A 72,089-nucleotide genomic window follows, 5' to 3' on the forward strand; every position below is an offset into this window, starting at 1 on the left:
GACCTTATTTTATTTTGTAAGTTTGGTGCCATCATCTTTGGGTCCTGCCTTCCATTTATCGGCATTGCCATCTCCCTCTTGGTCTCCGTGTCATCTATTCTGAAGCACATCAACAACGTCAGCCAGACTGGTTTCAATGTTCAGGTCCATGTCACCCTCATAAAAGCAATGGCCATGCTTCTTTTTCTCTCAGTCTTGTTCTTCTTCTGTTACACAAGTAATCTCATAAAAGTGCACAAGTCTAACGATCCTTTGTATTTTATCATCCAGATACTAATGCTGATGGTCCCAACAATGGAATCCATAGTCATTATCAAGGCTAGTCCCAAACTGGGGAAGAACTTTCTGAACTGGCTCTGTTTCAGGGGAACTGGTGGCGGTTAAGCTGAATCATCTTGGGGTAATCAAAAATAAAAAAAATTAGGGTGGGGAGGTCCTTGAGTCAGCTGAGCTAGCTAGGAACTTTCATGGATGTATACATGTGTGTACTGAAGAACTTCTGTTGTTTATCAGGTAGCAAGGCTTACATGTTCCATGTCTGGACATACCAGCTTGTCTCCTTGAGCACACACAGCTTCAAAGCCATGGGGGTATGTACAAAGGGTGCCTATCATTTTTTTTCTACCCATATATTACACTTTTTTTAAAGCATTCAAAAAGGATATGCTATATCACCGATGTCCGCAACAAGCATTGGTTTGGTTTGTACTATGGTTGTGTCACTCTTTGGATCTGTGGAGTTTAGCCAACCTTTTGGAGCCAGTTGGCAGAAGTCTTGACCATTTCTATTCTAAACTAAAGAGTTGTGTCTGGATTTTGGGCTTTAATCTTTAAAGACAAGGCGAGGGAAAATGATTGTACACATTTCAGATTTATTTCCAAGTCCTCCAAGAAGAGAATAATGAGGTTTACTGTAAGTTCTGAACATCGAGCTTGATCTGCCCAGGACCCATATTCATTCAAACTGAGACCAGTCAGTTAATCTTCTGAGTGTGAAGACAATTTCTATCAAAGACCTGATAAATGACTCGGACACAAACCCGTGTGACCTCATCGATCTCATGATGACAATAACGAATACCATTCCTCAATGCTGTAGGCTGCATTGACTTTAGGACCAGGTCTGAGAGGATCACTCTGCTTAAAACATGTCATGTATGTAATTACAACAATATGAAGGGAGGATTGAACCGATGGTGCATGCCAATGTTTCATTCATCCTTCATGCTTGTATATGAAAACAAAAAACTGATACATCAGTGGAAAGAAAAGAGCTTAACTTGTCTATCTCATGAGGGAATTGGTGAACAATGGTACTAGATGTGTGATAGCTGTGGATGGCATTATTATGTTTTGAAGTGAATAAATAGTGATGCGCTATATAACTGTCCCCTAACTCACTGTGCAAAAAAAATATAAAAAACATAAAAGTACAACAAAATTCAATATGGTAAATAAGTAAACACCCAACACAGCCTCAATCAAACTCTAAGATGAATGCCCAATCAGGGCATCAATGAGTGATGTGAACTCCATATCCTACTATAAAAAGATGACCTAATAACCACAGTATAAAGTAACGCGAAAAAAAATATTTTATTATAATAAACACCCGGCTGACCCCCTATCATGGGCCATAGAAAGACTGGGAAAAAATGGGATAATAGGTAATACATGAGTAAATGTTAATATAAAATATAAAAACATAAATAGAGACTAAAAAGTGAATTGGCAACAATGAAGTTCATAAAAAGTGACAGTCCCTGATATCGGTACATCCATAATCTGTAATTCCGTGAATCTTCCCCCTTTGGTGCACTGTGATATCCACCACCACCAGGCATGCACGCTCACCTCCACAAACTGACCCGCATCACATAGGTCATCTAGGCATGACTCCAACTCCTCATTGGTCTGCGTGTCCTGGGCGCTGGGAACCCCACATCACCGGAACCCACAGGATATCGTAATCAAAGAGAGGGGCTCCTCACAGTGCAGTACGGTCACAATCACTAAAAAATCTCAAATAATGCAAAGAGTGCGCTCACATAAAATATAATATTCACCCTCAAACAGAATGGATAAAGGCAAACAAAGATGGCGGCAATTGTTGCCGTACTGGACATGACGTCACCACACTTTCGCCCAACGCGTTGCGTCACGCATCACGTGACTTCATCATTTTATTTCATTTAATTCCATGTGTTGTGGTGGAACACGTCATGGTGCTTGCTGCTGTCTAGTTTAGTTTTCATTCACCTTTTTGGCAGCGGATAAGTTCCTTCCTATTATTATTATTATTATTATTATGTTTTGGCTTTTTAATTCAGAGTGTTTCAATATTTGGTTCAGGGCAAATTCTTCTGGGTTTAGGCAAATTCTTCGAAGTTAGGTCAGTCGGGGGTTTTATTGGCACTGTAGTTATCTATGTTATACGGCGGTCCCCAGTAAGGACATTACCTGCTTCTTGGGACAAACCAGGACATGATGGTCTTAATGCTCCCTGTCTCAGGTCTATGGTGCCCCCCCTGCGGTCAGGTGTATTGCTTTGACCAATAACAATGCACTGTCAGGGTGCAGTGCATTATGGGGTGCAGTGCATGGTGGGGTGCAGTGCATTGTGGGGTGCAGTGCATAGTGGGGTGCAGTGCATGGTGGGGGACAGTGCATTGTGGGGTGCAGTGCTTGGTGGGGTGCAGTGCATTGTGGGGTGCAGCGCATGGTGGGGTGCAGTGCATGGTGGGGTGCAATGCATGGTGGGGGACAGTGCATGGTGGGGTGCAGTGCATTGTGGGGTGCAGTGCATTGTGGGGTGCAGTGCTTGGTGGGGTGCAGTGCATTGTGGGGTGCAGTGCATGGTGGGGTGCAGTGCATTGTGGGGTGCAGTGCATTGTGGGGTGCAGTGCATGGTGGGGTGCAATGCATGGTGGGGGACAGTGCATTGTGGGGTGCAGTGCTTGGTGGGGTGCAGTGCATTGTGGGGTGTAGTGCATGGTGGGTGCAGTGCATTATGGGGTGCAGTGCATTGTGGGGTGCAGTGCATTATGGGGTGCAGTGCATTGTGGGGTGCAGTGCTTGGTGGGGTGCAGTGCATTGTGGGGTGCAGTGCATTATGGGGTGCAGTGCATTGTGGGGTGCAGTGCATGGTGGGGTGCAGTGCATTGTGGGGTGCAGTGCATTGTGGGGTGCAGTGCATGGTGGGGTGCAATGCATGGTGGGGGACAGTGCATTGTGGGGTGCAGTGCTTGGTGGGGTGCAGTGCATTGTGGGGTGTAGTGCATGGTGGGGTGCAGTGCATGGTGGGTGCAGTGCATTATGGGGTGCAGTGCATTGTGGGGTGCAGTGCATGGTGGGGTGCAGTGCATTGTGGGGTGCAGTGCATGGTGGGGTGCAATGCATTATGGGGAACAGTGCTGATATTTATGGCTGGTAATTGAATGACACCATTGATGAAAGCCATTGGTTGCAGAATATTGGTGTCACTGTCCGTGTTTCACTGTCAGCCGTATTGCTGTGTTGTTAGTGACTTCATTATAAAATAAAGCTTAATGAATTTTTCTGTTTCGCAGTCCGAACTTTCACACAATTTTGGGTTTAAGAACGTCTGCAGAGAGCAACGAATTTCAGGAATAAGTAATTGGTCGGCATAATCATTTTAAATATTTTATATTCACATTGGAGGCGTTGTCGTACATCGATCGAAGAAATCAGGGGGGTCAAAGTCAATGTAATCATGAGACATAACATCATCATAATTGCCCTCAAAGGGCCGGTTGTATCAATATGACTAGATGTCCAGAGCACCCCCCCCCCTTTACATCAGATGTCAAGAGCCCCCCACCATTAGAAGTCAACTCCCCCACCAAGTGCAGGGTCTGAAGGAGGACCAGAGGAGGGATGGAGTCAGCTGCCAGAGTCTGTTCAATTAGGAGACCAGGGTAGGTGGAGATGAGGGGGTGCTGCGGCTGCACAGAGAGGCGCAGGATCTGTAGGAGAAGTTCTGTCCTTTTGTCTGATGCTGACTGTTGAGACTAGGGGAGGTAGAGATGTGGGGGTGCTGCAGCTGCACAGAGAAGCACAGGATCTGTAGGAGAAGTTCTGTCCTCCTCTCTGCTGCTGACTGCTGAGACTAGGGGAGGTAGAGATGAGGGGGTGCTGCGGCTGCACAGAGAAGCACAGGATCTGTAGGAAAAGTTCTGTCCTTTTCTCTGCTGCTGACTGCTGAGACTAGGGGAGGTAGAGATGAGGGGGTGCTGCGGCTGCACAGAGAAGCACAGGATCTGTAGGAGAAGTTCTGTCCTCCTCTCTGCTGCTGTCTGCTGAGACTAAGGGAGGTAGAGATGAGGGGGTGCTGCAGCTGCACAGAGAAGCACAGGATCTGTAGGAGAAGTTCTGTCCTCCTCTCTGCTGCTGTCTGCTGAGACTAGGGGAGGTAGAGATGAGGGGGTGCTGCGGCTGCACAGAGAACCGCAGGATCTGTAGGAAAAGTTCTGTCCTTTTCTCTGCTGCTGACTGCTGAGACTAGGGGAGGTAGAGATGAGGGGGTGCTGCGGCTGCACAGAGAGGCACAGGATTTATAGGAGAAGTTCTGTCCTCCTCTCTGCTGCTGACGCTGAGACTAGGGGAGGTAGAGATGAGGGGGTGCTGCGGCTGCACAGAGAGGCACAGGATCTGTAGGAGAAGTTCTGTCCTCCTCTCTGCTGCTGTCTGCTGAGACTAAGGGAGGTAGAGATGAGGGGGTGCTGCGGCTGCACAGAGAGGCGCAGAATCTGTAGGAAAAGTTCTGTCCTTTTCTCTGCTGCTGACTGCTGAGACTAGGGGAGGTAGAGATGAGGGGGTGCTGCGGCTGCACAGAGAAGCACAGGATTTATAGGAGAAGTTCTGTCCTCCTCTCTGCTGCTGACACTGAGACTAGGGGAGGTAGAGATGAGGGGGTGCTGCGGCTGCACAGAGAAGCACAGGATTTATAGGAGAAGTTCTGTCCTCCTCTCTGCTGCTGACTGCTGAGACTAGGGGAGGTAGAGATGAGGGGGTGCTGCGGCTGCACAGAGAGGCACAGGATCTGTTGATGACTGCTGAGACAAGGTGGGAGCGGCAACAAGGGGGGTGCTGCAGCTGCTGGAGAGTTGCCAGGGCCACATGGAATGCCCTGGTGGACCGGAGTCAGCCATGACTGATGAGACTAGGGGAGGTAGAGATGAGGGGGTGATGCGGTTGCATCGATAGGCGCAGTATCTGTAGAAGTTCTGTCCTCCTCTCTTCTGATGACTGCTGAGACAAGGTGGGAGCGGCAACAAGGGGGGTGCCGCACCTGCAGGAGAGTTGCCAGGGCCACATGGAATGCCCTGGTGGGCCGGACAGGACTTGTATTTGACACATGTGGATTAAATGATTAATATCGCCGGCTCAATAATTCGTTCAAATGTCCTGACAATCAATGTTTGACGCTCACCCCCACACAGAGGTCAAATCTAAAAACCAAAACCGAATGCAGCCATCACACCCAACGGCTGCTAAGCTGAAATCTATGAAATGTGTTCTCCTGACACGTTGAGGTCACAATGGAAAGTAATGAGAATCTGGTTGGAATCCAGGAATCTGGCCTTGTCTGGCGATCTTATATCCAATGTGTAGTCAGGTCATCTCAGCTTTAAAGTCATTATAAACCTTTAAAATAATAGACAGGCTTGTGGTCTGGTAAGAATCGGGGGGGGGGGGGGGGGTGCTTGCTCCCTTCCCTTCCTGGGCTGCATGCTCAGATAAGGGTCAGGTATGGATTTTGGGGGGCCTGCACCATTTTTTTAATTTTTGGTGTGGGGTTCCCCTCAAAATCCAGACCAGATGCAAAGTGCCTGGTATGCATTGGGGGGGGGGGGGGGGCACACTGGGTTTTCTTACATTCTGATGACAGTAGATACGTCATGGTTGTTAATGAGGCAGCGGCCGCCGGTTCCTCATCAACCAGCTACTCTTCACAATGAACTCAAAACGGATTTGCTCTCCCCCCTCCTTTCCTGGACTGCTGGGATGCATGCTCAGATAAGGGTCTGGTATGAATTTTGGGGCGCCTGCATCATTTTTTTCAATTTTGGTGTGGAGTTCCCCTAAAAATCCATACCAGACGCGAAGTGCCTGGTATACATTGGGGGGGGGGCCCACACTGGGTTTGCATACATTCTGATGACAGTGGGTGAGTCATGGTTGTTAATAGAGATGAGCGAATCGAACCTGGCGAAGTGGAATTCGTTTCGAATATCAGGAAAAATTCGATTCGCATCGAATCCGAATTTTAGCAAACTTTGGGTGCACAAATCGAATTTTTCCCGATCAGCCGGCAAAAGTGTCACTGCAGAGAGCTCCGCTATTTCTGACAGTTCTGACAGTTCATTTACAGCGGTTGAAACATTGTATCTATTTGTTTCCATTTAGGATACAGATGTTTTTATTCGGAAATAAATAGATACAATGTTTCAACCGCTGTAAATGTGAAGGAACTGTCAGAAATAGCGGAGCTCTCTGCAGGGACACTTTTTGCTGTACTGGAATACTTCTTCTTTTCATTCTTCTTCTTCTTTTCATTCTTCTTCTTCTTCTTTTCATTCTTCTTTTCATTCTTCTTCTTCTTTTTTTCATTCTTCTTCTTCTTCTTTTCATTCTTCTTCTTCTTCTTTTCATTCTTCTTCTTTTCATTCTTCTTCTTCTTTTCATTCTTCTTTTCATTCCTCTTCTTCTTTTCATTCTTCTTCTTCTTCTTTTCATTCTTCTTCTTCTTTTCATTCCTCTTCTTCTTCTTTTCATTCTTCTTCTTTTCATTCTTCTTCTTCTTCTTTTCATTCTTCTTTTCATTCTTCTTCTTTTCATTCTTCTTCTTCTTCTTTTCATTCTTCTTTTCATTCTTCTTCTTCTTTTCATTCTTTTTTTCATTCTTCTTCTTCTTCTTTTCATTCTTCTTCTTCTTCTTTTCATTCTTCTTTTCATTCTTCTTTTTCTTCTTTTCATTCTTCTTCTTCTTCTTTTCATTCTTCTTTTCATGCTTCTTTTCATTCTTCTTCTCATTCTTCTTTTCATTCTTCTTCTTTTTCTTCTTTTCATTCTTCTTCTTCTTTTCATTCTTCTTCTTCTTTTCATTCTTCTTCTTCTTTTCATTCTTCTTCTTCTTCTTTTCATTCTTCTTTTCATTCTTCTTCTTCTTCTTCTTTTCATTCTTCTTCTTCTTCTTTTCATTCTTCTTTTTATTCTTCTCATTCTGCTTTTCATTCTTCTTTTCATTCTTCTTCTCATTCTTCTTTTCATTCTTCTTCTTCTTCTTTTCATTCTTCTTTTCATTCTTCTCATTCTTCTTTTCATTCTTCTTTTCATTCTTTTTCTCATTATTCTTTTCATTCTTCTTCTTCTTCTTTTCATTCTTCTTCTTCTTCTTTTCATTCTTCTTTTCATTCTTCTTCTTCTTCTTTTCATTCTTCTTCTTCTTCTTTTCATTCTTCTTTTCATTTTCTTCTTCTTCTTTTCATTCTTCTTTTCATTCTTCTTCTGCTTCTTTTCATTCTTCTTTTCATTCTTCTTCTTCTTCTTCTTTTCATTCTTCTTTTTATTCTTCTTCTTCTTTTCATTCTTCTTTTCATTCTTCTTCTTCTTCTTTTCATTCTTCTTCTTCTTTTCATTCTTCTTCTTTTCATTCTTCTTTTCATTCTTCTTCTTCTTCTTTACATTCTTCTTCTTTTCATTCTTCATTTCATTCTTCTTCTTCTTCTTTTCATTCTTCTTCTTCTTCTTTTCATTCTTCTTTTCATTCTTCTTCTTCTTTTCATTCTTCTTCTTCTTCTTTACATTCTTCTTCTTTTCATTCTTCATTTCATTCTTCTTCTTCTTCTTCTTTTCATTCTTCTTCTTCTTCTTTTCATTCTTCTTTTCATTCTTCTTCTTCTTCTTCTTTTCATTCTTCTTTTCATTCTTCTTCTTCTTCTTTTCATTCTTCTTCTTCTTCTTTTCATTCTTCTTTTCATTCTTCTTCTTCTTCTTCTTCTTTTCATTCTTCTTTTCATTCGTCTTCTTCTTTTCATTCTTCTTCTTCTTCTTTTCATTCTTCTTTTCATTCTTCTTCTTCTTCTTTTCATTCTTCTTCTTCTTTTTTTCATTCTGCTTTTCATTCTTTTCATTCTTCTTTTCATTCTTCTTCTTCTTTTCATTCTTCTTCTTCTTTTCATTCTTCTTCTTCTTCTTTTCATTCTTCTTTTCATTCTTCTTCTTCTTTTCATTCTTCTTCTTCTTCTTTTCATTCTTCTCATTCTGCTTTTCATTCTTCTTTTCATTCTTCTTCTCATTCTTCTTTTCATTCTTCTTCTTCTTCTTTTCATTCTTCTTTTCATTCTTCTCATTCTTCTTTTCATTCTTCTTTTCATTCTTTTTCTCATTCTTCTTTTCATTCTTATTCTTCTTCTTTTCATTCTTCTTCTTCTTCTTTTCATTCTTCTTTTCATTCTTCTTCTTCTTCTTTTCATTCTTCTTCTTCTTCTTTTCATTCTTCTTCTTCTTCTTTTCATTCTTCTTTTCATTTTTCTTCTTCTTCTTTTCATTCTTCTTTTCATTCTTCTTCTTCTTCTTTTCATTCTTCTTTTCATTCTTCTTCTTCTTCTTTTCATTCTTCTTTTCATTCTTCTTCTTCTTTTCATTCTTCTTTTCATTCTTCTTCTTCTTTTCATTCTTCTTCTTCTTTTCATTCTTCTTCTTCTTCTTTTCATTCTTCTTTTCATTCTTCTTCTTCTTTACATTCTTCTTCTTTTCATTCTTCTTTTCATTCTTCTTTTTCTTCTTTTCATTCTTCTTCTTCTTCTTCTTTTCATTCTTCTTCTTCTTCTTTTCATTCTTCTTTTCATTCTTCTTCTTCTTCTTTTCATTCTTCTTCTTCTTCTTTTCATTCTTCTTTTCATTCTTCTTCTTCTTCTTTTCATTCTTCTTCTTCTTCTTTTCATTCTTCTTCTTTTCATTCTTCTTTTCATTCTTCTTCTTCTTCTTTTCATTCTTCTTTTCATTCGTCTTCTTCTTTTCATTCTTCTTCTTCTTCTTTTCATTCTTCTTTTCATTCTTCTTCTTCTTCTTTTCATTCTTCTTCTTCTTTTTTTCATTCTTCTTTTCATTCTTTTCATTCTTCTTTTCATTCTTCTTTTCATTCTTCTTCTTCTTCTTCTTTTCATTCTTCTTTTCATTCTTCTCATTCTTCTTTTCATTCTTCTTCTCATTCTTCTTTTCATTCTTCTTCTTCTTCTTTTCATTCTTCTTCTTCTTCTTTTCATTCTTTTTTTCATTCTTCTTCTTCTTCTTTTCATTCTTCTTCTTCTTCTTTTCATTCTTCTTTTCATTCTTCTTCTTCTTCTTCTTCTTCTTCGTCGTGCCCCGTGACTGCCCAAATGAGTGAAGTGTGCGGTGATTCTAAGATGGACGGCACTCATCTGCATGTCATACTGACTGACAGTATTATTTCTCTTCCCCAGCAGACTCCAAGGACATTTAAATTAAAGGTACAGTGTTCTGCACTAATATAAAGGCTCTCTGAAGCCTAGAAACCCTTTTTATAAGTTAAATTCGCAGCGAATAAATTCGCATCAAATCGAATTTCTCCCGCAAATTCGGCGAATCAGCCGAATCGAATTTTTGAATAATTCGCTCATCTCTAGTTGTTAACGACGCAGCGGCTGCCCACTCCTTAGCAACCAGCTATTCTTCACAGTGAATTTAGAACAGATTCAAAAATAAGGAATCCTTCCGATACCAACCGATTCACAAAGCGAATGCTGAAGATACAAAACAAACGCCGAAAGCAAATCCGTTCAACGTAACGAATATGACGAAGCAACATTTGTCAATAAACGAATGCATCCGAAATCAAACAACAATTTTCGGCGTGCCCATATAGTCCACTTTTAGTTGTTTAGAACCTAATGATGAGTAGGAAACAATTTATAAACAACAAAATAAAGGTTTGACTGCCCCAAGCATTCATCTCAGGCTCTCATTCCTCTTCTGTGAGGTTGGAGAGGGAGGGGCTTTATTTCAGCCATTGTTGTGTTGTGAGTATTGGTGGGGCTAGGTATGGCGTTGGGAACCATTTGTCCCGTAGATCTCACAATGTTCAAGCCTACCTTGGTGTAGTAGAGTAGACTTTTCCCTGAATAGGGGGTATCAACTACAATTTTTCCAGAGTAGAAATGTGGAAGAATGAGGGGACAACCATTTCGGAGCTAACAATGTCCATGATAGGAAGAGAACTTTGCTAAGAGGATAGTCAATGTGACATATAGCATTCTTACCCTCAACTGACACAGAAATTTTCCAGCTCACAGGACAACAATCAAAGCACAAGGAGATAGAGAGTCGATATTCCTGGAGTCGAATAACTCAGAGGATAACTCTTCACACATTTACACTGTAGCTGCCGACTTGAATATTAACAGAAACACATCATTCACAGCATCTTCTGACCTTGAAGAGATGTCAGGGAAACTCGCTACCACACCCAGGCAGGAATGTAACAGAATTTCAAATATGGCAGTGTCAGGGATCCCGGCCGCTCAGCGTCGCGCGCATGCGCAGATCGCCGATTCTTCCTGGCCGGCGAACACAGAGATCGCGGCGGCGGCCGCGCATGCGCAGTAGCAATCGCGGCCGCACCAATGGAAACACAGGGCGCCCTATTTAAATCTGCCCTGTGCATTTCCAAATTGCCGCAAGGTCTTGTTCCTGTTCCTGTGTTCCTGCTAGTACGTTTCCTTGTTGCCAAACTCTGCCTGTTCTGATTACGCTGACCCTCTCCTGCTCTGACCCCGGCTCGTTCCTGACCATCCCTCTGCCTGACCCTCGGTACTGCGCTGCCCGCTACCTGCTGAACCTGGCTTGTGACCCCGACCATTCTCCGCTTGCTCCCCCTGTACCACGCTGCCCGCACGATACCGACCCGGCTAGTCTGACCTCGCTCACCCCTAGCAGTCGCCCATCCATCCCGCTCGGATCGGGGTCTGTCATCCCCTTCACAGCAGGCTCATCCCGGGCACATACCCTCAGCGGGACCCCTCTGCCACCACCAGGGGTGCCCAGGGACGCGACCTGGTTCCAGTCTTGCACCAAGTCCATCCCCACCATCAGGGGCCCTGGTGAAAAGGCAGACTGGGACTTAGACTCCGCGTCCTGGGAAACCCCGTGCTGTGGACCACTAGAGATCCCGTTGGGCGGAGCCTGACAGGCAGTTTTCTTCAAAGAGGTAATTTCTTTATTTCAGAATATTCAGAGATTCAGCAGAAAAAAGTTTTAAATATCAGTTTAATGAAAAGGCAATGCAAGAAAATATTTACAGGAAAAAATATTACAAAGCAGACAATTATCAACAACAACATTAACCCCCCTGGCGGTATTCCCGAGTGTAGCTCGGAGTAAAGTTTCAGTACCAGAAGCGGTAACCCTGAGCTACACCTGGGAATACACTGCAGCATTGCTCCGGGATCCCTTTGGCACTTACCTTGTCCTTCGCTCCCGCGATGTCCCCCCTGCAGTTTCCCCGGCCATCTCCTCCGGCTGGTGCCGGCATCTGTCTTCTGGGTTCCGTTCCCTGCGACGTCGGGACGTACGGGGACAGAACTGGCGGGAAATTTGAAAATATCAAAAAGTGACATTCACTAAATACACTAAAATCACATCGTATAACATTCCTGTATCAAACCATTTCACATACATTGTGTCCCGAGTGCTTTGTCCGGCGCCCTGCCTGCATTTTTACTGTTCTTTCTGCCTGGAAACTGAGAAACGTCCATGGCGTCCGTTTTAGACCGGCTAGAGAACAGCGATAGTAAATCAGAACCACTTGCAGAATTGAGTGATAATGATTGGTGGGGGAAATTCCTCATCAGACACTGAAAACGATTCTGCGACTGAGCTCAGCGATGGGCCAACTTGGCGCTCTATTTCACATTTCAGTGTTTTCGGTTTGATTATATTATTGAATTACATTTATTATTATTATATTATTATTTTTTATGATTATTTATTATGTTATAATTTATGATTTCATATTTCAAGTTTTATCCTCCCCGGGATGTTTACTAGACTCTTGTTCGGACAGATTCCAGTGAGTTATTCCTGAGAATTACAGCCTACAATAAAAAAAAAACATATTTCCATGCAAAAAAATGTACCGCTTTGAGCACAGAAATATGGACATAATCAGACCGCCAGGGGGGTTACTGATGAAAAGGTTTGCGGTTTTCTAATCTGCTACAGAGGAAGTTCAGTCAGATGTTTTGAGGTCACCGTATCTCATAAATGACTCTTAGAAAGTATTTTATGATGGCTGTGGCCATATTTGGTCAATGAAATCAACCGGGAGACCTCGCCCTTTATTTCCCCTTATTGGCGAGGAATGGGAGATGTCATCTTGCATGAGTTCGTGACAAGGGTGGACCAGTGGGATTTTTTTTTTTTTTTTTCACGAGAGTGTCCTGTCAGAAATCAGAAACCAGGCAAGGACAGAAAGTGCGGTTTAAATCACACCTTTAATGAAACAGCAAAGATAACACTGATCAGGAAAGTAGTCAAAACAGAAGCCAGGGTTTGGATGCCAGAATGGGTAATCAGACAAGCCGGGGTCAGGAAACCAGAAGTCAGCGTAGTCAGGGACAGGAACCAGAAGAGAGTCAGCCAGACCGAGCTGTACACAGGAACACAGGCAGGGACACATTGGAGATCATAGACCACGCAAGGGCAAGGAGGAAATGAGCTAAGCTGCTAAAACAGCAAAAAGGGCTGGCTGTGGGCTGGACTAATGAGGCAGGTAATAGTATCCAGGTGAGTGGTGTGGAGACAACAAGTGGCTGGTAATTAACCAACAGCTGAGCAGCTTCTGAGCACTGAAAGAAAAGAGCTGCTCGTTAGGTAGCAGGAGTCCAGCCCTGACATGCCCTTTATCATTATTGACATGGATCTGCATTGCTGAATGACATGATGGATAATGAATTTCCATTGTGGGAATTCTGACGAAATTTGATTTTTAAAATTTTTTTTACTGGACATGTTTTTTAGCAAAAAGTAAAAAATATTGTTTGTTTGTTTTCAAAATTGTCGTTTATTTTTTTGTGTATAGTGCAAAAAATAAAAACTGCAGAGGTGATCAAATACCGCCGAAAGAAAGCTCAATTCGCGGGAAAAAAAGGACATAATTTAATTTGGGTGCAGCGTTGCATGACTGCGCAATTGTCAGTTCAAGTAACACAGCGCCGTATCACAAAAAATTGCCTTGGTCAGGAAGTGGAGGTAAATCCTCTGGAGGGCGAGGGGTTAAAAGTCAGCAGATACAGTTTTTGAAGCTGCTAACTTTTAATAAACACAAAAATACCTGAAACTCTGCTTTAAAGATGAAGAAAAGGTAGATTTTTACCACAAACATCCAACCTCTATGGGGAAAACATGAGAAAGGAGAGAGAGGAGCGCACCCCCCATAAGGAAGTTTAATGGACAAAATAAAATCAATGGTTGCACTCACAAGCAACTGTGGGGGGTCGTTTGTGAGCACGACTAGACTAGTGATAAAGGGGCAGGATTGCTTCGAAAAGCGTCCCTGTATTTTGGGGTACACAGGGTGACAACAGGAGGCTTTCGTCTCTTGGACTCCAGACCTTGCAGCAGCTCCATCCATCTCTGCCGACGGTGTCTTCTCCACTCCAGCCATTGCTTTCCCCAGCCAGTGGCCAAGGCGAGGATCTGGGATAAGTCTGACTCCGGACGTCTCCTCCAAGCCACCTCTATACCCCACTATTGATTTTATTTTGTCCATTAAACGTCCTTACGCATGCTACACTATGGGGTGCGCGCTCCTCTCGCTCTCCTCTCAGTGTTTAACCCCTTAATGCCGACCTTACACAAATATGTATCCTCACTGCGCTGAGCTTTATGCCGTGGGGCTGCATATTTGCGTATCTCCCTTTGTTGGGAGCACTCCCAGCACAGAGACCGGGGTCCCACTGTGAGCCCCGGGTCCCTACTAACGCTCGGGACCCGGAACTTCCGATTCCGGGTCAGCTGATTGCTGTGATAGCCTCTGATTGGCTATCACAGTGATCAGTCACCGTGAAGTCCGCCCCTATGTTTTCGCTCTCTGAATGGATGAGAGAGATACATTGTATCTCTCTCTCTCCTTTCAGAGAGAGAGAAAAAACAAACAACATAAATAAATAAATATTAAAAAATAAAATAAAGAAAAAATAGCTAGATCAAGGTTTGATCTAGGTCAGTGCCAGGGTTAGTGTTTGGTCAAGTAAGGGTCAAAGTCAGGGTCAAAGCTCAGGGTCAGTATATTTTGGGCAGGATTTTTTTTTAGTTATTATCAGTGTCAGTTAGTGTCAGTGTCACTAGTGCTGGTCCTCCACCCCACTGGAAAAACCATAAATTAAACTCTGACACCCCATGAAAGACTTCATCCCGATCACTGGAGGTTGATAAGGAATCTTGCTTAGTAGGGGTAGAAGTGTAACGGGAGGAAGTGGAAGGAGGAGGAGTGACGCCATTTTTCTGATGGCAGCTAGCATTCAGATGCTGCTCCCTATGAACTGGTGAGGAGATATGTGTATCTTCATACACATGGTGCTCAATGACCAATAGTATTGCCGCAATTGATTTCTACTAGGCAGTTTGAGACTGAAAATTACTATAGTACAGTCTACAACACATCCACTTCCAACGACCCATAGAGCTGAGCACTGGGCAGAGGGCTGAGGGATAGCAGAGCCCTACACCTTTGGAGCTCTATCATCCCAAGGAATAGGACGGCTGCTGACTCAGGCACCCAAGCATAGTATATCTGGCACCAAAGCATAGTCAGAGACCTCATCATCATCCCCTTCCTCCTCATCACAGGAGCTAACATGGCAGTAAGTTGCAGCTGCAGGGACACTCTGCCAGTTGGTTCCTCTTGTTTGCTGTCACCTCAATTTATGTTCCCATTGGTTTCTTCTTCAACCTCCACTGCAGGTCAGGTGCAAGTCCAATGACAGTTGTATGGAATGGATCCCGGAATGTTCGGTGGTGCATTTCCCGATGAACATAAAAAAAGCTCCAGATTTTATCAGAACACTCAAACAGCCCATATTTCATTGGAATCTAGGTTCAGGCCAAAAATAAATAATAGGATAGAAAAGCAACGGGTAGGGAGGGAACTGTTGCTATATAAGAAACAACTCCTAATCACAAGGATAAACTTGAGCTTGTTTTTTTTTTGTTTTATTAGTTTGTATTAATTTGTATAGAGTAAGGAGTGCATGGAGTGCCCAAGCAACTGCAATTTGAGGACAACTCCATAGCAAGTATGTACAAATCCACATACAGATATGTTTTTCTTGGAGTGCTCTCCAGCCCTCCTTGTGTACCAACTTAGACCCCAGATGAATTCTCCTCTTCACCCAACTCCCTGAGGGAATCCCTGAGCAAGGGGACCCAGCAACTGCCACTTTTAAATCAACAGTACCAGATGGGGGCTAGTCAGGTTTCCCACCAGAATGTCCTCTACCCTTATCCAGCCCAGGGTGTGTGGGATTACTTATTGCTTTCAGGCCTTATGTTGGGCTGTCTCCTTCCTTACTTCCCAGGCTGTCCTCTCTGAGGGGACGGTTGAGGCTGAGAGATCCACCTTACAAGATCCTTAGCCCCTCCCTGGACCCCCTCCCAGGCTCCACACTCCAGCCTTCTCACATCATCTTCCACCCAACACTGACTACTTCCTGCTCAGGCTCTCTCATACTTAAGGGCTGTCCTGTCCCCATGCCAATCCTCCTGCTTGAGGATTTTATCAGAGTCCCTTGAGTATACAGATCATCCCCTCATCACCTCCACCCACTGTCTTCTAGAACTTCTCAAGCTTCTAGAGCAGGAGGGAGGTATCAGGGGACTTCCCTGCAGAGCCCTGAGCCCTGACCCAGAGTAACCTGCCTGACTCATCCCAAGCTGACTCATACCAGGCTGCTGTCCAGCCTCTAACTAAAAATGTAGCTTGCTCCCCCTGGCTAACTAGAAGGGCACAACAGTTAAACTGTACTAGATATAGTTACCAGTAATTCATCTCTGTGGATAGACTGTCCCAATGTTTTAGCTGCTCTATATATCCCCTAAAGAGCTCTCAGTATGCTTGACGTATGTTTTAAGTGATGAACTGGTTAAAAAGTAGTGAGATATCACGCTTAAAAAAAAAAATCAACCTGCATCTCATGCAAAAGAGATGTTCTTCTTCCGAGCATCATGTAAAGCACCTCGTCATGTGATCATATTCCATAATGTCAGATAAAGAAGGTTCAGTGAGTATCGGCATTAGTTGGACTCCAGCTGACAACCTCAGGTCACCTCACGCTGACAGAGCCAGGATCCCAGGGAGGGCAGACATGTCTCCTCTCATGTGGGTTTGGTCGGCATTTTGCCTCCTGCAAGGTGTGGTGGTAATTTACTTAAATTTCTATATTGTCTTCATTCATGGGAGAAGCCTGGCAGAAGGTGGCAGGAGGAACCCAGTTAGCCTAATCCATATCGTCATGGGAATAAATAAAATGGCAATGCGCTGTACATGGATTGCAAATGATGTGAATTTTTGGTTAACTGATACCTTTAAATCACCTCTTTATTGTATTGCAATTTATTTTCTTGCCTTCCACTTGCATTTTGGCTACTGGATGACGACCTGGCTCAGTGTCTGTTACTCCATTTTTATCTCCAACTCCAGTCACCGAATGTTTGTCTGGATTAAGAGGAATCTGTTGGCTTTCCTTACCCAAATGCTTTTGTTGACGGGAGTCGGGTCACTGGTCATAGCTCTTTCATACATGTGGAATCATTTGGCACATGCCTCCATTTTATATTCTATGAATGGAACACAGAATGGGAGTTCTATCATTGACGGTGCATACCTTACTTTTTTTAGGGCCAGTGCTATCATCCTTGGCTCCTGCCTTCCAATAACCGGGATTGTCATCTCCCTCATGGTCTCCCTGTCATCTCTTCTGAAGCACATCAGCAACATCAGCCAGACTGGTTTCAATGTTCAGGTCCATGTTGCCCTCATAAAATCAATGGCCATGTTTCTTATTCTCTCATTCTTGTCCTTCTGCTTTTACATGGTTAATCTCACAACAATATATCAGGCTAAAGATCCTTTGGATTTCATCAGCCAGTTCTCAATACTGATGATTCCAACAATGGAATCCATAGTCATTATCAAGGCAAGTCCCCAACTGAGGAAGAACTTTCTGAGATGGGTCTGTTTCAGGGGAACTGGTGACGGTTAAGTTGAAGGATCTTGGGGCAACATAAAAATAATCAAAGTCACAGAGAAAAGTGAGTGAAGGCCTTTGAGTCAGCTGATCTAGCTAGGCATTTTCACGGTTGTGGGAGTGTATGTAATGAAGAACTTATGCTGACTTTACTTATATTCTTCATTTCCTAACATGACAGCTTATCTCCTTAAATACATACAGCCAATCACCACTTCAAAGCCATGGAGATATGTACAAAGTCTGCCTATTTTTTTTTCCCGTATATCGCACTTTTGTATGCTGACCAGGAGGGATATACTATATCACCGATGTACAAAACAAATATTGGTCAACTTCATAGGTGTGATTTGTACAAGGCTTTGGTTATTCTTTGGATCTGTGGAACTTAGACAACCTTCTGGAGCCATTTGGAAGAAGTCTCAACCCTTTCTATTCTAAACTAAAGAATTTTGTCCAGATTTTGCACTTTAATCTTTTTAAGACAATGTGAGGGAAATTGATTGTGAACATTTTACATTTATTTCCAAGTCTTCAAGAAGAGACTAATGAGGTCCCAGTTCTGAACAGCAACATTGATCTGCCCAAGACCCATATTCAGCACTGACTGCTGGTGACCAGAAGACCCTGAGATTTGTCAATTCGTTTTTTGAAGAGTCTGATGACAATTTATTTTAAAGACTCATACCGTGACCCGATAAATGACTTGGACACAAACCCATATGACCTCATCGATCTCATGATTGAAATAACTCATAGAATTCTGCAGTGCTATAGATTGCATTGACTTTAGGCTCTTAGCTGAGGAGCTCACTCTGCCTAAACCATGTCATGTATGTAATTACCCCATACAAAGAGACGATTGAACTGATGGTGCAACCCGATGGTTCATTCATCCTTCATGGTTGTAAATGAAAAAAAAACTGGTACATGAGTGGAAATAAAATAGCTGCCTTTGTGTATCGTATGAGGGAAATGGTGAACAGGGGTATTTGGTGTTGGCTAGCTGTAGATGACATGATTGTGTTTTGGCTGTTTTAACCACTTGCCTACCGGGCACTTATACCCCCTTCCTTACCAGTCCAATTTTCAGCTTTCAGCGCTGCCGCACTTTGATTGACAATTGCGCGGTCATGCAACATTGTACCCATATGAAATTTTGATCATTTTTTTCTCACAAATAGAGCTTTCTTTTGGTGGTATTTAATCCCCGTTGGGCGCTTTACTTTTTGCGCTATAAATTAAAAAAGTGCAAAAAATTTGAAAAAAAAAAGTTTGTTTCTATTATAAAATTTTTCAAACAGGTAACTTTTCTCCTTCACTGATGTGCGTTGATGAGGCAGCACTGATGGGCACTGATAGGCGGCACTGATGGGCACTGATAGGCAGCACTAAAGGGCACTGATAGGCAGTACTAATGAGGTGGCACGGATAGGCGGCACTGATAGGCAGCACTAATGAGGTGTCACGGATAGGCGGCACTAATATGCAGCACTGATAGGCGGCACTGATAGGTGACACTGATGATGGGTACTGATAGACGGCACTGACTGGCATCACTGCTGGGCACTGACTGGCGGCACTGACTGGCACAACCGCTGGGCACTGACTGGTGGCACTGACTGGCAGCACTGCTGGGCTGCACTGGTGGGTGGGCACAGGTGGGTGGCACTGGTGGGCACAGGTGGGCGGAGCTAGTGGGCGCACTGCTGGGCACAGGTGGGCGGAACTTGTGGGTGGCACTGCTGGGCACCGATCATCAGGGCACTGATCATCAGTGCCCTGATGATCGGTGCCGATCCTCGCTCTGACAACTGCCGGTTCTCGGCAGTACTTTCCTCACGATCTGACAGCGTGAGGAAAGTGCAGCCGAGAACCGGCACTTGCATTTCCCTGTGATCAGCGTGTCATTGGACACCGCTGATCACGTGGTAAAAGGCCGGTATGATTGGCCTTTTACCACATCTCGTGATCAGCTGTGTCCGTAGGACACCGATCACGGAGATCGCCGGGTGCGCGCCCCCTGGGGCGCGCAGGAGAGCGCGTTCTGGGGGACGTCATATGACGTCCACCCAGAACTGGCCGGCCGCAGTGAAGCTGTCATTCGGCTATCTGCGGTCGGCAACTAGTTAATTCAGAAACGTTTTGATATTTGATACAAAGCAAATTCTTCTTGGTTAGGTCAACTGGGGGTTGGCATTGTAGTTATCAATGTTTTACGGCTATCCCCTAGAATGACATTACCTGCTTTTTGCTTTTAGGGGTAAACCGAACCATGGTGGCCTTAAGTGTTTTGCTTTTTATCAATAAATACCATTTTTAAAGGTGATGCACTAGGCCCGTGCGCTCCCTCTTTTTGTCTTTTCATATACAACTCTATTTTAATGGTCATGATTTTGGAATGGTATATCCAAGAAGCTTACATAGGTGTGAAGGTCAGATGCTCACCCAGGTTTGATCAAATATTGTATGGGTATACCATACTGGTAGTGTTTTCTGCACTGCATATGGCAACAGGGCCTACAGGCCTGAAACCAATAACTCTTGAAATTTAAAGCCAGTAAAAAACAGCTCCAATGACATGTATAAACCTCAGGTTTAGTCTAAATGTACGACCACTGGACAGGTTTTATACTTAATGGTAAACTGTCCTATATGTAGTTACCAGTAGACTCCCTGTACATTATTTAATCTTTGTGTGTAGAGATTCCAATCCAGTCTTCCAGTTATCCAGTTTGTAGCACAAACCTATAAAGTTGCCTTACATAAATCCCTTCAAGCTATCAGTACATAGAACGTATGGTTTAAGTAATTAACTGGTTAAAAAGCAGAAAGATATCACACATAAAATTTTTTTTTTAAATCAACCTGCATCTCATGCAAAAGAGATTTTCTTCTCCCAAACATCATGTAAAGCACCTGGTCATGTGATCATAATCTATTATGTCAGATAAAGAAGATTCAGTGAGTATCGGCATTAGTTGGATTCCAGCTGACAACCTCAGGTCACCTCACACTGACAGAGCCAGGATCCCAGGAAGTACAGGACATGTCTCCTCTGTTGTGGATTTGGTTGACATTTTGTCTTTTGGAAGGTTTGGTGGCAATTTATTTAAATTCCTTCATTATCTTCTTCCACTGGAGAAGCTTGACAGAAGGTGGTAGGAGAAATCCAATGAGTCTAATCCACATCATCATGGGAATAAATAAAATGGCTATGCGCTGTTCATGGATTATAAATGATGTGACATGTTGGTCAACAGATCCTATTGATTCACCTTTCTACTACATCTTAGTTGTTTTAATTTCCTTCCATTTACATTTCAGCTACTGGCTGACGGCTTGGCTCTGCATCTATTACTCCATTTTTATTGTCAACTTCAGCCACCAAATGTTTGTCTGGATAAAGAGGAATCTGTTGGCTTTCCTGCCTCAAGTGCTTCTCTTGACAGGATTCGGATCACTGGCCATAGCTCTTTCGTACATGTGGAGTTATAAGGTGCGCTCCCCCATGCAATATTCTACGAATGGGACACAAATTGTGGGTTCTATCCTTGAAGATGTTTCCATTACTTCTTTTTATATGATTATTAGCATCTGCCTTGGCGCATGTCTTCCATTTACTGGGATTGCCATCTCCGTCCTGGTCTCCCTGTCATTTCTTCTGAAGCATGTAAACAACATCTGTCAGACTGGTTTCAATGTTCAGGGCCATGTAACCCTCATAAAATCAATGGTCATGTTTGTCATAATCTCAGCCTTGTCCTTCTCCTGTTACTTGATTAGTTTCCTAAAAGTGTATAAGCCTAATGATCCTTTGAATGTTGTCATCAAGTTACTAATGCTGGTTGTCCCAGCAATGGAATCTATGGTCATCATCAAGGCATGTCCTGAACTGAGGAACAACTTTCTGACTTGGTTTTGTGTCAGAGGAACTGGTGATAGTTAAGCTGAAACCAATCCAAAAATATTTAATATCATGTGGGGGGTGAAGGGTGGCTTTTAGTCAGTTGGCCTAGCTAAGAATGTTCATGGTTGTAGAAGTGTGTGAAACGAAGAACTTATGCTGTTTATCAGCTACAAATACTTCAAATCTCCATGTCTGGACATGCCAGCTTGTCTCCTTGAATACACACAGCTTATCACCACTTCAAAGCAATGGAGGGATGTACAAAGTCTGTCTAATGTTTTATACCAAAAAAGCATATATCACTGATTTCCACCCAAAATAAACAGACTCTTAAGAGCAATGCGTGAATCTGTGGAGCTTAACCCATCCTCTGGAGCTAAGTTATAACCTTTTTGTGTTGAAATTACATAAACCTATTAATATTCAAATCCCATAATAATGAAAACTCAAAAAGAAAAAACAAAAACAAAATTTGTAATAAAAAATTCAGAAAAAAGTGTCCCAATGAAAATTGTCCCAAAAAACAATAATAATGTCCAAAAAATATGTCCCAATGTTCAAACTTTATCCTCCAGTAGGAAAAATCTCATTGCATCCCGTGGTACCTCAAAAAAACAAAATAAATAATCTAGTGCATTACCTTTATAAATGATAAATATTCACTCCGTGCAAAACACAAACAACAAAACTGTGCAAAAACTGTATACATATATATATCTCCTGTGCACGTATGGATAAACTGTGACCACTCTGTGAACACTGCAACACTGTGTATCCACCGACACCAATAGTATTAAATACTATTACCCTCTGTCTCAATATACCAGCACGGATCTTCTCATTCTCTCCAAAGAAATTATTCCAAGGTCCTCAAAAGACAAGAAGGGTCTCAAGGCTCATATTCAAGGTATAGGTAAAAGATTTTAATATCCACTTACATTAAAATTTCATATATCCAGCTCCCCACATGGTTCCTATGCAAGTTCTAAGGTTTATGTAATTTCAACACAAAAAGGTTATAACTTTGTATTACTTTCTGGGGAGAAAGTGTGACTTTTTGAGGAATTTTGAGGTGGTATACACATACACATCCTCTGGAGCTAGTTGGCTGAAGTCCTAACCCTTTCTATTCTAAAATGAAAAGTTGTGTGTGGACTTTGGGCTTTAATCTTTCAAAATGAGGTGAGGCAAGTTGAGTGTAAACATTTCAGATTTATTTCCAAGTCCTTCAAGAAGAGATCAATGAGGTTCAAGTTCTGAAGGGTGTACCTTGATCTGCCCAAGACCTATTTTCAGCATTGACTGCCTCAAACAGAAGGTGACCCTGAGATCTGTCTGTTGTCCTTTTTGGGGCTTTAATCTCTTAAGACAAGGTGAGGGAAGTTGAGTGTAAACATTTCAGATTTATTTCCAAGGTCTTCAAAAAGAGAATAATGAGGTTCAAGTTCTAAAGGTCAACCTTGACCCATTTCCAGCACTGACTGTCACATACAGAAGGTGACCCTGAGAACTGTCCGTTGTCTTGACCATAGTTAGCCTTCTGTACAGTATAAACAATGTATTTAAAACACTGGTACCATGACTGTTACCTTTCATAGTGCTGTAGATCACATGTGGCTCACAGCTGAGGCAATCTCTGCCTAAAACATGTCATGTATGTAATTTCCCCAGTATGAAGAAAGGACTGAACCAATGGTCCATCTCTGATGTTTCATTCATTCTTCATGGTTGTAAATGAAAAAACTGGAAACAAAGGCTGACCTTGTCTATCTCATGAGGGAAATGGTGAACAGTGGCATTGGGTGTTTTCTAGTTTTAGATGATTAAGGTTTTTTGTTATTTTTATTTAGAAGTGTATCAGTGTTTGACTAATTTTGTCATTTTCCACATATATTTCAGCTATTGGCCCATCTTAGGGCCCACTATTAGGTCACATTTAACATTTTCAGCAGCCTGGTCCATAGGAATGACACCAACCTCAAAGGCAACCTTTAAAAGCACATTGTAGCTTTTTGGATTCATCTGTTATCCTGATAGAATTTGGATGTTTTGTTGGAGCTTTTTTTTTTACATCTAATCACTAAACTTTATTGCTATCACAAGTGGGCTAACAAGACACCTATGTGAAAGCATGGGCAAGTGAGTTTATGGAGACATTGGAGGTCTATTAGACCCCCAATGTCTCCTTTTTCCTCCACCGCAGCTAATCAGTCACAGATTGTGCTTGATTAGCTGTTTCACTGGCTACAGGAGCAGACTGAAAAAATAAGCTGAAAATGGAACTGATGAAATGCTCATTGCTTCAGGCATCATTACTCATAGCAGAGATCAGAGAACAGATGTTCCTCAATCTCTACCCGTTGCCAATATTAGTATAGTCTGCCATGATCCTGGACTTCCTAGGGGAACCACTATGGGTGGGTTTGGAGGAAGGCCTTTTCAGTACTATACAAGTGACTGGGTGGCTGTAGGGCTGTCCTGATCACTTTTACTGAACAGTCAAGCTCATGGCTGTAGCTGCAACCACGAGCTTACTTTACCCACTTGAAGTCCAGGTCTGGCTTTGTGGACATCAAGTATTTTAAGCTAACATGACAGGGATGGAGGTTAACTGTTGCTTTAACCTTTACAGGTTCCCTTTTGGTCTGATAAACAATCTATTGAATGTGTTTTAAGAACTCCCTGTGCTCCCTACCTGCTCTGCAATGTTAGAAAGTTATCCATCCTGCCAAATTCTCTCTGTGGAATACAGAACCCCACCCCCACCCCCACCACATGTTATGGGGAAGTGGTATGGATGAGGAGGTCTGTAGTCCTGCCTCAGGGTGACATCAGTGCTCCTTCAAAGATACAATACAGTGATTGAGCTTTGTCAACCTGGAATAGGAAGTGCATTACTGTCAGGATCATCAGATGAAAAAAAAGAGAAACCAAAAGGTAATGCAGCCACCACATCCAAGGACTGCTAAGCTGAAATATGTGAATGTTTTGCTCTTGGGTTTAAATACATCTTGAGGTCACAATGGGAAATGATGAGAATACAGTTGGAATACAGGAATAAGACCTAGCAATGTCTAGTGACCTTTTATCCAATGCGTAGTCAGGTCATCTCAGTTTCAAGTCTGTGTGCATTTCAAATAAAAGTCAAAACATTGTATTACCTTCACCCCATTCAGTGTGCCCTATCTTTTACACTGTTGTTCTGCCACCAGTGCATTATGAGGATATGGTTCAGTTCCTATTAACCTCTTGGATGTATGTAGAGGGGTATCTGGTACAAAAGTTCATACCGCTTGAAGGACCTCTTGAAACATTGAATGATTAAAAGTATCAGATACAGCTAAGGTGGGAACATCCCTCCCTCTTCTTCAGGGCTTGAGCAGGAGATGTTCATAGAATCACGGCAGAATCTACTAGGGGACCTGTGTTAAGGCTTGATGAAGACTAACATCTCCTGATAGCAATAAATGTTTCAAAAAGTCCTTCAAGTAAAATGATCTTTAGTTCTAGTCATCCCTCCATACACATCCAATAATTTACCCTCTGGTAGGGGCTCCTTTGTTGCTATCAGAGAGGTAGTAGCTGAGGAAAATAACAAGAACCACATAAATATATTTCAATCATGGATCTTCTTCTTTAAAGGAAAAATCGCTTTACGGAAGATCCATCGAATCCAATTTTTACTTCTATCAGCCCAGCACTATCACACACGCATCAGGCATTCCTATTGCATAGATAGGTTATATAGTATAGTGTGGCAGTGCGTTGAACTGCCAGGGTCTAGAAAGAAGCTATGACCCAGGATTCTCAGCCAGAGAGGTTGAGGGGCTCCAGGGAGCTTCTGTCATGCCGAGCAAACTGGCTTTTCAGGTTTCTCAGTGTTTAGTAAAGTCTGTTTTTGGACATGGAGCCCCCAAATTTGGACATGATCTGGGAGGGATGAAGTCTCCAATCCTGGGTCCAGGTTTTCAGAACCACACTAATTGGTCAGGTGTGTGCTGGGTTATTAGTAGCCTGACCATGGTTCTGGGCTCCACCCCAGCAGACAGAGGAGATCTTCGCCCAGGAGTCAGGAGGGCTCCATGTGGAAGCCAAAGCAGAAAGGGGCTGCATATTATGTACACAGAGTGGTGTATGAAGACTGTCTATGGGAGGAAGACAAAAGGCCTAAAGGGTTAGGCCAGAGCAGGAGAGCTGCATGCATAAGCCTGGAGGCTGAATGTGTTGGATGGAAATCCTGAAACCCCCTGTGAAGGAAACTCCTTGATTTTCTTTTGTCAATGTCTGCTGAACTTTGTTTTAATTAAACTGGGCAAGAAAAGAAGTGGCCTTGTCCTTTAAAACTCTACTGTTTGATGCCAGTTCTCACAATAGGTATATAATATAGTATATGAAGATTTGTTCTATGATATTATGATTTTTTAGAATCCAATGTACAGTCATGCTCATATGATTGATTGTATCGTATGCTTTGTAATCGAGTAGATAACAGTTTTGTAGACAACCCAATAAATGTTTGACTACCCCAAGCATTCATCTAAGACTCTCATTTCCCCTAGACAAAGCTGCTTTATTTCAGAAACTGTTGTGTTATGAGTATTGGTGGGGGTGGGGGTGGGGGTGGGGGTGGGGTTGGCAGCCAATTGTCCCATAGATCTAAAAATTTGTAAAACAGCCTCTGCTGTAACTCAACCTCAGTTGGAGAATAAGCAGGCAGTAAAGACAGAACGTCTATGGGTCATGTAAAAGGTGTCTTGATCTTTATTACAAACGTTTTAATAAAATAGACCAAAAGGTCAATAAAACCGTATGACCAATGCATGGATACACACGTGAAGAGAGAATGTTGCCAAAAAGATATGATACATGTATCCTTTAGCATAGAAAAACATCAAACCAACATCATGCCAACAATCTAACATGGCTTGTTTGGTTACAGTGTATTCTTCCAGTAAATCCCGACATATTTCGGAATATCATTCCTTCTTCAGGGAGGAAGGAAAGGGTATTATAAATGATAGTTTGTGCATGGGTGCAAAGAAAAGCAACAAAGAATGGATCAGAAGGCTTCACGAAGAGGTCACCCCCCCAAGGGTCCACTATCTCATCACAAGGATCCTGATATCCCCACAATATGAGTACACGTGTAAAACATGCTCATCGCTACGACCAATACTGCTCTACAACATATCCAGACCTCATGCATTTCATAGATACGTTATATCTGTAAGTACAAAAAGGAGATCAATTCACAAATCAGAAAAGATCGCACAACAAAAGTGAACGGTGACATACACTTACAAGCCACTTTATGAGGTCCGCCTTGCTAGTACCGGGTTGGACCCCCTTTTGCCTTCAGAACTGCCTTCATTCTTGGTGGCATACATTCAACAAGGTGTTGCTATTCCTCAGATATTTTGGTCCATATTGACATGAGTTACTGTTGCCTTTCTATCATCTGGAACCAGTCTGCCCATTCTCCTCTGACATCAACAAGGCATTTTCCTCCACACAACTGCCACTCACTGGATATTTTCTCTTTTTCGGACCATTCTCTGTAATCCCTAGAGATGGTTGTGTGGGAAAATCCCAGTAGATCAGCAGTTTTTGAGATCCTCATACCAGCCCGTCTGGCACCAACAAACATGTCACATTCAAAGTCACTTAAATCCCCTTTCTTCCCCATTCTGATGCTCGGTTTGAACTTCAGTAAGTCATCTTCACCACGTCTAGATGCCTAAATGCATTGAGTTACTGCCGTGTGATTGGCTGATTAGCAGTTTGTGTTACCAAGCAATTGAACAGGGGGACCTAATAAAGAGACCGGCGAGTGCATAATATACTGTATACTCTAAAATCCAAATTAGAACAGATAAAATATCAAGAGTAGAGACAAAAGAAAAAAAATCAGGTATAACAGATAGTAACAGATAGTACAACAGTTCTAGCACTCTGGAACGCCCATTCGGTCTGCAATAAACTCACCTCTATCCACAACCTCTTCGTGTCCCGCTCGCTTAACCTTCTTGCCCTCACCGAAACCTGGCTCCAAGCAGCTGACACTGCCTCCCCTATGGAGACCTAATCTTGACTCACTCACCCAGGCCCAGCGGTCAGAAAGGAGGCAGGGTTGGTCTACTTCTGTCACCTCTAAGCACCTTTCAAGTCCTCCCTAACCCTCCCTCTCTATCCTTCTCTTCTTTCGAGACCCACTGCATCCGGCTATTCTCTCCAACCTCCCTGAGGATTGCAGTGATCTACCGGCCTCCTGGCCCCGTGTCCCGCTTTCTCGACGACTTTGCAACCTGGCTACCCTACTTTCTGTCCTCTGAGCTACCCGCTATCATCCTCGGAGACTTCAACATCCCTATTAACGTCAATAACCTGGCTACATCCCAACTCTTCCACATAACCTCTTCTTTTGAACTAACGCAGTGTATTCAGTCCTCCACTCATTCCGACGGAAATACCTTGGACCTTGTCTTCTCCCACCACTGTACTCCCTATAACCTCTCAAACACCCCATTTCCCCTCTCTGATCACAATCTCATCACCTTCACAGTCTCCTCGTCCTCAAACACCTATCCCTCCAAACGTCAAACCATCACCAAGAGAAACCTCCGCAACTTGAACCCTGCCCCTTTCCACTCTGCTGCTGACCAACTTTACGGCAGTATCCTTCCCCTGTCCTGTCCTGACCTGGCCACTACTGTCTATAACAACTCACTATCAGCCGCTCTAGACTCGCTAGCACCCCCAACTACATGAAGCATTAGACCCCGACCGCTACAACCCTGGCAGACTGACCATACCAAAAATCTCAAACGATGCAGTCGTGCGCTGGAGCGACTATGGAGCAAAACCAGATCCCAACAAGCGTTCACTCGATATAAATCCGCCTTCCTAACCTACACTTCCTCCCTCCACTCTACCAAGCAAGCCTACTTTGTAACCCTCATCAATACCTTCTCCTCCAGTCCTCGCCAGCTCTTCTCTACTTGTAACTCTCTACTCTCTCCGCTCCCACCTCCACCCAGTACCTCACTCACCGCCCACGAGATTGCTAACCACTTCAAAAACAAGATCAACACAATTCATAGGGACATCACCACTGCTCAGACTTCCACCCCACCTAGCATTCCTCACACTAAAACCCCCTCAACACTTCACTCCTTCGACTGAAGAGGTCACTAAGGTCTTCTCTGAAGCCCGCCTCACCACCTGCCCCCTTGACCCTGTCCCCTCACAACTCCTATGATCACCCTCTTCCTCCATCCTACGCTTCCTCACACACATCTTTAATCTTTCCCTCTCTACTGGCACATTCCCCTCCCCTCTAAAACACGCATGCGCACATCACTCCCATACTTAAAAAACCCTCCCTGGATCCCACCGACCTGAACAACCTTAGACCCATCTCCCTGCTGCCATTTACATCCAAACTCCTAGAGCGCTTAGTCTATTATTACCTGAGCTCCCACCTCACCGACAACAACCTCCTTGATCCCCTACAATCTGGCTTCCGTCATCTACACTCCACCGAAACCGCCCTACTCAAAATCACCAACAACCTGCTAACCGCCAAAGCTCATGGCCACTATTCAGTGCTACTACTCCTCGACCTCTCCATGGCTTTTGACACAGTCCACCACCCCCTCCTCCTTAAAAAACTACACTCTCTTGGCCTCAGAGACTCCGCTCTCTCCTAGCTCTCTTCCTATCTATCACAGCACTCCTTCAGTGTTACCTATAACGCTGCCACCTCCTCTTCACTCCCCGTCTCTGCTGGGGTCCCTCACGGTACTGTCCTCGGGCCCCTTCTCTTCTCCGTCTACACCTCCTCCCTTGGCCAATTGATACACTTCCATGGCTTAAACTACCATCTCTATGCCGACGACACGCAAATCTAACTCTCTACCCCTCACCTCACCCCTTCAGTCTCCGCCCGTATCACTAGCCTACTGAAGGACATATCAGATTGGATGTCGCTCCACTTCCTCAAACTAAGTCTTTCCAAAACTGAGCTCCTAGTTTTCCTCCCAGCCCGTGCCCCCCCTCCCCCTGACTTCTCCATCAAGACCAACAACACCACCATCAGTCCCTCCCCTCAAGTCAGAGTACTAGGTGTCATCCTAGACTCCAATCTGTCCTTCCAGCCCCATGTCCAATCGCTGACAAATTCATACAGACTCCACCTCCACGTTCCTAACCCCAGAAACCACTAAGCAACTCATTCACTCCCTCATTATATCACTCCTCGACTACTGTAACTCCCTCCTCATCGGCTTACCTCACCTCAGGCTATCCCCGCTTCAGTCTATCCTGAATTCTGCAGCCAGACTCATCCACCTTACTCACCTCTCCGTATCTGCCACCCCCCTCTGCCAATCCCTCCACTGGCTTCCAATTGCCCAATGGATAAAATTCAAAATACTAACTGTGACGTAAAAAGCTGTTCATAATACTGCCCCAAACTACATCACTGATCTGGTATCCAAATACCACCCAAAACGTACTCTACGCTCCTCACAAGACCTCCTACTCTCTAGTTCCCTGATCTCCTCCCATGCCCGTCTCCAGGACTTCTCCAGGGCTTCCCCTATCCTCTGGAACTCCCTATCCCCATCCCTTCAGACTATCGCCTACTCTCCTCACCTTTAGGCTCACTCTGAAAACCCATCTCTTCAGGGAAGCCTACCCCGCTCTCAGCAAATTATTGAACTCCTCCACTCTTCCTACCACTCCATCCCCCACAGCTATTTCCTCCTGTACCACTATCCCCTCCCTCCTAGATTGTAAGCTCCAAGGAGCAGGGCCCTTGAACCCCCCATGTATTGAATCGTATTGTTACTGTACTGTCTCGTGTACTGCCTCCCATTATAATGTTATATTGTAAAGCGCTGAGCAAACTGTTGGCGCTATATAAATCCTGTATAATAATACTAATACTAATACAGGATTTATGGCTCCAACAGTTTGCTCAGCGCTTTACAATATAAAGGGAGACAATACAGGAACAATACAGTTCAATACAAGAGGGTAAGAAGGGCCTGATCCTGGGAGCTTACAATCTAAGAGGTTTAGGGCTAGGGTTAGGGTTAATGGCTAAGGTTAGGGTTTAGGGCTAAGGTTAGGGTTTAGGGCTAGGGTTAGGGTTTAGGGAGAGGGTTAAATGTTAGGGTTTAGGGCTAGGGTTAGGGATAAGTGCTAGGGTTAGGGTTTAATGTTAGGGTTGGGTTAGTGTTAGGGTTAGTTGTATTCATTAGGGTTAGTTAATTGTTATAATTAGCGTTTTAACTCTAACAACTACTACTAACCCTAAACCTAACATTTAACCCGGCACCCAAGCATAGTCAGAGACCTCATCCCTTTCTCCTCATCATTGGTGCTAACGTGGCAGTAAGCTGCAGGGACATCTATGCTAGTTGATTATCCCTGCCTGTTATCACCTCCCTCCATGCTTCCACCAGTCTCTTCTTCAACCTCAGATATAGGTCATGTGCAAGACAATTGGTTGAAGTGCATCATGGGATGTTTGGTGATGCAATTCCTGATGGGCATCCCAAAAGTTATGGATTTTGTCCAAACACCAGAACAGCCAAAATTTGGTCAAAAGTTAGTTTTAGGCCACACTCTTGGCACATCCTAGCCAGGACCTCCGGTACCTGAGACGGACTGAGCCCCTACTGCTGCTGGCTACGTAAGGATCTCCTACGTTCTGTGTCTTCCTATCTGCCTCATGTAACTCACAAACAATGTCTTCATTTTCTTTACCATTTGTTTCAATTTGAAATGCTGGGCACACATGTATCAAATCAACTTTATTAATTCTCTTGTAATTTTCTAGACCAGGCATGATTGGAACATATAAGTGGTAAAATATAAGGGTATAAGTGTCTGATAGTCAAATGGTTAAACCCCCAAATTATTTTTGTCATTGCATATAATGCTACCTTGACCATTCCTTCTTTATTATATGCAGTCCCAGTAAATATCTGGTTGTTCCTGCCATTTCCTTGGTCTTCAGCCTCACAGCAGATCCTTTGTCTCCTGTGTTGCCTCTATCAGCCCACATGCTCTGTTTATTCTCTAAGCGCAAACAGCTCAATTCCTCAGTTCTTTCCCAGATGCCATCCAACATGACTATCTTGTAGTCATGAACATCCTGTAGGTGGGCTCCAGCAGATATGAGTGGTAGATTCTTCTTCCTCCAATTTTGGGAAGGCTGTTTTCTATTCAATAATGACTGCCCACAAAGCCAATTCCATAAAAATGGTTTGGAGAGTTTTGCATGGAGAAACTCAAGTGTTCTACACAGAGCCCTGACCTAAACCCTACTGAACACCTTTGAGAAGAATTGGAACTCTGGTGAGTCAGGTCCTCTCATCCAACATCAGTACCTGACTTCAACCCTACTGAACACCTTTGGAATTAATTGGAACACTGATTGTGAGTCAAATCCATAAAAAACATGGTTTCACCACTTTGGTGTGGAGGAGCTCAAGTGTCCTGCACAGAGCTCTGACCTCACCCCCATTGAACACATTTGGGATGAATTGGAACACAAATTGGCAGTTGGGTCTTCTCATCAAACATCTGTCTATCCACCACAGGGTGATTGATTTAGACAAAGCCTCTGGGTGGAGTCCATATCTGGATTAAGCCTGCCAAACCCTTAGGGTCACACTTGTCATAGTGCTTGCATCACGTGCTGCAAGCTCCCTGTTTACCTGCCTCGTTCCCATACCTTGACCAGTACCTCCGGCTATTCCCGCCTTGCCAGCTAGTTTGGATTTCCTTGCTATCAACCTCATATTGGACTTCTCTCTGAACTTTTCCTGCCTTTTGACCTCAGACTTGACCCTGACTACTCTTTGACACTATAACATTGTGTAGAAGACATGCGGGCAACTGAATACCGGTGGGCCTGCTTGCCTGATGAGAAAGTAGACTACTATAGGTGAAGAACACAGAGCCAGCTTTAGTGCCTGACCACAAAGAGGTCGGCGAGACACTTAACACCATTGAGATGAATTGAAACACTGATTGCAAGCCAGGTCTTCTCATCCAATGTTAGTACCTGACCTCACAAATTCCTACAGACACCCCCAAAATCTTGTGAAAGTCTTTCTAGAAGAGTGGAGGATTTTTTTAACAAAAAGTGGCAACTCCATAATAATGGCCATAGATTTGAAATTTGATATGTCTAACAAGATCATATACTACAGTAGGTGCAACAGGAAGTGGCCATATTGTATGTAAAAATACCATAGCAGTGGTGATATCTGCCTTAGTAGAAGGGTCTACAGGAGAGCAGATACTGAAAGTTTGAACCAGCAGGAAAAACTGCTCCAATCAAATGTGTAAACTGTACTACATGTAGTTACCAGTTAACTCCACTATCATTTATTCATTGTTTAGTAACTGTGGAAAAACTGTTCCAGGGGTTTCGTTGCCTAGTCAGTAGCAGACACTTCTAAAGGTGTCATATATGATCCCTCTAAAGAGCGATCAGTACATATAACTTAGGTTTTATGTAACGAACTGGTTAAGAAGTTGCGAGATATCACGCATAAAAAATATAGAAATCAACCTGCATCTCATGCAAAAGAGATATTCTTGTCCCCAGCATCATGTAAAGCTCCTCGTCATGTGATCATATTCCATAATGTCAGATATAGAAGCTTCAATGAGTATCGGCATTAGTCAGATTCCAACTGACAACCTCAGGTCACCTCACACTGACAGAGCCAGGATCCCGGGCAGGACAGGACATGTCTCCTATCTGGTGGATTTGGTTGGCGTTTTTCTTCTTGGAATGTGTGGTGACAATGTATTTAAATTCCTACCTTGTCTTCTTCCATGTAGGAAGCCTGAGAGAAGGTGATAGGAGGAACCCAACTAGCCTAATCCTCATCATCATGGGAATAAATAAAATGGCCATGCGCCTCTTATGGATTGTTAATGATATTTTTGATTCACCTCTATATAATATTGCAGCTTTTGTTATTTCCTTCCATATGCATTTCAACTACTGGCTGATGGCCTGGCTCTGCGTCTATTACTCCATCTTCATCACCAACTTCAGCCACCAAATGTTTGTCTGGATTAAGAGGAATCTGTTGGCTTTCCTGCCTCAGGTGCTCCTCCTGACGGGAGTCGGGTCACTGGTCACAGCATCTTTTGCTTCCATGTGGAGATACAAGGTATTTTCCTCTACACATAATTCTGCGAATGGAACAACCATTGAAGATGTTTCCCTTACTTATTTCTATAAGATCAGTGCCATCGTCCTTGGCTCCATCTTTCCATTTATTGGCATTGCCAGCTCCCTCCTGGTCTCCTTGTCATCTCTTCTGAAGCACGTCAACAACATCTGCCAGTCTGGTTTCAACGTTCAGGTCCATGTCACCCTCATAAAATCTATAGTCATGTTTCTCATTCTTTCAGTCTCTTCCTTGGTATTATACATAATTAATCTCACAGCGTCACTTGAGCTTAAAGATCCTTTGCAATGTACCATCTGGTTACTACAAGTGCTGATTCCGACGATGGAAACCATGGTCATTATACAGGCCAGTCCCAAGTTGAGGAAGAACTTTCCAATCTGGTTCTGTGTCGGGGGGACAAGGGACAGTTAAGTTGATGCATCTTGAAGAATTGCAAAGATAATCCAAGTCACAGAGGAGGTGGAGGTCTTAGAGTCAGCTGATCTAGCTAGGAACGCATGGTCATAAAAGTATATGTAATGACTAACTTATCTATCAACTAGATAAACTCAAGTTCTCTATGATCACCGCTCCAAAGCCATGGCAGCATCTGTTTTCTTCTACCCAGTGTGAAAAACAGCCCACATTGCCCCGGGCAGCGCCATGGATGGGATTTACCTGCTGCTGAGACTCTGACATTTTATGAAACAATCTGGCGATAGTGAAAGGTCTCCATAGTAGTGTACAGGGCACTAAGCATTGGCTTAGTGCCCTGTACCATATTTATGGACTGGTAAGCTGCAATGTATTCCAGTTCTGGTGTTAGCTGTTTTTTGTTGATTTTGATCTCCTTATACATTATTTTAACAACAATAAAATCAAACTAAAAACCATCCTCTGTTGTCCGGTTATTCAATGGTACATGGCATTGTAGACATGGGAATCCCATGGAAGATATCAGATGGATTGTTCAGTTTACATCACAGCATAGAAAACTAAGTTAAAGTAAGATTCCGTTCCAATCCAACTATACTCATATCTGCTCCCACCACTATTCCCACCAAGTCTATTCTAACTGTAAAGGACAGATTTGTATACATACCTATTCTGAGGGAGCTCCGGTCTGGTCACATGGTCAGCAGCCGGCTTCAGTGAAGAGGAGAGATCAATGGCTGCAATGCCTGGGTGGTGATGTCACCCAAGGATCACTATGGGCACCTGTTATTGGCTGTCCCCTCCTCTACACTGAAGCCAGCGCTGGGAGCCAGTCACATGACCAGACTGGAGCATGCTCAGCATAGGTAAGTATATATCTTTCCTTCCACTGGGTAAGAATAGGCTTAGAATTGGAGTGGGGCAGGTTTAAACAGACATAGGATTTGACTGAACTTCCCCTTTAATGTAGACCTGGTTCCAGAAGTGGATGTAACCCCGAAGTCCCACATCTTATGAAAGAGTTGGAATAACCCGAGGTTCACAGTACTGTGATACATGGAGGTGAGTTGGTGCAAATGAAATGTCCACTGCTAGGTCCATAATCCCATTGATGGGGGAGGGGGGAATAGAAAGGGTTAAGGAGGAGAAGACCACTCCTGTGTCTGGCAGAAGATCCATGAGGGCACCAGGGTAGTTGTCACATCAAGGCAAGCCTTCAAGGTAGAGCAGAAGCAAGTCTCCAATGTCACATGTAAATAGAGAGGTAGAGAAGGTGCCACTGAGTGCAGACTGTGAGACATTTTTTAAAACAATGCTATGAATTACACTCACATTTCTGAAGATAAATGCAGGCACATCTGAAGTCTATGTAGTTCTCCAATACCAGTGTGCATGAGCAGTGGATGAGGAAGTTTAGATCCCAGGTCCAGAGCCGGCTGGAAGGTGGAACAGGACTGAAACACAGCCGCGATATGTGGTTGAACACAGGTGGAATGCAGAGTTCAGCATGACAACATCATCAGAAGTGATGCAATGACGGTTCAGAGCATGCGCACCAGTTACTGGGGCAAAGGAGAACAAAGGAGCATGCCCCTGTAGCTGGTTCCTGCACCCACAAATGTGCTGCGGGCTGAGAAGCATGGGGGTGCTATCCGGAATGAATGGCAGCCCAGTGTGCCTCATAGGAACAGCTCAATTTGGCTGTGGGTGGTTGCGGTTGAGTAAACAGGTATGATTCCTGAACCCACAACTAGCTAGCAGACTGCGGCCAAATGTGAACCTAGCCTAAGAGCATTTCTGATTTTCCATGTGTTTAGAAAAGGGGACGGAGGCCCCTTTTATGTTAAAAGGATAACTAATATTAGCAGAAAAGAGAGAGTTTGTGAAAGAAATCTGGTATATTTAGGCAGCTGTAGGTCTGATTGGTCTGATAGGATAACCAGATGGCAGTTTTTAGGGTTAGATATATTGGGGAGTTCCACTACATTTGAGATGAAGTCATGGACTGCCGGCCACAAATTATGAGCGTAGCAGCATGTCCATCAACAATGAAAGAAGTTGGCTATTTTACCACATCCATGGAAAAAAGTCAAACCCAACTGGCGTAGAGGAGCTGATGAAACAGTTCCAGTTAAATTACTCTATCTTTAGAGGATATCACTGAGCCCTTCTATGTTTCTTTAAACCCTGACCAATCAAATCCACACATTTTTTAAAACCATCTGTAGCAATCCCTAACCCCAGTCAGCATGTAAAAGGGGCAAGTGAACCTTTTAGGGTCTCTATTGTTGCTAGTCAGTCTGGGCTGGACTTCCTTTCCCCATTTAGGACATATAAAGTGGGGGTGGAGCTACTACGTGGAGTGCTGCATGGGAAGAGCAAGCTATGAAGATCCATTAGATGATAGTAATATAGATCTGTGCTTCCTCTTGGTGGGCCTGCTTCAGCAATGTCAGGGTTATGGACTGTGAGAGCAGCCCATGAACAGACTCAGGCTACCAATACACCTACTGTATGCAGGACCATGGGCTTTTATGGAGTCAACTGTTACGACATTTATTTGGACTTTGTGATATCAAATGATATGAAGCTAAGCATTTAAAAAAGTACCGTAAGTTTCCTGACTGGATAATCCATTAATGGGCATGCTGGGATGAGCAAAATGCCTGACATGGTAGCCCAACCTTTTGTGTCCCATGATCTACATAAGGAACCCTGGAGCTGGAACTAGCTCATGAACTGCCGCAATGAGGGTGCTAGGGTCAGCTGCAGCTCATTGCTCTAGATCAGCCTTTCTCAACCTTTTCAACCCAATCTCAGGGAACCCTTGCTGAAAATTCCTATATCTACAGCTGAGACATTAGTGTGATGGTCAGTGGGAAGAATTCTTTACACTTGTGGTCATTGGGAAGAACTACCCCCCATAGATACAGTAGCTAAAAGGATCAGTGGGAACTTATTTGAGTATCACGGTCAGGGGTCAGGCTTGGAGACCAGAAGCTATAGCAGTACAGAGACTCCCACTGACCAGCAGGATCGGTATATATGAAGGTCACCCTGGCAGATGACACAGGCTTGTATAAGAGAAAAAAGCCAGCACTCTGGGGTAGGTTCTGCAGTCCTGTGTTTATTTGCGGGTAACGGATGACAATGGGTTTCAGCCAGACTGGCCTTATTCATGACACAGGCTCACCTGAAGTATGGGGTCTAAGCACTAATTGGTATTCACCAGAGCACCTGGTGGTGGAAATATGTTCTCTGCATGTTAGTACCAAGTTGCAGTTCTCAGGATCACCCCACCAGGAGGTGAGCAACCTGGGGTCCAGAAGCAGATATATCAGGTTGGGATTGAGCAGAAGCTTTGAGGAACAAACCAAAGGTCAGTAATGAGTGGTAGTGAAGATACAGATGGCAGCAGGAGTGACAAGAAAGAGATTTTGGCTGGAGAGAAGGACAATAATCATGCAAACAGGAAGTGCAAAAGCTAAAATAGGAAGTTCATGGGAGGAGCAAAAGGTTCAAAGTTCAAGACAAGCAAGAAATAAGGCAAGGTTGTCTTAGGACATCAGACAGGGAACTGTTCAGCATCCTAGGTAGCTTTGCAAGAAGAGTTACTGCCAGACACAGAAGTCCGGGATTCTTACACTGAGATGCAGGAACTTATCTTTGCTCAAGGAACCCCTGACAACCTCTGGCCAACCCTAGGGCTCCGTGAATCCCTGGTTGAGAAATCCTGCTCTAGACCATTTTTTCTGGACCATGCATTTGCTGGTATATCCACTTGCAGTCTCCACCAGGGATGCATGTGACAGGGTAACAACACAAGAGTATGATTAGAAAAGAGTTGTCACCCTACATTAGGAAGAACCTGCTTTATCCACATACAGTATACTCAAGTTTCAGAGCTATCAGGGCTTTAGCCATTAGGCACACTCTAGTAAAAATTGGCAAGCAGCTAGGCATGAAGTGAATGTGACCAGGTACAGTTGGTGGGAATGTGGAAACACAAACAAGGCAGGTGTTTTGTTACACTAAAAATAAAATCATATTATTCCAGAGAAACTTTAGAAAAAACGGACCAGCGAAGTGGTAATTATTATTATTATTATTATTATTAATTGCAACTTTATATTTGTTATTATTATTATTGATTTATATTGAGCCTACGGTTTGTGCAGTGCTTTCCTGAAATGAATGGAGACAGTACAGTTATCATACAAGAGAACTAGAGATCAGGAGGAGATCCAAACCTTTCTTAGCTCCTGCTGAGGCCTAACCCACCATTGATGTGAACCAGTCCACAATCAGCTTCAGAGTTCACACATACCTGCTATGGAATGCATTTCTTCTGGTTTTCTTCTCTTCTTAGTCCACAGGGAGGAAGAGGAGCTGAAAGTGGCATAACAGGACACCATGATCCTGATTATGTGATGTTCATCAGGAATGGAGCCTTCTTGACCTACTGTATCTATGTAGTATACTTGATAAGCCCAACGAATGAGCTAAGTATCTCTTGACCAATCTAACAACTCCAAAAGAGGGAAAAATAATACAAAATAATTAAAAGGAAACACAACCTAAATGCACGTACTGTAACATATGCAAAAGGGGCAGAAAGATAGAGACACAAGGAAAAAGAAGAGGTACCAACAGAAAAAAAGGGTAAAATGACAGCTAAAGAGCAAAGAGATGAGATATCCTGTACACATGACCGGTGACTATGCATTGCAAATCTCCTCGACTCTAAAACCAAATCTTTCTTGCTCTGCCCTCTGCACTGGCAATCACTATAATAGTCCCTGCTCATGGGACCTCCCTCAAATGCTCTTCACCCACAAGGCTTACTGGTGGAGACCTCACACAGCTCTGTCCTGCTCCAGTCTACACTTCACAGACATCTGCTGAATGCTTCCTGACCTTTTCATTCCTCTCTTGCAGATGTTAACCTTTGCAGGACCCGAAATATTAATATTCAGTGTTGGAGGCTTTTTCCCACCCAAAAGCTCAGAATTCTGGGTCCCATTCCAAGACACAGCAATCGAGGGAAAACTGTAAGTCAGGTTTCCCCTTTTGCCGAATCACCCTGGACCCATAACTAGAGATGAGCGAATTATTCAAAAATTCGATTCGGCTGATTCGCCGAATTTGTGGGAGAAATTCGATTCGATGCAAATTTATTCGCCGCGAATTTAACTTATTTAAAGGGTTTCTAGGCTTCAGAGAGCCTTTATATTAGTGCAGAACACTGTACCTTTAATTTAAATGCCCTTGGAGTCTGCTGGGGAAGAGAAATAATACTGTCAGTCAGTATGACATGCAGATGAGTGCCGTCCATCTTAGAATCACCGCACACTTCACTCATTTGGGCAGTCACGGGGCACGACGAAGAAGAAGAAGAATGAAAAGAAGAATGAAAAGAAGAAGAAGAAGAATGAAAAGAAGAAGAAGAAGAATGAAAAGAAGAAGATTGAAAAGAAGAATGAAAAGAAGAAGAAGAAGAATGAAAAGAAGAAGAAGAAGAATGAAAAGAAGAATGAAAAGAAGAAGAAGAAGAATGAAAAGAAGAAGAAGAATGAAAAGAAGAAGAAGAAGAATGAAAAGAAGAAGAATGAAAAGAAGAAGAAGAATGAATGAAAAGAAGAATGAGAAGAATAATAAAAAGAAGAATGAAAAGAAGAATGAGAAGAATGAAAAGAAGAAGAAGAAGAAGAAGAAGAATGAAAAGAAGAATGAAAAGAAGAAGAAGAATGAAAAGAAGAAGAAGAATGAAAAGAAGAATGAGAAGAATGAAAAGAAGAAGAAGAAGAATGAAAAGAAGAATGAAAAGAAGAAGAAGAATGAAAAGAAGAAGAAGAAGAATGAAAAGAAGAAGAAGAAGAATGAAAAGAAGAATGAAAAGAAGAAGAAGAATGAAAAGAAGAATGAAAAGAAGAAGAAGAAGAATGAAAAGAAGAAGAATGAAAAGAAGAATGAGAAGAAGAATGAAAAGAAGAATGAAAAGAAGAAGAAGAAGAATGAAAAGAAGAAGAAGAAGAATGAAAAGAAGAATGAGAAGAAGAATGAAAAGAAGAATGAGAAGAATGAAAAGAAGAATGAAAAGAAGAAGAAGAAGAATGAAAAGAAGAAGAAGATGAATGAAAAGAAGAATGAAAAGAAGAAGAAGAAGAATGAAAAGAAGAAGAAGAAGAATGAAAAGAAGAATGAAAAGAAGAAGAATGAAAAGAAGAATGAAAAGAAGAATGAGAAGAATGAAAAGAAGAAGAAGAAGAAGAAGAAGAAGAAGAATGAAAAGAAGAATGAAAAGAAGAAGAAGAATGAAAAGAAGAAGAAGAATGAAAAGAAGAATGAGAAGAATGAAAAGAAGAAGAAGAATGAAAAGAAGAATGAGAAGAATGAAAAGAAGAAGAAGAAGAATGAAAAGAAGAATGAAAAGAAGAAGAAGAATGAAAAGAAGAAGAAGAAGAATGAAAAGAAGAATGAAAAGAAGAATGAAAAGAAGAAGAAGAATGAAAAGAAGAATGAAAAGAAGAAGAAGAAGAAGAAGAATGAAAAGAAGAAGAATGAAAAGAAGAATGAGAAGAAGAATGAAAAGAAGAATGAAAAGAAGAAGAAGAAGAATGAAAAGAAGAAGAAGAAGAATGAAAAGAAGAATGAGAAGAAGAATGAAAAGAAGAATGAAAAGAAGAATGAGAAGAATGAAAAGAAGAATGAAAAGAAGAAGAAGAAGAATGAAAAGAAGAAGAAGATGAATGAAAAGAAGAATGAAAAGAAGAAGAAGAAGAATGAAAAGAAGAAGAAGAAGAATGAAAAGAAGAATGAAAAGAAGAAGAATGAAAAGAAGAAGAAGAAGAAGAATGAAAATAAGAATGAAAAGAAGAAGAAGAAGAATGAAAATAAGAATGAAAAGAAGAAGAAGAAGAATGAAAAGAAGAAGAAGAAGAATGAAAAGAAGAATGAAAAGAAGAAGAAGAAGAATGAAAAGAAGAAGAAGAATGAAAAGAAGAAGAAGAATGAAAAGAAGAAGAAGAAGAATGAAAAGAAGAAGAAGAAGAAGAATGAAAAGAACAATGAAAAGAAGAAGAAGAAGAATGAAAAGAAGAAGAAGAAGAAGAATGAAAAGAAGAAGAAGAAGAAGAATGAAAAGAAGAAGAAGAATGAAAAGAAGAAGTATTCCAGTACAGCAAAAAGTGTCCCTGCAGAGAGCTCCGCTATTTCTGACAGTTCTCTGACAGTTCCTTCACATTTACAGCGGTTGAAACATTGTATCTATTTATTTCCGAATAAAAACATCTGTATCCTAAATGGAAACAAATAGATACAATGTTTCAACCGCTGTAAATGTAAATGAACTGTCAGAACTGTCAGAAATAGCGGAGCTCTCTGCAGTGACACTTTTGCCGGCTGATCGGGAAAAATTCGATTCGTGCACCCGAAGTTTGCTAAAATTCGGATTCGATGCGAATAAAATTTTTCCTAATATTCGAAACGAATTCCACTTCGCCAGGTTCGATTCGCTCATCTCTACCCATAACCCTACATGGGTGGGAATCCCTGAATATCTAAAAATAGGTTCCAGCTGGCAGCTTGGTTTCATCTAAAAATAGGTTCAATCTGGCATTCAAAAATAAGTTCCAACCTGCTTGGTTTCATCCACATGGAGTACAGGAAATCAGCTACATAATAAGTACATCTTAGATACACCAACGGGTTTCAGCCGTAAGACCTTAATCATAGCCTGATGGCCAACACAGGTTAGCGTATCTATACTATCCTTACCATGTAGCCAATATACTTTACTGCATCTGGATGAAACCAAGCTGCAGGCTGGAACTTATTTTTGGATGCAGCATATTACATGAGAGAGGAGCCACTGCCAGCCCGGCACCGACTCTTTTAGCTTCTATGTGAGCCTCCGTTGAGCAATGCTCATTTGTGTCTGTGTGGACTCCCTGAGTATTCCCAACTGCTTCTTTTCTTCCCCCTTAAAGGACTACAACCCAAATTACAAGAACACATATTTCCCATCCAGGATCCATCCCTGACATCCTGTACAATACATATCAAGTCCTTACCTTTGATGAAAGTCTGGTATGAATGTCAAGGAAAACCTGTGCAAAAATAATGGATTCTGCTGAATGAGCTAAAAGCTTGGCGTTCAGACAAATGATCGAACAAGTAAAGTGAAGGAGCTCAGGCCTAGTTATCACTAATGATTACATTGTTACACTTGAACCATGCTGAACGATGCCGAGCCTAAAGGAAAATAGATACTGCAATGGTAAATCCTATTGTACAAACTACCAAACTAGTCATAGTCAGGGATGGAAAACCAGGACATTGCGAATGACTTGAATATTTGTATGTAGATCTGCATGTTCTGGAGGAATTCCATGATTTAGCTTTGGCCTGTCTGCTCTTGATCGACGTTTTGTACATTTCCCTGCAGACTAGATAAATCTGATACCTACCTCGTTATCTGAAGGGAGGTGGAGGATACTCATTACCTGAAGGGGGAAAGTGGAGACTCATTTCCTGAGGGGGGACGGAGAAGACTCATTAACTGAGTGGGGAAGGAGGAGACTCATTACCCAAGGGGGAAGGTGTGGAGACTCATCATCTAAGGGGAAAAGGTGGAGACTCATCACCTAAGTGGGGAAGGTGGAAACTCATCACCTGAGGGGAGAAAGAGAAGACTCATTACCTGAGGGGGGAAGGAGGAGACTCATTACCTGAGGGGGGAAGGAGGAGACTCATTACCTGAGGGGGGAAAGAGGAGACTCATTACCTGAGGGGGGAATGAGGAGACTCATTACCTGAGGAGGAAGCTGTGGAGACTCATCATCTAAGGGGGGAAGGTGGAGACTCATCACCTGAGGGTAGAAAGAGAAAACTCATTACCTGAGGGGGGAAGGAGGAGACTCATTACCTGAGGGGGAAAGGAGGAGACTCATTACCTGAGGGGGAAGGAGGAGACTCATTACCTGAGGAGGAAGGTGTGGAGACTCATCACCTAAGGGGGGAAGGTGGAGACTCATCTCCTAAGGGATGAAGGTAGAGACTCATCACCTGAGGGTGGAAGGAGGAGACTCATTACCTGAGGGAGAAGGCGGAGACTCATCACCTAAAGGGGGAAAGAGGAGACTCATCACCTGAGTGGGAAGGAGGAGACTCATCACCTGAAGGGAAAGGAGGAGACTCATCACCTGAGGGGAGAAAGAGAAGACTCATTACCTGAGTGGGAAGGAGGAGACTCATCATCTGAGGGGAAAAGAGGAGACTCATCACCTGAGGGGGAAGGAGGAGACTCATCACCTGAGGGGGAAAGAGGAGACTCATCACCTGAGGGGGACGGAGGAGACTCATCACCTGAGGGGGACGGAAGAGACTCATCACCTGAAGGGGAAGTAGGAGACTCATTACCTGAGGGGGGTGAAGACTTGATAACTGAGGGGGAAAGATTGTCTTGATGAAGAAAGGCAAAGACACTGGACCTGAGGCAGGAGGGGTGGAGACTTATCACTTGGGGGGAGGGGCAGCTTAACACCTGATGGGGAATCTCTGGAAATTTTTGTAATCTTACCCAAAAAGTTTTAAGGTAAAGTTGATGCTTTTCTCCCGTGGTTTTTTGGGGGAAGTGACCAAACCATGCTGTGTGGCATTAAAGTGTGTCACAAAAATCAAATTATGATTCAAAGGAGCCCCTTCAAAGAAGATGAGACACATTCACGTCTCCCACTGCTGAACATTGCTGCAATATAGACCTCCAACTGAAGAGGCTTCAGAATCTGATTCTTCTTTAATTCCAGGTACTTCCCTGCTTAGCATTTCTCCCACCAATCACTATGTCACTGCTGTGTCCTGTACTGTGGGTGTCACACTCGCCTAGCCAGCGCTGCAGCAAACTAGCTCTTTGGTACCATCCTAAAGGAATAAGTGGCTCAAGCCACGTGTCTCTACTCCTAAGCCAAGCCCCCTGGACCTCCAATGTCAGCCTCCTGTGTTCCACATATTTCCAAAATCCCTTCACTCTTTTGCCTGCTGCAACTATTTGACTCCTGTACCTCTTGAGACTCTGTGACCCCTGTGCACCCCAGTGACCCCTGTACACTCCAGTGACCCCTGTGCACCCCAGTGACCCCTGTGCACTCCAGTGACCCCTGTGCACCCCAGTGACCCCTGTGCACTCCAGTGACCCCTGTGCACTCCAGTGACTCCTGTACTCCTGTGTCTTCAGTGACCCTATATCCCCATGCACTTCTTCTAACGCAGTGACTTCAATGACCTCAGTGCTCCATTGCCTTCAGTGACTTTATAACGCCTGTGCACTCCTGTGACCCCACTCTGTTCAGGGACCCCAGCATTTCTTTATCTTCAGTGACTTTATGACTCCTGTGCACTCCTGTGACCCCAATGTCTTTAGTGACCCCAGCGCTTCATTGCCTTCAGTGACTCTGTGACCCCTATGCACTCCTGTACCTCCTGTGTTTCCAATGATGCCAGTATATCCATGACCTCTGTGTATTCATTGACCCCAGTGTCTCCAGTGACTTCTGCACTCCCGTGTCTTTAGTGGCTTTGTGATCCTTTGCCCTGTGACCTCAGTATCTGTAGTGACCCCAGCACTTCTGCACCTTCAGTAATTTTGTTACCCCTGTAACCCCAGTGCTTTCAGTGACATTATGATCCATGTGCACCCCTTCGACCCCTGTACTCCTGTGTCTTCAGTGACCCTATGAGCCATGTGCACTTCTTTTAACTCAGTGGTTTCAGTGACCCCAATGCTCCTCTGACTTTAAGGAATTTAATACTCCTGTGTACTCCTGTGACCCCAGTGTCTCCAGTGACCCCAGTGTTCCATTGTCTTCAGTGACTCTGTAACCCCTGTGCACTCCTATAACCCCTGTGTCTCTATTGACCCCATTATACCCATGACACCTGTGTATTCAGTGACCCCAGTGTCTTCAGTGACTCCTGCAGTCCTCTGTCTTCAGGTACTTTTGACCCCTTGCAATTCTGTGACCCCAGTGTCTCCAGTGACCCCCGTGTCCATTGACTTCAGTGATTCTGTAACCCCTGAGCACTCCTGTAGCCCCTGTGTCTCTAGTGACCCCAGTATACCCATGACCCCTGTGTATTCAGTGACCCCAGTGTCTTCAGTGACTTCTGCAGTCCTCTGTCTTCAGGTACTTTGTGACCCCTTGCAATTCTGTGACCCCAGTGTCTCCAGTGACCCCAGTGCTCCATTGTCTTCAGTGATTCTGTAACCCCTGAGCACTCCTGTATCCCCTGTGTCTCTAGTGACCCCAGTATACCCATGACCCCTATGTATTCAGTGTCCTCAGTGTCTTCAGTGACTCCTGCAGTCCTCTGTCTTCAATGACTCTGTGACCCCTTGCAATCCTGTAAGCCCAGTGTCTCCAGTGACCACAGTGCTCCTATAACTTCAGTGTCTCTGTAACCCCTGTGCACTTCTTTGACCCCAGTGTTTCTAGTGACACCAGCACTCCAGTGCTTTCAGTGACCCTGTGACTCCTTGCACTCCTGTGATCTCTGTGTCTCCAATGGCCCATAGATACTCCTGTATCTCAAACGATCCTTGTGACTCTGAGGACCCCGGTGTCCCTGTGGCTCCTGTGTATCCAGTGACACCTGTGTCTACATTGACTCTTGTGTCTCCAGTGACTCCTGTCTGTCCAGTTTCCCCTGTGACTCCTGTGCATGACCCTAGGGTATTCTGTGCCATCCTGTGACTGCAGTGCTCACTGCGCACCTCCATGAGACCGGTGTCTCCACACATCCCCAGGTATGCTCCTGTATTTCTGAAACTGTCTCTCTGTGGATTCAGGCCCATGTCTGTGACATGGAGCTCACACACTGGTGACTAAAAGTGATAAATATTTAACTGTCATAGGTAGTATTTCCTTTAATATGATTAAAATTGCAGCACCCTCCTAGGCAGATAGGGGGAGCTAGTTTATTGTATTTTTAGTTAGAGGCTGAATAGAAGCCTGGTGAAATAGTCAGAGGGGGTAAAATTTTGATCAGGGCTGAGTAGCTACGCAGACCAGCTTTCTGAAACTTCCCCCTGATCTAGAGACTTGGAGAAGTCTCTAGAATTCAGTGGGCGGGGGTGAGGAGTGGCTGGTCTTCACTTTTAAGGAATCCTGTCCAATCCCCAAGCAGGAGGCTTGTCATGGGGATTAAGAGAGTCCAAGCTCAGCAGCAGGAAAGTTCAGGTGGAAAATGGACTGAGTAGGATGATGTGTGGAGCCTGGGAAGGGGTCCAGGAGAAGGGTCGACCTACACGCAGAGAAGCAGGAAGAGTGGATCTCTCAGCCTCATCACATACTGAGAGAGGACAGCATGGGAAGAAAGCAAGGAGTCAGCCCAGAGTAAGGCCTAAAGGCAGCCACCAATCCACAAACTGGCAGGACTGAGTGAGCAACCCCACACTCCCAGGTCTGGGTAAGGGGAAAGGGAATACAGGTGGGAAACCTGACTAACCCCCATCTGGAACCGCTTTCATTTAAGGTGGCAGCTTCTGGGACCTCTTGGCCAGGGAATCCCTTGGGCAGCTGGGTGAAGAGGAGATTTCATCTGGGGTTTAAGGTGGTACACAAGGAGAAATTAGCTGGCTCCCTAAGAAGAAAAGAGAAAACCCTTCTGACTACTTGTACATAGTTCCAGGAACCTGTCCTCAGCTTTACAGTTCCTTGGGCATCCCATGTATCCCTCATCCCCATCCAAGTTATCATCTCCTAAAAAAATCCCAAAAAACAAGTTCAAGGACTGTTTACTGTCTCTGGAGTGCAAGGCTGGAAGGAAATGCGTATTGCCTGGCTGGGCAAGGCTATAAGGGGACCCCAATCTCTAGCGACCAAGGGGGTAGTGCTACAAAAAGTACAAATATTTTTTGAAAATTAAAAAAAAATGTTGCATTCATGATAAACTATTGTGGAATGTGTATTATTTTTAGGTTTTTGGTGTATACAGTATTAAAGGTTTATTGTACCAGAAAAGACGGACCCCTCCCTCCCCCCAGACAAACACACAAGTTTTCCTGCTAACTAGTCTCTGATAAATTCCAAAGACACCCGTGTGCCGGCGGGTAACGTGAATCTCTGCCATGACTAGGATTACATGGAGCTCAGTACAGATGATTTGTATACGGAGAAGAACATAGACATGAAGTATGATACCAGCATACAAATATCCTTCATTTCCATAAAGATGGAGGAGATCTCCGCCGTGAATTGTGAACCGTCTCTCCGGGTCATGGTATCCAACTTCTTGGAAAACCAAAGCCAGGATCATGATGGAGGAGATCTCCTCCGTGAATTGTGAACCGTCTCTCCGGGTCATGGTATCCGACTGCTTGGAAAACCAAAGCCGGGATCATGTGATGATTGCAGATTCATCTAATCAGATCATTTTTAAATAATTGGATATTTTGTGAAATCCTTCAATGAAAACGCAGCAATGTGTCTATACAGGATGTGCTGACATGATTGAAAAGAGTGATAGTCATGTGATTTAGAAGCATATTTGTCATTCTTTCATTGGGGAGAGAAAAAAAAAAAACATTTGTTGACACTTTCTAACAAAAAGATGGCCCCTGTGCCATTTAGCCTTTTTATACAAAAGCAACATGAATGCTGGAAGATCGGTCAAAGAGGTGGAATTTGCAGTTCAATGTTTCTAAATGTAAAATAATACACCTATGGAAAAAGAATCCCTTGAGAGAGTATAACATTGGGGGTACAGTGTTGACCAGCACTTCAGGGGAAAAAGACTTGGGGTGCACTTATTACATATAATTGCAAAATGAGAACACAGTGTGGCCAGGCAGTGGGGAAATCAAATAGGATTCTAGGATACATCACTAGAGGGGTCACCGGCAGGAGGAAGGAGGTCCTGATTCCTCTATATAGATCTTTATATCACTAGAGGGGTCACCGGCAGGAGGAAGGAGGTCCCAATTCCTCTATATAGATCTTTATATCACTAGAGGGGTCCCCGGCAGGAGGAAGGAGGTCCTGATTCCTCTATATAGATCTTTATATTACTGGAGGAGTCACCGGCAGGTGGAAGGAGGTCCTGATTCCTCTATATAGATCTTTATATCACTAGAGGGGTCACCGGCAGGAGGAAGGAGGTCCTGATTCCTCTATATAGATCCTATCACTAGAGGGGTCACCGGCGGGAGGAAGGAGGTCCTGATTCCTCTATATAGACCTAGAGGGGTCACCGGCAGGAGGAAGGAGGTCCTGATTCCTCTATATAGACCTAGAGGGGTCACCGGCAGGAGGAAGGAGGTCCTGATTCCTCTATATAGATCCTATCACTAGAGGGATCCCCGGCAGGAGGAAGGAGGTCCTGATTCCTCTATATAGATCTTTATATTACTGGAGGAGTCACCGGCAGGTGGAAGGAGGTCCTGATTCCTCTATATAGATCTTTATATCACTAGAGGGGTCACCGGCAGGAGGAAGGAGGTCCTGATTCTTCTATATAGATCCTATCACTAGAGGGGTCACCGGCGGGAGGAAGGAGGTCCCGATTCCTCTATATAGATCCTATCATTAGAGGGGTCACCGGCAGGAGGAAGGAGGTCCTGATTCCTCTATATAGATCTTTATATCACTAGAGGGGTCACCGGCAGGAGGAAGGAGGTCCTGATCCCCCCATATAGATCCTATCGCTAGAGGGGTCACCGGCGGGAGGAAGGAGGTCCTGATTCCTCTATATAGATCCTATCGCTAGAGGGGTCACCGGCAGGAGGAAGGAGGTCCTGATTCCTCTATATAGATCTTTATATCATTAGAGGGGTCACCGGTGGGAGGAAGGAGGTCCCGATTCCTCTATATACATCTTTATATCACTAGAGGGGTCACCGGCAGGAGGAAGGAGGTCCCGATTCCTCTATATAGATCTTTATATCATTAGAGGGGTCACCGGCAGGAGGAAGGAGGTCCCAATTCCTCTATATAGATCTTTATATTATTAGAGGGGTCACCGGCAGGAGGAAGGAGGTCCTGATTCCTCTATATAGATCCTATCACTAGAGGGGTCACCGGCAGGAGGAAGGAGGTCCCGATTCCTCTATATAGATCTTTATATCATTAGAGGGGTCACCGGCAGGAGGAAGGAGGTCCCGATTCCTCTATATAGATCTATATATCACTAGAGGAGTCACCAGCAGGAGGAAGGAGGTCCTGATTCCTCTATATAGATCTATCACTAGAGGGGTCACCGGCAGGAGGAAGGAGGTCCTGATTCCTCTATATAGATCCTATCACTAGAGGGGTCACCAGCAGGAGGAAGGAGGTCCCGATTCCTCTATATACATCTTTAGTTGGACCTCATTTAGAATACTGTGTCCAGTTCTGGAGATCTCACTTACAAAAAGATATTGATAAGATAGAACGAGTCCAGAGATGGGGAAGAAAAATGGTGGAAGGTCTGGGGGGGGAATAAAACATATCAGGAGTGGCTTCAGGAACTTAACGTGTCCATTCTGGAGGACAGAAGGGAAAGGGGAGAGATGATTGAAACCTTTAAATACATCAGGGGGGTGAATAAGGTTCAGTAGGGCAGGATTTGCAACACAAAACCATGGGGACAGGATCTCCAACTACTTGGAGGAAAGTTCAAAACTCATTTCAGAAAGTATTATTTTACCGAAATAAATGCTTGGAAAAAATTCCAGCAGAGGTAGTGAGCCAGTTAACAGTAAATAGGTTCAAACATGCTTGGAACAAGCATAAACCTATACAAAAAAAGTTAACAAAAAATCCCCAAAACAAAACAACCCCCCCCCCAAAAAAAAAAAAAAATGCTGAACACACAAATGGCTGATGTTCAAGTCAAACTTACATTCAACTCAAACATCAAGCCCAACACTAGTCACTTACCTGGTGGAAGCTGAGCTGACGGGAGGTCTTCCCCCTCACCCTATGTCCAATACCTCCTGGAGGATGTAGCAGGAAAAGGAGAGGCGCAGGGGTCTGTGGTGGGTCCAGATGCAGAGCATGACAGTCAGGACACTGGTTCACAGATTGGACACATGAACCTGGAGGAATCCCTATAAATGGGTTCTAATAGGTACATTCAGGGGCACCACATGGTTATTAGACTATTATTAGTATACATTGTGTACCAACAGATTATGAAGGACTTAAAATGTAGCCCCCCAGCGGCCTACTGTCACCACTGCAGAGGCTTTCATCTTCACCCGGTCTTCCTTCCGGGTTCGCAAGCTGCGGTCGTCTGACTAGCCAAGCTGCAATGACATCACTGGCCATGCGCAGGAGTCTGGGGCCATGGCGCAGTGTGAAATACAGAGGAAATCATCATCAGGGGGAATGTTGGTGTTATACTGACACATTATTGGCATGCATGTATTTATGTTGAAAAAATATATCTGATGACAGGTCCACTTAATAAAATGTCGCTAGTGAAAGGTATCACAGGTCCACCCTCTAGTCCCCATGACCCAACTCACAGAGCCCCATTGAACCACACATACAGTTGCAAGAAAACGTATGTGAACCCCTTGGGATTCCGTGGAGTTTTGAATGAATTGGGCATAAAATGTGCTCTGAACGTCATCTAAGTCACAACAATAGAAGAACACAGTCTGCTGAACATAATACTACACAAACATTAGATGTTGCCATGGTTTAATTGCACATAACATGTAAACATTCACAGTGCAGGGAGGAAAAAGTATGTGAACCTTTGGACTTAACCTCCCTGGCGGTATGATTATTTCAGATTTTTGGTGCTGAAAGCGGTACCATTTTTTTGCATGGAAATATGTATTTTTTTTATTGTAGGCTGTAATTTTTAGGAAAAACTCACTGAAATCTGTCCGAACAAGAGTCTAGTAAACATCCCGGGTATGATAAAATTTGAAACACAAAATCATAAATTATAATTTAATAAATAATCATAAAAATAATATAAAAATAATAAAAAATTTAATTCAATAATATAATAATATAATCAAACCAAAAACACTGAAATGTGAAATATAGCGCCAAGTTCGCACATCGCTGAGCTCAGTCGCAGAATCGTTTTCAGTGTCTGATGAGGAATTTCCCCCACCAATCATTATCACTCAATTCTGCAAGTGGTTCTGATTTACTATCGCTGTTCTCTAGCCGGTCTAAAACCGCGTCTGACCTAAAGGGACACTTTTTGGACGCCATGGACGTTTCTCAGTTTCCAGGCAGAAAGAACAGACAAAATGCAGGCAGGGCGCCGGACAAAGCATTAGGGACAAAATGTATGTGAAATTGGTTGAGACAGCAATGTTTTACTATGTAAAATCTAAAAAAAAAGAAAAATGACATTTTTAAAAATTTTTAAATTTCCCGCCGCCGGCGGCGGCGGCGCCCGTACGTCCCGACGTCACAGGGACAGGACACAGAAGCCGGATGCCGGCATCGGCCGGAGGAGATGGCCGGGGACGCTGCAGGGGACACATCGTGGGAGCGCAGGGTAAGGTAAGTGAAGAACACATGCCGGAGCAGCGCCGCATGGTATTCCCGAGTGTAGCTCGGGGTTACCGCTTTTGGTACTGAAATGTTACCCCGAGCTACACTCGGGAATACCGCCAGGGAGGTTAATAACTGGTTGACCCTCCTTTGGCAGCAATAACCTCAACCAAACGTTTCCTGTAGTTGCAGATCAGACCTGCACAACGATCTGGAGTCATTTTGGACCACTCCTCTTCACAAAACTGTTTCAGTGTAGCAATATTCTTGGGATGTCTGGTGTGAATCGCTCTCTTAAGGTCATGCCACAGCATTTCAATGGGGTTGAGGTCAGGACTCTGACTGGGCCACTCCAGAAGGCGTATTCTGTGCTGTTGCAGCCATTGTTTTGTTGAATGACTTGTATGCTTTGGGTCATTGTCCTGTTGCATCACCCATCCTCTGCGGAGGTTCAGTTGGCGGACAGATGGTCGTACGTTTTCCTGCAAAATGTCTTGATAAACTCTGGAATTCATTTTCCCATCAATGACAACAATCCGTCCAGGCCCTGAGGCAGCAAAGCAGCCCCAAACCATGATGCTCCCTCCGCCATGTTTCACAGTGGGGATGAGGTTTTGATGTTGGTGTGCTGGGCCTTTTTTTCTCCACACATAGTGTTGTGTGTTCTTCCCAAACAACTCAATCTTGGTTTCGTCTGTCCACAGTATATTCTGCCAGTAGTGCTGTGGACATCCAGGTGCTCTTTTGCAAACTTCAAACATGCTGCAATCTTCTTTTTGGACAGCAATGGCTTCCTCCGTGGTGTCCTCCCATGTACTCCATTCTTGTTTAATGTTTTCCTGATTGTAGATGTGTCAACAAAAATGTTAGCATGTGCCAGAGATTTCTGTAGGTCTTTAGCTGACACTCTGGGATTCTTCTTTACCTCATGCAGCATTCTGCGCTGTGCTCTTGCAGTCATTTTTACAGGACGACCACGCCTAGGGAGAGTAGCAACAGTGCTAAACTTTCTCCATTTGTAGACAGTCTGTCTTACCGTGGACACATGAACATCAAGGCTCAAGGAGATACTTTTGTAACCCTTTCCAGCTTCATGCAAGTCAACAATTCTTGATCGTAGGTCTTCTGAGAGCTCTTTTCTGCAAGGCATGGTTCACATCAGACAGTGCTTCTTGAAACCAGTAAACCCAAAACAGGTGTCAGCAACACATCCAATATCATCACACTGATTGGAGTCAAGGTTGGTTCACTCCTGGCTCCAATTAGCTCTGGGAGAAGTCATTAAGCTAGGGCCTCACATACTTTTTCCTCCCTGCACTGTGAATGTTTACATGTTATGTGCAATTAAACCATGGCAACATCTAATGTTTGTGTAGTATTATGTTCAGCAGACAGTGTTCTTCTATTGTTGTGACTTAGATGCACATTTTATGCCCAATTCATGCAAAACTCCATGTAATCCCAAGGGGTTCACATACTTTTTCTTGCAACTGTATAACCCACTAATCCATGCCACTCACCATCTCACGTTTCATCATATACCATATCATCATATAATCATATCATTGAGCACGAGATGGTGTGAAACGCGTTAACAAGTCCTGCATTCATGTCCTGGTGTTTTGTGTGTCCCATGGATCAATAACTACACACTATATTCATCTGTCCTCCGGAGTGAGGCTCACCCTTCTCCCTGTTGCATTCCAGTAAGTGGGCAGGGTCTGGGTAGGACTGCTTGTCATTTGACAAACAAGACAGCAGCCTATAGGTGGTATTGAATGTGTCCTAGCGACCAATGATTTGGGATGAGGCCCTTGCCTCCTTCAACATGTGGAGAAGGTGCTTTGCCAGGGGGAGCCCCTTACTTATTCACATGCTATTTGGGAGCCCTTATATTTTAAAGGGGGCTTCCAGATTTTGGTAAGTCCTTGTTGCAGACTCTCCCAATCACTGGACCAGGGATGTGGGAAAGCGTTTCTTGTCCTCATAAACATGGCAAGGTACCTTCCCCATGTTGGGGGCACATGACCTGGTATAATTCAGGGAGAGAGAGTTGGAAGCTTGCCCCCCCTCCCCTTTCCTGGTTGGTGTGTTTTGTTTCTGTGAGCGTCATTCATTTTGATTGATGTGGATCTACATTTCTGAACAACATGATTGGTGATTTGTTTTTGTTTAATGAGGACCTTTCTCATGATGTTGTGTGTTTATTAACTATTTTAGTTTTTTGTACGCCTTAGTCATGTGGGGGTAGATATCTGGGGGACCTCCTATTTGACAGGCGGCTCCAAAATTTCAATAAGTCCTTTCCCACAGACCCCCACATCCACCAAGCCAGGAATGTGTAGAAGTGGCCCTTGCCCCCATCAACATGAGGACAAGGTGCTTTGTTGGGGGGGGGGGGGTCCCCTGTTAAGGTACATTCTGTATATTGAGGGCTGAAGGCATGTATCCTGGTATGGTTCATAAGGGGACACACACTCACTGCCTCCACTTTCTTGGCCAGCCAAGATGAATGCTCAGGTAAGACTCCAGTGAGGATTTTGGAGGGACCCCATGCCTTTGTTTTTTTGAAAGGAATACCACCTTGAAATACATACCATACTTTTATCAGTAAAGGCCTAGTATGGATTTTTAGGGGAGCTCCATGCTTTTTTTTCCCCTTACAATTCATACCAGGCCTTCATCTAGAATAAATAATGGTTAGAAACCATACAGCCAACCTGACAGGGCCCTCCCGCCCCCCAAAAACACAGTTTACTATGCTTCAGTTATGAACACAGTAAGTGATAGGTATCAATCACTCATTGTGTTCATTCAGGGAAGGAGCCAGTAAATGTGACATATTTACAGGACCCTTCTCACTCTCTCCATCCTGAAGGATCCTATTGTGTGCTTGCAGCTGCTGGTGGGAAGGAGAGAAGGGAAGCCGCCAGCACTCGGGGATGGGGGCACACAGGGGGGGCCTGAGTAGCAGGGGGAAATGTATGGTGCACAGGGAGGGTGATGGGTGCAGTGGAGGAGGGGCAATTACTGGAACCGATCTTCTGTATGGCTCTCTCTTCAGCAGCTGAAACCAAAGGGAGGGAGAGGAAAAGAAGCCGGCATTCAGCTGCTGCAGAGAGAGCCATACTGGGGACCACTTCCAGTAAATGACCCCCCATCCCCCCCCCGCCTTGCTGATCACCCTTCCTGCCTACATCCAATTCCCCCATCTGCCTGGGCCCCCCTGCTGGCCTGGGCCCCGTACAGGAGGACTGGTGGTATCCACGGCCTAAGGATCATGTATCATGTTGATGGGAACCCTTAGCCGATTGTTTTCAAACAAAGCAAAGACTCTGGGAAATGTCGTTTGGTGTCAAATGAAATGGTATTTTTGTTTTGTAAATGTCTCATGGATTTAGCACATCGTACAGGTGTGCCACTTTGGGGGGGATTTACTAAAGCGGGAGCACTCAGAATCCGGTGCAGCTGTGCATGGGAGCCAATCAGCTTCCAGCTTCAGCTTGTTCAAGGAAGCTTTGACAACAAAACCTGGAGGCTGATTGGTTTCTGTGCCGAGCTGCACCAGGTTTTGCACCCTCCAGTTTTAGTAAATAACTGCCTTTGTGTTCAGGTTTAAGGCACCCCCCCCCCCCCCAGGCATGTTGTTTACAGGAGTTTTTAAAGCTGTCCTTTAAGCCTTTTTCATAGAGCTGCTCCCCAGGGGACAGCGATTTTTTTATTAATTGTATTGACATTGGTACATGACCCCCCAGGGCAGTGCCCAGCCCCTCTATGTCTTTCGATTGACAATCCCTTACCAATTAGCCTTAGAAACGGCTTGAATTGATTTTCAAGATTCACCTCCCATTGACTTCTACAGACTTCACATTATTGTTCATAATTTGCAGATTCAGCCATTCTCTATCCTCTGGTGACCCATCACTCCATGGTACTTACCATGTGAGGAGTAGGGATGAGCTTAGTGTTTGATCCAAATGTAAGTGAATGGGTGAGGAATGGAGCAGGTTACATCATTACCTGGCTACATGGCCATGTGTGGACAATGAGGTCACCGCTATCCTCACCCCTTCCTTTATATGGATGATGATGGATCATGGAGCGGTCATTTGGACAGTGGTAACATTGGGATCAGTTATATGTGGTAGGTCATCATTTTTTTTTTGGCAAGTTGGCCAGATGAGGACATAATTATTGATAATGGATTAAAAACAAGAAGCATTTCTGGGAATTTTAATTTTTTTTAATAAAAACATTTGGGTGTTTTTCATCCTTTTTTTGTGTATATGAGTTCGGGGTACCACGTACCAAATGCTCATTTACATAGGGGGCCAGTATTTGGTGGTCCCATTATTATTAAAGGTCTTCCAGATTCTGATAAGTCCCCAAGCCACACCCCCCACAAACAGGAGCCAGGGTTGTGGGGAATGGTACTCTACAACATGCCCTCCTGGCAAGGCACCTACCCCATGTTGAGGACGTGTGGTCTGGTATGGCTAGGAAGAATTATGGTTCGGCATGGTATGGTCCCCCTCCATTTCCTGGCCAGCCAGGCTGCTCCACATGGAAGAAAAATATATTTGAAATGTACTTTAAAAATATTCTTCCCAGATATATTGACATGTATTTGAAATACTACAATTTTGTCCATATTCAATATATATATATATACATACTGTATGTTGAAATGCATTTTTATATACTACAAAATATATGAAAAATATTTTTAAAAATATATTTTTTAAAAATAAGTTCTTCAGATTTTTTTTACATATAAAAAAGTCATTTTAAAGTATATTTGTACATATATGTGTAAATGCATCACAAAAATGTAGATTAATTGTATTGTTAAAGACATACAGTATATTTGAAAATGTATTTTTTTTTTTTTGTATTAACAATTTTTATTGGTTTTCATGAAATACAAAAACAGTATATTTCAAAAGGTTAAGAAGAGAAAATAAACATAACAGAAAGATACATCGATGGCAAAATTAAATAGTATCAGGACCAGCGGAGTCATAAATATCAATGTAAAGGATATCAGGGCCTTGCAACGTGGACCGGCATAGAAGAAGTGAAAGTATCCCATGGGATCCAAATCATCTCAAATACAGCAAACGAACAACTATGTAGTGCAGTCAAATATTCCATCTGTCTTACATCAGCAATGAGTTTGTACAAAATTGACAATGAAGGAGGAGTAGAGGATAACCAACACATAGGAATGCTTCTCCTGGCCGCGGTCAGCACATGGACAGCGAGTTTCCTGGATAATTTAGGTAATCCTGGGAATGGTAGACCCAGTAAAAAATGTAAGGGATCAAGTGGGAGAGAGACATGCAGCAATGAATTCAACAAGGAAAGAACATGCTGCCAGAAAGGGGTAATGGAGCTGCATGTCCAAAAAATATGATAGAGAGAACCAGGGTCTCTACTACAGCGCCAGCAGACAGGAGAAGCACTCGGATTATAAGCATGCAGAACTTCAGGTGTTTTATACCATAACATCATAATCTTGTAAATATTTTCCTTAAAAACCACACAGACAGAAGATCTAGATGCATTTTCCCAAATTTTCTTCCATGTCAATAAATCAATGTCACGTTGTATGAATTGAGACCACCTACGCATGTAAAGGTGAGTATCATTGGATAAGGAGGGGGCTTCCATAAGAAGTTTATAAGTATTAGAGATTATACCCCTATGGTGGGGACCCTGCATACATAAACTTTCAAAGGGAGTAGGTTTCCCCAGAGTCAATGAGGGAGATAAAGTGGAAAAAAAGTGGCGTATTTGAAGATAAATATATAGGTGTTGAGGAGGTAAGAGGGCTTTTTTCTGGAGGACTGGGAATGAGTGTAACTTACGAGTCACCGGATGTACCAAGTGACGCAGTTGAAAAAGGTTAGCTACAACCCAATGCGACATCCGGGACATGGACATATTGTCTGGGAGATTAGGGTTATAGAGGACATTTGTCAGTGGGGAGCAATCAGAGGCCAGTGTAAATTTAGCCCTACATTTCCGCCAAACAGTCAGAGAAAAGTACATAGGTCCCAGAAATAAATGGCGAAAGGAGGAGACATCCACTGCTGAGGTCGACCAAAGGAGAGAGCATGGATGAGCTGGGGACAATTGCAAAGATTCGATCTCAGTCCATGTGTTGGGAGGATGATGGGAAGACCATGACATGAGAAAACGAAGATGAGTTGCGTAGTAATATGTTATAATATCCGGGGCCCCCAAGCCCCCCCTAGATCTTGGGGAAAGCAAAACGGAACGTGCAATCCTGTGCCGCCTATTGTGCCAAATAAAATGCAGGAAAGATTTCTGAAGAGAGTGAAGTTTGGACATAGGAATGGGAACAGGGAGGGTCGCAAACAGGTACAAAAGTTTAGGCAACACTGTCATTTTTAATACGTTAATGCGTCCTAGGAAAGAAATGGGCAAAGCATCCCATCGTTTCAGAGAGCGAGAAATTGCTATGAATAGTGGAGGGAAATTGGCCTCGTATATGGATTGGTAAGAGGAAGTAAGATTAGTACCTAAATATTTTAAAGAATGGGTACACCACCGATAGGGAAAGGCTTCCTGAAGCGAGGATAATGTGACAGGTGGGACGTGAATTGGGAGTGCCTCAGTTTTAGACATATTAACTTTGTAACCTGAAATAGCCCCAAATCGTTTCAAGATCTGATGCAAAATTGGTAAAGAAGTATAGGGACTCGTGAGTGTGAGGAGGATGTCGTCTGCAAACAGCGATAATTTGTACTCATGGGTATGGGAATGTATCCCGCGAATATCCGGATTCGACCTAATGGCTGTGGCCAGTGGCTCCAGGTAAAGAATAAACAGCAGAGGGGAGAGTGGACAACCCTGACGTGTGCCATTTCACATCTGAAAAGGGAGTGAAAGAAAAGATGCTAATCTGACCTGCGAAAATGGGGAAGAATAAAGGGCCTTCAAGGCTGCTACAAATGGACCCCGGAAACCAAACTTCTCCAAAACCATAAACATGTAGGGCCAACTTAACCGGTCGAAAGCTTTTTGAGCGTCCAAGCTCAGTAACACAGCAGGGGTGGAGGATCGATTAACCAGATCAACCAGATCAATAGTTCTCCTGGTGTTATCCGCAGCATGTCTGGAAGGCACAAAGCCCACTTGGTCCCTATGTATGAGTTTGGAAATAATTCCGGACAGTCGGTTGGCTAAAATTTTTGTGAAAATCTTGTAATCGGAATTAAGTAGGGCAATCGGACGGTAGTTGTCTACAATAGAGGGATCCTTATCGGGTTTAGGGATAACCGAGATATAGGCTCGTGAAAAGTCAGTCTGGGGTGTGACCCCCTTAAAAAGATCTCTGTAAAGAGAAAGGAGATGGGGAGCCAGGATACCAATAAAGGATTTATAATAGGTGTAGGGTAAACCATCCGGACCCGGGGCCTTACGAGAGGGAAGATGTTTAATTGTATCAAGTAATTCCTCTATCGTAATGTCAGCATTAAGAATGGCAATGTCTGAGGGAGATAGTCTCGGAAATGACAAGGAATCAAAAAAATTGTCAAAGGATAACTGTGTGAGAGGCGGGTGGAGGCCTGGGATCAAACAGTTATACAGTTTCTCATAGTAGGAGCCAAAAAGGGTTGCCATGACCTGAGGATCATAGGTAGGACTGCAGTTTGGTTGGATTAAAAGATCAGGCATCGTGGAAGGAGACTGAGCTTTAAGTCGATTGACTAACATACGATGGGGTTTGTTGGAAAATTCATAAAATTTCTGTTTAACCCACAGCAGGGATTGTGCAGCCTTACTGGAGTCGAGGGTTTTAATTTGGTCACGTAAAAATGTTACCTTCCGGAGTCCAGAAATGGAAGGCTTGGCCATCAACCGTCGTTCCGCCAAAAATAGTTGATGTACAAGAGAGGCCTTAGCACGTGCCGCAGATTTCTTTAAACGAGACCCCATAGAAATACAGAGTCCCCGAAATACCGCCTTATGGGCCTCCCATAAAATAGAGGAAGAGGCTACGGAGCCAACATTGAGGGTAAAATAGGTATCAAGTCCCCGAGACAATTCATCCCTAAGATGATCTGTGGAGAGGAAGGTCTCATTAAGGCTCCAATGACATGGTTTGGGTAAAGCGGGAGGAAAGAAAAGGTTTAAAGTCAGAGAGGCGTGGTCAGACCAGGTAATGGGGTTAATTTCAGAAGAGACCAAGAGTGAAAGCAAATGATCTAAGCGGGAGAAGCTACGGTGGGGGGTGGAGTAGAAAGTAAATTGTTTATGGGTGGGGTGTTTAATCCGCCAGGTGTCGAAGAGACGATACTCCCTTATCAGTCTACGAAAGGATTTTGAAGCGGAGCATTGCCGCTTCGAGGGTGTGGACTCAAAAAGAACTTTCCTGTCCTTATGGGGGGATAAAATCAAATTAAAATCACCCCCCACAATCACATGTGAAGTGGAAAAAGAGTCTAAAGCGGCGAGTGTTTGGGAAAGAAATTGCAGTTGACCCGTATTGGGGGCGTATAAATTCAGCAGAACAAAGGGAGTGTTACCCAGCATACATTCCAGAATAATGAAACGACCTTTTTGGTCAACTCTGGAGGAAACAATCCGAAGGGAGCAGTGCGACCCAATCAAAACTGCCACCCCAGCCTTCCCGGAGGGATCAAAGGCCGAATAGGCTTGGGGAAAAAATCTTGAGGCAAAACGAAAGGAGCCAGCTGATTTGAAATGGGTCTCTTGAACAAAAATAATGTCTGCTCCTGAGGATCGAAATTCCCTCAAAGCCATCCACCTTTTTTGAATGGAGTTGAGGCCCTTGACATTATACGACATAAACCGCAAAGCCATTATAAAATAACAAAAATTGAAGCAAATGTGTTAGCCTAAAAAAGAAATGAAATACCATCGATGCAATAGAAAAAAAAACAAAAAACAATAAAGTAACACAGAAAAGTGTAAACATAGAAATTGACATAAGTATCCATGGGGATATAAACTCGGGAACAACCAATTGGCCCAAGTCGTCTAGGCCTATGGCTAGACAAATTCGGGAGCAGCACGACAACCAAGACATCAGAAAAATCGTCATGCCCGGCCAGATAAAACAGAAGTGAGAAAATGCACCCAACAATGGTTCGGCCGGACAGAAAAGAGAAACCCAAAAAGAAAAAAATATTATGTAAAAAAACCCAGGAAGGAAGGATCATCACCGGAAACACATCGGAAGGGCACCCCAGAGAATCATCATACAGATGGATTGATCTACTGAGGGTGACGTGGACGCTGTGGGGTACGTGTGAGTCTCTTCCGACCTCCGCGGACTGGAGTCCAGATCTTGTTGGGGGTGGCGGATGGACGAGACGGAGTTGGTGGCAGAGGGGACACATCTTCAGGCAAAGGTGGAAGTCCCAGGCGCTTTAAGAAGGAATCCACCTCTTGAAGATCACGAAGCACGACTTGGGAATCATCCCTAGTCACGACCAACTGGAAAGGAAACCCCCATCGGTAAAGGACATGATGTTGTTGGAGGTGTGTGGTGAGCGGCTTCAGGGTTCGTCTCTTGGCCAAGGTAGTCGGAGACAAATCGCAGAAGAGTTGGAGTCTGTCACCTTTAAATTCCAGAGATGATTTGTGGCGAGCAGCTGATAATAAGGCTTCTTTGCTCTGAAAAAAGTGGAAGCGAACTATGACGTCGCATGGTCTGGTGCCTTCGACAGGTTTTGGGCCCAGTGAGCGATGAGCCCTGTCCATTCGCCAATCCGTTTCCGGAACCAATGGAGCAGTTGCACTAAAGAAGGACAGAAGGTGACGGTGCAATTGCGCATCAGCGATAGATTCGGACATACCGCGTATACGGATATTTTGGCGCCGTTCCCGGTTTTCTAAGTCTTCTTGCTGGAGTTGCATTTGGGACATGGAATGCTTCAAATATGCGTTATCCTCTTCCAAAACATGAACGTATTGCACCAAATCATCAAACTCCGTCCCCAATTTATCAGTGCGATCTCCAATCTGAGTTATTTCCCCTCTGAGATCTAATGCCAGCTTTCCAATTTCAGCGGATATGGATGCGGTAATATTGCGCAGAAAAATTTGCAACTTGTCATCGAGCGCTGAAAGTGTGAGGGAAGGAGACGGTATGGTTTGCTGAGATATCTGGGTGGAGGGAGGATGATTTCCCGATGCAGAGTATTCTGCTGCCCTCCCAGTTATATGCTGGGGATCCCCAGTTATATTATGGGGATCAGAGTCCTCCATCTGGGGCTGAGTCAGGGCAGAGGCAGGCATGGAAGCTGACAGGCATGAAGGTGCAGTACCCTCCGTGACCACCAGGGGGCCGGGATCTCTCCCTGGGTTCCTGGGCATACTGGAGGCCGGGGATTGCGGCCTGGACAGGAACCGCCGGAGCGGCGAGGGCCGCGAATCCGGTGGCTGCGGGGAGGGGGGCTTCCAGCGCCCTATCTTCCCCATACAGGTCTCTCCCTGGAGCCGGGCCGGGTGCCAAGTGGGTGGGACTCACCCTTATTAGTAGGGAAGCAGTGGCGTGTAGCAGGTGAGTCCGCGCTGGCCGGGGATGAGCAGAGCTCAGCTAGAATGCAGCCGCCATCGTCCCTGGCCGCGCATGCGCCCCCTGAAAATGTATTTTTTTAAATATTTTTCATATATTTTGTATTAAAATCGCAGAATATATATATATATATATATATATATATATATATATAAATATTTTGAAATATATTGAATATAGTCAAAATTTTAGTATTTCAAATATATGTCAATATATTTGAGAAGAATATTTTTAAAATATATTTAAAATATATTTTTCTTCCATGTGGGGCATGCTTGGATTAAGGTTCTGGTATGGATTTTCAGGGGACCTCAGCAATATTTTGTGTGTAAGTGAATGATCCTTAAAATCCATTATGTATTTTGGGGGACCTTTATGGTCTGTGTGCCATTTTTTATCATTTTCCAGCAATCTGAATATGGTACATGTTCCCCAGGGCAGTACTTACCCCGCCGTGCTGTTTTTGACTCCTCCTTATCTATTAGTCCAGAAAATGGGCATTTTTAAATTGACAGGTTTAGCTTCCATTGATTTCAATGGAGTTTGGGTTTAGCACCCAAAATTCTTTGAAGTTCGCTGACCTCCTGCTTGAAATGAACCCGCAGCACTTCAGCTCACCGTTAGCAGGGAAAGCAGAAAATTGCCCAACCAGTTGTCATCCTTTTCCTCCAGAACCTGTAAGCAGATCCTGGCACACTACACAACCAATGTGCAGCGCAGTGGGCGGCCTTGCTCTCTACTGTCACTTGCAGGTGAAATTATCACACAGATTTCCCTTCATCAGCACCAGGGGCTCACAACGGGCACAGTACCTGCCGTTGACAAAAGACTCACCCCCAGCCTTGCTTCTGATGCGGCCAGGAGGGAACTGGGCAAAGCCAGTTGCAATGGCAGCCAATGCTAAGTGTCGGGATGCCTGGCAGTGGGATTGCACCTCGGCTTAGGAATACATACCTGAGCAGGGGCCAGTGAGATATAGACTTGTTATTTTTGGTAGCCATTTGCTTCCTGTGTGGCCTGAAGTTGTAGCCACGCACCAGCGTATCCAGGGGCCACTTCCCTGTGACACTCTGCTCTCCCCTTCCTGTTACTCCATATTGCTTGATGTGTGGTGGACCAGAAGCTGTCTCCAGGACATCCACTTTTCCAAGGACTTGGTGAGTCCTATCTAGAGGAGCCCTGTCAGCTCATCACTCTGCTGTTCATCATGTGTAGACCCTTCAGTCTGGTCAAGGACTATCGGGCGACTACTCTTTTATCTCTTGTAATGTACTATACTTCTGCCCTGTTACTCTAAACCAGGGGTGTCCAAACTATGGCCCTCCAGGTATTGAGGAACTGCAAGTCCCATGAGGCCTTGCAAGACTCTGACATCCACAGACAAGATACCCAGAGGCAGAGGTATGATAGGACTTGTAGTACTTCAACAGCTGGAGGGCCATAGTTTGGACATCTCTGCTCTAAACGTATCCTTTGCTGTGCCGTATGGCTTCCCTGTGATCCTACTGCTTGTTCCTTGCTGGTGTCCTGTGAATCTGGATTTATGCTTTGAATGGCCATATTCCTGCCCCATGATCTTGCTGCCTTTCCCTTGCTATGCCCTATACTCTTACCCCTGGACTTGCTCCTTTTTCTGCATCCTATTTCCATGCTATGATCCTGCTGATTCTCCCTGGCTATACTACACTGTTACCCTGCACCCCCCATTGCTTCAATGTACTGAAATAGCCCCAATAAACCCCCAGCACCTCAGGTCCCTTGGGAATTCACCTCTGCGTGATCTCTTCATGAGATCCTAGTTCTTCGCAAAAGGAGCAGAAAAAAAAATATCTACAAACGTTCTCCAGCTTTGTCAGCACGGCACACCCAGGAGAACACGTTCTACTATCACATCTCTGTATGGTGTAAGCTGAGAGGCAAGCATTTGCATTGGTTGAATTCCAATAAATAGACAAGGACGCTCTAAACTGATCCATTCTGGTGAGACGGAGAGCAGCAGAACGGAAAATGGTGCTAATAGAGATTGTCAACTTTTTCATTGCTGTTGCAGAAAGCCTTCTGTCCTTCTGCCTCAACTTCTACATTGTGATCTTCTACATGAAAAGACTGAGGGACAGGGTAAGGCTGAACCCTTCCAGCCTCATCCAGTTGGTCATGGGAGCCACTAACATTAGCATGCGAGTAATGATGCTCGGATGTTCCATTGCTTTATTTTACCCTATATATCATGTTACGAGGTTTTACCACTCACTGTTGGTCATTGTCCCCTTCCACTTAAATTTCAGCTATTGGCTTATTGCCTGGCTCTGTGCCTATTACTGCACCACCATCACCAGACACCGGCTATTTATCTGGATGAAGAGGATCCTCGTGTCCTTCTTGCCTCACCTGCTTTTCATTTCTGCGGTTGTGTCTTTTATTCTGACTGTCCAGTCAGTCTGGTATCTTAATGTCTCAATCTCTCATGACAACTCCACCCTCAGTTACATTTTACCCAATTTTATATTCTCCATTTCAGACCTCAGTGTAGTACTGATCATCTGTCTCTGTTCCTGCCTGCCCTTCCTGATGATCTTCGGCTCCCTCATGGTGACCATGTCCTCTCTGTTCAGACACATCAAGAAGGTGAAGAAGAATGACTCGGGATTTGCTCCTCCAAACCTCCAGGCTCATGTCAGTGCTGTGAGAACGATGATATTATTCCTTCTACTTTCTGTCCTCATCAATGTCGCTGAGATGGTGAAAATCATGGCACCGTCATTCTTCGGTGGCTATCTACAGTTAATTATCTGGTTAATGGTAGCTATCTTTCCATTGGCAGAAGCTGCCATTATTATCCAGTCCAGCCGCAAGCTGAAGAAGATGGTTCCACAAATGTTCTGTGGTGGAAGATTTATGGAAGACCAGAACTAGGACTTCAGTCAGCCAATGAGTACCATTATATATGTACCATGAGAGATGTGTTATGGCATCATACAGGACTGATGTAGAGATGTGCGGAGTTGGTTGAACACATTCATGGTTGATTGGACATTCCATTCGTGGTTACATGGTACTGTGCAAAACCTGTATCTACAGAATAAAAGCAGATACTGAGATGTGCGGGAAATTACTGAACACATTTCCAATGTTTTGTCTTTCTGATTTTAACTGATATTGTTTATCCTTTTATTGGCACCAGTTTGTATCAAGCTTGCGATGTTCTGCACCCTTTGTGTTCTCAGTTTGTATCAAGTTTGCGATGCTCTGCACCCTTTGTGTTCTCAGTTTGTATCAAGTTTGTGATGTTCTGCACCCTTTGTGTTCTCAGTTTGTATCAAGTTTGCGATGCTCTGCATCCTTTGTGTTCTCAGTTTGTATCAAGTTTGCGATGATCTGCACCCTTTGTGTTCTCAGTTTGTATCAAGTTTGTGATGATCTGCACCCTTTGTGTTCTCAGTTTGTATCAAGCTTGCGATGCTCTGCACCCTTTGTGTTCTCAGTTTGTATCAAGCTTGCGATGCTCTGCACCCTTTGTGTTCTCAGTTTGTATCAAGCTTGCGATGCTCTGCACCCTTTGTGTTCTCAGTTTGTATCAGGTTTGCGATGCTCTGCACCCTTTGTGTCCTCAGTACAGGACAAGTTTAGTGGATGGACAGTCACATCCTGAGGACACTTCTCAGCTCCACCTATCTCTGATTACCATGAAATGAAGAGACATCTGTGAAGCAGTGGAGGAACATGGAGCTCAGTCATTAATAGGATTACACACCATAACAGCCTCCAGTTTCTAATTATGTGGTTAGGAGAAGGACAGGAATGGAAAGGACTTTATTTCTAGCAAAATACACTATCTAAACACAAATTAGGGAGCTGCAATAAGAAGAGTTGTATTAATACATATACAGTACTATATATAGCTGATGTATTAAAGCCTAACTCAGATAAACTGAAACAATATCCCTTGCAGTGGGGCTGTACCTGCACAAAAAGGGGTACTCACTCGTTTTGGTCTAGAGGAACAAAAAAAGATTCACTTACTCCATTCTCCAATGCTCCCCACACCTAGGCTGGTCCACGCAGCTTCCTCTCCTCCATGCTCCAGATATCCAGGGTCCTGACGTCATCAAAACCAAGGAAGGGTCCATATTCCTGCATTGTGTGTGATGGCACTGAGAGACAGTCTGTAGGCCAGATGTTTGGTACCCCACGGTGGAGTAAATGCACACAGAGACCAAGGAGTGCGGTGCGCTGTGTTAGATTAGTGCAGGACCAGACACAGTGGCAACAGGGCCTGAATATCATGGCCAAGCCAAGAATAGAGGAATCTTACAGTATGATTTATAGAACACAGTCTCTATGCTGTACAAGACACGGGAACAAGCTTACGATACCCAACATCATCTGATAAAGGGAGTGGATGATAGGCGGTGCGGTGGCAAGGGCACTCCTTATACTGAAAGAACTCCAAACCCAGAGCCACAGGCTTTGGCTGTTAGCAGAATCAAGCTTGAGGTCCCTATTCAGTCCCTTCTTCACCATACCTTTCCCTGCCGTAAAAACACGCTGTCCCTCACAGCGGGTTGACATAGCCACTTTGCAAATATGCACCAACTGCAGCGGGACAGTGTTATTTATTAGCATGGTACTCAATAAAGATGGGCATGGAGGTCATGCAATGCAGCAGTATCCAATCAGACAGCTGCTTCCCTTATGACACCTATGGAGTCCTGCACTATATGACATCTAAGGAGACCTCAGAGTAACAAAGCTCCTCTTACCTCCTTTCCCCACTGCATGGCGGCTCTCCCAGGTGGCTGAAGCACAGTGCCTACAAGTCCACTGCTAGAGCACGGGGGACAGTCCTCTTCTGAGGGAGCAGAGGATCGGGTAAGTAAAACTGTTTCTCCTCAACCATGGACAAAACAAGTTATTAAAACATGCAGTGCATGGGAAGCCCCACTGCAAGGGAAAATGTTATATTTCCCCAGAGTTGGGCTTTAGGCATTTAGTGGAGAGGTGACCTCCCTCTACTTCACATCCACCTGTAATAAACACGGAATGTAGCTGATGACTAAGGGTCATGATTCTGCTTCTTCATTCCATGTTTTCTTCTCATAGTAAGGAGTCATGGTGGCAACTTCTCATCTTCTTAAGGGCTTGATGTCTCCATTGGGGGATTTATTGGAAGCTTCACCATGTCCAGTGAATGGCCCATCTATGGTCAACTTTTGTCCAGATTGCATGGAAATCTTACTCTAAGATACATTATTTTGGGGAAAGGAAAATACTTCTTCATACAAATGATTCAATAATATTGGAAGTGGAAGCCAAGCAAACCTTACTTCCGTACCTTTTATATTATTGATCTGACATGGGTGTGTCATAGATGCCAACTGTCTCAGATTTACCAGGACAGTCCTGCATCCTGGACCTCAGTCCTGATTATGTTGTGTCCCTCACGATGTCCCAGGATCACAGTGTCACCCTTACGTTAGTTACTTGTTTAAAAAAATAATCATTATGTGTCTTATTAATGGATAAATGGCAATATTTGGTGCTTTTACGCTAAGGTTAAGATTCTTTAGGATTTTCCAGGATGTCTCTTACTTTGTAGTCCTTGGAATGTGTTGTTACAGTATCCTTGGATGATCTTGTTGTGCGGTTAGTAAGTCTCTTAATATTGTACAGAGAGGAATATCAGGCTGTGTGTCTCCTTAAAGACCAGGCCTTTTCTGACACTTTTTGTTTAGTTGTAAAAATTTGCTTTTTTTTTGTTAGAAAACTACTTAGAAACCCCAAAATGTATATATTTATATATTTATTTATTTATTTTAGCAGAGGCCCTAGAGAATAAAATGGAGAGTTTTTGCAATTCTTTGTGCCGGTGTTTGTGTAGTGGTTTTTCAAATCCAAAATCACTTTAATGAATTTTAATGCACACAAACACAATATAATACCCAATTTATGGTAAAATATAAAAGATGGTTTTATGCTTATAACTAGATGCCTAACTGGTCATGCTTTTTGCGCACGCTCACGAAATGGCGCTAAACTACAGTATTTAAAAAATCTCCATAGGTAATGCTTCAAAAGCCTTTACAGGTTACTAGTAGATAGTTAGAGAGGAGATCTGGTGTTAGAATTATTGCTCTCATTTTGACATGCACGGCAATACCTCACATGCGTAGGGTACCAATGCCTTTTCACATGAGCATGAGGGGATGGGTCCTCACAGATTGGGGCCACCAGACATCAAGCAGCTGTGCCGTCACAGTCCTGGCATGATAACAAGAGTCCATGAGGGACAGAGTAGCTGGGAGGTTGCAAGGACAGACATCAGAGTCCTGGTGTGATGGTATGTCGGAGGTCCGGAATGAGGGCACATCAGGTTGGGAGAGTGTCAGGCTAAAGCCAACATGTACAAGCAGAGCTCCTTACACACTTCTCTTCCTTTGGTTCATAGGACGTAGTGAGCTGCCATCTTTGCAATTCATGCCACCAATCAATGCCTAATAACTACCAATCATTCCCCTTAGCCCCCAGTCTTTTTTTTCCCTCATCAGGATGATGTCTCCATCTGTGGGCATCATCCCGGGATACCACTTGATGCCACAATCTATACAGCGTGTACATTAGGCCGTCTTCAAGTGGTTTGGTAACGCGTTCCATAATAACAGGAAATGAATGTCTCTTGTAATAGTTGTAAGCGGTATGTGTGCAGCTGGTGTACATAGTTCATGGGTTCACGTGTTGGGGGGTCTTATGAATGTAGCGGCGGTCACAATGCATGTGTCTCTGTACAGATGCCAGGTTTTGGCACAATCATCTCTTCTGGCTCTCCACAGTCATTCTAACGTCTTTATTGTATTTCCTCTTTACTTTTGTAACTCTTCTATTCCAAATAAAAACTTCCAAAAACATTAATTGTGAGCGGAGAGCGTGTTGTAATTCCTTTACTACTGTGCATGTGCAAAACCCAATAATGCTTATGTAGCACTTGTCACGATCGCAAGATCGCCGCCACCAACATGCAACAATCTCAGGATCGCTGCCACCAATATGTCACGATCGCGGCATCAGACCCCAGACCTTCTCACCAAACTCGTGACCGAAGGACTGGCCGATCCAAACCGCGATGTGACGTGCGTAACAATACCACGCCCAGCTGCACCCTGCACAACAATTTTCCAGCTAATGGACTACAATCTATGTACCTGCAACCGGAGCGATTGTTACTGGGTCGGGTTAATTACGCAACTAACCCTCCACACTGCCACCACCTCCTTTTTGTACAGAGAAAGAGGAAACTCGCATTATCAGTTATAACACTATAATGATTGAAATAATCGTCTTTATAAAAAGGTCCGCAGGCCGGTTATACAGAGGTTTAAACAAACAGTAGCGTCTCTTCAAAGGCAGGGATTCGTAAATTGCAATTAAGAACTATAGAAACAGTTAAACACTTTCAGAAAGAAAGATTTATTACTAAAAGGGTCAAACAGGTGCAATAAAATATTTCAAAGAAGATGTAACTAAGATATATAAATATACAGAGAACAATAGCACAGTAAAGAGATATCAGAGAGGTGAAAGGGTTAAAGTACTTGCCAAAGTCCTGAGTTTAGCAGATCCAAGTCAGAGCAGGAGGGTGCTTTAATCTCCCTATGTTAGGATGGAAAAATGGGAGAATTCTTCAACTCTCTCCTCTTAGGCTTGACAGCCTGCTTTAAAGTTTCCCAGCAGGGGGTGGTTCTGAAGTAGAAGACCAATCCCCTGTTTGGGGAGGGATCGTCAGGCGGAACCCTAAACTGGAGCCCACATCTTTCATAATTCATATTCTGGTTCATAACTTCCCATCTGCACAAGCGACAGTCCACCCGCGGGTATATTATGATGCAGACAAGCCTGGGTATTATTTAGATATGAATTATGAAATTGTATGCTACACGGTTCTATTTCTCTGCCTTCCCGTGCGCCCGAGATAAGGCGAGTGACCCATCAAATTGTTTGCCTGCTCATCGTCCATCTGATGATATGTCCGGCTTTTATGTCGGTCTCTCATATTCCAAGATTCTTGGGAATGCCTTGAACTCCAGGGAAGGCTCCCTTATCTTTTTACAAGGCGTAAAATTACACAGGTTCTCCAGACAGTGAGGCACCACGTGGCTCCCTGCTGGGATCTGGCCTGTGACACTTTTAACACACACATATTTGTCACTGTGCCTCTCAGGAAGGGAGGGGGAAGGGGAAGGATAAGGAAGAAAATGGAGATAACTAACAAAATGGTCGAACCGCGTCCATCTCTGATGCGCAAGTTTGCAACAGCACTCACCCCTGAAGGGGCCACTGAAGACATGGCCAGGTCTCCCACAACAGTACAGAGGCTGCCAGTAACACGCACAGTCTGATGCACACTGACAATAATGGCTCCGTCTAGGGCAGGGGTAGGCAACCTGCGGCTCTCTAGCTGTTGTGGGACTACATTTCCCATGAGGCATTGCAAAGATTACAAAACTGAGAGTTACAGCTATGACTTGCAGAGGCATGATGGAACTTGTAGTCCTGCGGCTCTCAGGTTGCCTACCCCTGGTCTAAGGGATGACTTTTTACTATTTATTTCTGAAGAGGGATCTAGGGTCACAGGATACTCCAAAATAATAACAGCAAATAACAGGAGGACAATTTTCACAATGAATCTTCATAACTGCAGTCACACATGAAAGTCCCAGATCAGGTCTTACTCACAGCTGATTTGGCATGGGAACATATTGGGTGCCTTCAGCTGCCTTTGAGCTCTTGCTGGGCGTCCAATGTGTCCCTCGCCTTGAAGGAGGAGTGGGCCCCCTTCAGGAAAACTTGCCCTTACTTCATCCAACCAAGGCAGAGACTATAACCCCTACTCAGTAAAGCTGCCTCCAGGGGCAGCAGTCCCAACAGAACGTGATCCCTCTGGGCAGAAGAAAGCATACCCCAGAGAGACCTCCCAGACATTTACCACCTCCCCAGCCACCTTCTGTACCTCTTCTTCCAGGGATTGGCTGGAGAATGATAAATATTCATGCTTGTCATTTCAATCTCCCTGCCCTATATTCTGGAAGCTTTGCGATTAGCTGATGTTGGCACACAAAGCACAAGTCCCTGCCCTGCTCCTATTCTTTCTAGAACACAATTTCTCCTGCCGAGGCCAACCACTCTGCCATATTGTGCCCCATTCCACATCGTGAGCCTCCACATGGCATTGCATGCCACTGACCTTCTACCCTAAGGAAGGATTGTCCATATGAGAAAAGAATCATTGCACTCTTACTGATGGTACTCAGGAAATAGCATACCAGTCACATCACATCAACATACATTCACTTGACAGTACATTGCATTTAGTGGACAGTCCGCAGCAGTCACAAAGCATATGCAGCACCTCAAACAGCCATCTCCCTCTCACACTCTCCTTTGACAAGCTCATAGGACTTGTTCTCTATAAGCACCTCCTCCATAGCTACCCCTCTCCTGGGACCCTCCAGGGAAATAGCCTCACTCAGGGAACTCTTGGCCCGGCTTAATACATTATTTGCAACCTTCCCTAGCCTCCACCGCAATACAGGTTCGGAAGTCTACCGCCAGTTGTCCGAAGTGCGGGTCTACGTCCTCCCAGCCTCCTGCACTGTCAATGGTCTCCACATGCTGGGTACATCTGTGCTGGTGTGTGGAGTTTGGCTCCCATTCCCCAGCTGCACTGGGGCTCCTCCTAACCTGACATGTATGTGGGTACAGACTCACCCATGACATCACTACAGGGGGGCTTTAACTAAAAGGGGCCTAGCACCTGATGACACTCTACTATTGTAAGCAGGCACTATTCTGGATCAGAGCCACCTAGTGGCAGAATAGTTGACTGCACCTGCCTGCAGACTAACAAATTGAATTGTTTTTTTTACGCATTCCCGTGCGTTCCCACACAGCAAATTTGGGTAGCCCATTAATTTCAATGGGTTGCCCAATGTGCAGAAACATTCGGACAGTAATCCAGGCACTATTTTTAAAATGAGGCTGCACCCTGCATTTTGATGGATGCAAACATACCCACATTTGATAGATGCATGCCACCGGCATGTATTTGCAGAAGGAAATTTGTTTCTTTGCAGTACGGGAAAACACATGTTTTTACACACGTAGTACCCTCTAGTGAGC

General features: G+C 44.0%; 2 protein-coding genes across 2 annotated transcripts; both read left to right on the top strand.

The window, feature by feature from the left end:
• The first annotated feature begins 32,972 nt into the window (after positions 1-32,972).
• On the top strand, positions 32,973-33,839 carry LOC149470646 (taste receptor type 2 member 41-like). Its single transcript, XM_089661168.1, has one exon. The coding sequence runs from the start codon at positions 32,973-32,975 to the stop codon at positions 33,837-33,839; it is 867 nt and encodes a 288-aa protein (XP_089517294.1).
• A 30,087-nt stretch (positions 33,840-63,926) lies between these two features.
• On the top strand, positions 63,927-64,832 carry LOC149470647 (taste receptor type 2 member 40-like). The gene has a single exon (XM_089661178.1). The coding sequence runs from the start codon at positions 63,927-63,929 to the stop codon at positions 64,830-64,832; it is 906 nt and encodes a 301-aa protein (XP_089517304.1).
• The last annotated feature ends 7,257 nt before the right edge of the window (positions 64,833-72,089 follow it).

The sequence above is a fragment of the Staurois parvus genome, unplaced genomic scaffold (assembly GCF_062004578.1).
Source record: "Staurois parvus isolate SC_StPar_1 unplaced genomic scaffold, SC_StPar_1.0 ptg000034l, whole genome shotgun sequence".
Lineage (NCBI taxonomy): Eukaryota > Metazoa > Chordata > Amphibia > Anura > Ranidae > Staurois > Staurois parvus.

Bases quoted from the DNA above. Each gene is read 5' to 3' on its own strand.
- LOC149470646 (XM_089661168.1), top strand. From the start codon at position 32,973: ATGTCTCCTATCTGGTGGATTTGGTTGGCGTTTTTCTTCTTGGAATGT.
- LOC149470647 (XM_089661178.1), top strand. From the start codon at position 63,927: ATGGTGCTAATAGAGATTGTCAACTTTTTCATTGCTGTTGCAGAAAGC.